General features: G+C 32.9%; 7 protein-coding genes and 1 pseudogene across 12 annotated transcripts in view; 2 read left to right on the top strand and 6 right to left on the bottom strand.

The window, feature by feature from the left end:
- Positions 1-1,509: 1,509 nt before the first annotated feature.
- Positions 1,510-3,938, bottom strand: LOC125195441 (putative disease resistance protein At1g50180). The gene is made up of 3 exons (XM_048093588.1): positions 3,814-3,938; positions 2,876-3,771; positions 1,510-2,186 (listed from the first exon to the last, which is right to left on the bottom strand). Exons 1-3 carry the CDS (start codon positions 3,936-3,938, stop codon positions 1,510-1,512), a joined length of 1,698 nt encoding a protein of 565 aa, XP_047949545.1.
- A 10,981-nt stretch (positions 3,939-14,919) lies between these two features.
- Positions 14,920-18,778, top strand: LOC125195439 (annotated as a pseudogene).
- A 1,656-nt stretch (positions 18,779-20,434) lies between these two features.
- On the bottom strand, positions 20,435-21,895 carry LOC125197351 (probable disease resistance protein At1g58390). Its single transcript, XM_048096086.1, has 2 exons — positions 20,958-21,895; positions 20,435-20,867 (listed from the first exon to the last, which is right to left on the bottom strand). The coding sequence occupies exon 1, from the start codon at positions 21,764-21,766 to the stop codon at positions 20,972-20,974; it is 795 nt and encodes a 264-aa protein (XP_047952043.1). The 5' UTR covers positions 21,767-21,895; the 3' UTR covers positions 20,435-20,867; positions 20,958-20,971.
- A 7,131-nt stretch (positions 21,896-29,026) lies between these two features.
- Positions 29,027-32,476, top strand: LOC125194483 (probable purine permease 10). The gene is made up of 3 exons (XM_048092725.1): positions 29,027-29,327; positions 29,521-30,189; positions 31,935-32,476. The coding sequence occupies exons 1-3, from the start codon at positions 29,300-29,302 to the stop codon at positions 32,390-32,392; spliced, it is 1,155 nt and encodes a 384-aa protein (XP_047948682.1). The 5' UTR covers positions 29,027-29,299; the 3' UTR covers positions 32,393-32,476.
- Positions 32,477-32,775: 299 nt separating this feature from the next.
- Positions 32,776-37,265, bottom strand: LOC125194481 (protein REDUCED WALL ACETYLATION 3-like). Of its 6 annotated transcripts, none has more exons than XM_048092721.1 (16): positions 37,030-37,265; positions 36,410-36,506; positions 36,109-36,249; positions 35,959-36,015; positions 35,810-35,882; positions 35,344-35,502; positions 35,030-35,179; positions 34,662-34,917; positions 34,459-34,574; positions 34,290-34,376; positions 34,093-34,181; positions 33,915-33,977; positions 33,761-33,817; positions 33,512-33,608; positions 33,273-33,427; positions 32,776-32,977 (listed from the first exon to the last, which is right to left on the bottom strand). In XM_048092721.1, the coding sequence occupies exons 2-16, from the start codon at positions 36,457-36,459 to the stop codon at positions 32,965-32,967; spliced, it is 1,563 nt and encodes a 520-aa protein (XP_047948678.1). In that variant the 5' UTR covers positions 36,460-36,506; positions 37,030-37,265; the 3' UTR covers positions 32,776-32,964. The 6 variants fall into 6 exon arrangements, with proteins under 6 accessions (XP_047948678.1, XP_047948680.1, XP_047948676.1 ...); XM_048092723.1 differs by having other exon boundaries at positions 36,109-36,246; XM_048092719.1 differs by having other exon boundaries at positions 36,410-36,501.
- Positions 37,266-45,336: 8,071 nt separating this feature from the next.
- On the bottom strand, positions 45,337-47,583 carry LOC125196752 (WRKY transcription factor 71-like). The gene is made up of 3 exons (XM_048095365.1): positions 47,125-47,583; positions 46,891-47,034; positions 45,337-45,934 (listed from the first exon to the last, which is right to left on the bottom strand). The coding sequence occupies exons 1-3, from the start codon at positions 47,475-47,477 to the stop codon at positions 45,562-45,564; spliced, it is 870 nt and encodes a 289-aa protein (XP_047951322.1). The 5' UTR covers positions 47,478-47,583; the 3' UTR covers positions 45,337-45,561.
- Positions 47,584-59,613: 12,030 nt separating this feature from the next.
- Positions 59,614-60,535, bottom strand: LOC125195438 (putative F-box protein At1g33530). Its single transcript, XM_048093587.1, has 2 exons — positions 59,759-60,535; positions 59,614-59,664 (listed from the first exon to the last, which is right to left on the bottom strand). Exons 1-2 carry the CDS (start codon positions 60,533-60,535, stop codon positions 59,614-59,616), a joined length of 828 nt encoding a protein of 275 aa, XP_047949544.1.
- A 7,530-nt stretch (positions 60,536-68,065) lies between these two features.
- Positions 68,066-68,565, bottom strand: part of LOC125191715 (two-pore potassium channel 3-like) — a 2,608-nt gene continuing 2,108 nt past the window's right edge. Inside the window, exon 2 of the mRNA XM_048089123.1 lies at positions 68,066-68,565. This exon is cut by the window's right edge and continues 124 nt beyond it. Within this exon, the coding sequence (XP_047945080.1) occupies positions 68,542-68,565 (24 nt within the window). The 3' untranslated portion in view covers positions 68,066-68,541.

Below are 68,565 nucleotides of genomic sequence, written 5' to 3'. Positions count from 1 at the left end.
GCAAGACCTATTGACAAATATTTTGACCAAGAGGTATTGGAACGTAGAAAAGAATATCCGGAAAACCATTATAGAAATTAGAAATAGATTCTTTTGGAAAAATAATACCCCCTCGGTCCGTATCATTCAAGATGTCTACATTCTGAATTGACGTGAGATTTTAGGGGAATTAAGTAGTTGTGTATGATAAGATAGAGTGAAAAGGTGATTGAATATTTTAATTAGGAGAGAGAGAGGAGAGAGGAGATTTATTTTTAAATATAGAAAGTGGACATCTTGAATGAGACAAACTAAAAAGAAAAGGTGGGCATCTTAAGTGGGATGGAAGGAGTAATAACTGTTTGCTTTTCCTCATTTTTTTCCGAATTTTCCGTCCTAAAGAACATGAGATAAAACAAAGGGACCACTAAATATGATTTAAGAATCAAATGTAAGAAATGAGATACCTGAAGACTAGTCCTCGATGATAATTGAAGAGACATGGCGGATTTTGTGAAAATCATGCCCCGAAGGCATTACCCTTTTTTTCAATTCCGGCATTCGTCTAATCACAAGTTTCCGAAGGGTAGAAATTCCACTCAATCCCTCTGGAACCATCTGTAGACAAGAACAATCAGCAAGCTTTACTTCAGAGAGAATGGGCATGGTTCCTGACTCCATTCTCCACTCCCTCAACTTTGGTAAACCTATTAATGCTAGCTTCTTGAGGCAAAGAAAACTGTTTGCTGGACATGTCATCTCCACCCCAACAAACGATTCCCAGCCCAATTCCAATGATACCAACCGAGGAAGTTTTCCCAGTATCCTCATTGAATCAATCTCGGAATAATACAGATTCAAAAACATAAGTTTTGAGGTCATCAAGTCACTCCGGCACTCTGCTAGCGCGTTCCCTAACTTAGACGAGGTCACCAATTGGTGAAGATTGGGACACGTCAAAGCCTTCTCTAGCATTTGACCACTTGTTAGCAACTTGACAAACCACTATCTTGCTCCAGTTCTTGATGGCATTCATGATAGCTGACAAGCTTTCAATATCGTGTATTCTTACTGCAAAACGTCGGAGATTCTTCATTCTGTCCATACATCTTAATTCATGATATCTACTGTCAGCGAATAGTAGAGTCTCCAAACCATCTAATCCCTCATCCAATCTTACTCGATAATTACCAACCTTTTCATTTCCATAAAAAGGAAAAATCAAATGTTTTAATCGCAACATCTCCTTCAAAATATTTGGAACTTCAACATTCATCGAACCTCTTAAATCAAGGGTATCCATGTATACCAAATTCCTAATTGATGACGGTAGCCTATCAAGTTCACATTGTTCTAAATGCAAACATCTTAGGTGAACAAGATTTGTGATTCCTTTGGGTAACTTCCTCCTGCAAATTTGAATCTCAAGATAATTAGATCTCTCAACAATTCGAATTTCTGAAAATCAACTATACGTTGCGGGCAAAACTCAACAACAGTCGCTTTTATGGGATTGGATAATCGAAGAGATCATATATGTTTGCTAATATCTTCTCCAGAAATGACTATAGGCTCGTGCTCGACTCCACCTCTGGTATGAATAGCCAAATGTTGTATTTTCATACGCGAGGAAGCTTCCCGTAGCAAGGTACTAAGTTCCCCACCTTGAGACTCCAAGCTCTGCACACCAAAGTCCTCCCTTTTCCCCAATTTCAAACATAGTTCTCGCACTACATCGTGAAGTTTGCATGCTCTATATTTTCTACTATTTGCAACACCATAAGAGTACATAATTTTAACTTGAACGATGGACCTGGAGGCCAACTCACTTAAGTACATCTCAGCGATGTCCATTAAAGTGTCATCATTGTCTCCAATATTCTCATATGAAATCATGCCTTGTGATATCCACATCTTATATAGACGCCAAGCCGATATGATTTCGTCCTCCTTGAAAATACCCATATAGAGAAAGCAAGGCTTCAAATAATAGGGTAAACTTTCATAGCTTAAATTTAGCACATCATCAATCTGCTTTCCATCTCCATATATGGCTGCTTTGATGTGCTCATTTACTGATTCCCACTCAGCAATCGATTTTTTCTCTCTCAAAACCCCACCGAGTAAACAAATTGCCAATGGCAAATACCCACATTTATGTACCATTTCGTTCCCAATTCTCTCAAACCTTTCTTCCAATACAAAGTCTGCATGTTGAAGTAACAGTAAATTAACTAAATTAGTAATCATTTTCATTCCCACGAGTATCCAAGAAAAAACATTACTCCTTATATCTGCTGTTAACGTGTATCATTTCACTTTTACAATATTTATTAAATTTTACCATATTTATTAAGTAGATCCAATATTTAATTAATTCTCCTTACTCACATTTAATTATAAATTCAATATATAAATGTGGAGTCGCATTCCATTAATTTTTTCAACTCACAATTTTTTAAAACTTGTATTGATCCCAAATGAAAAATATTGCAAGACAGACGGATTACAAATTGGAGAAGATTTTGAATTTGGGGATGAAAACAAATATGAAATGAAGGATATTTATAATCATGGGAGAATAAATAAAAAGGAAAAAGAGAAAGCCCTTCAACGACATTTAAAAAATATCAGCACGACTAATAATACTCGTTCATCCCATAAAAGTACACGTTTTGGATGACATGGGTTTTTTAATGCAGAAATAGTAAAGTGGGAGAGAAGAAAAAACAATTGATTGGAATATTGTTATTGGAAAAATGGTGTCATCTAATTAAAAATGGAAAAAAAGTTATCCAAAATAGAAGTGTAATATTTTTATGGACAAGTCAAAACGGAAAATGTGTCTATTTTTATGGGCCAAAGGACAAGGACCAAGGAATAATAAAAAACTAACCTGGAATGTTTCCATGGTGAAATGCTTTGTATTTTAGTAGTTCCATTGCAGCATCCATATGTAAACGGCCGTGTTCCACTGCCAATCCAATCTCTGCGACCTTTTGTTTCCGTGTTGTCACCAATATTTTGCTCTGCAAATTTTGGACTATAAATGGATGCTTCAGTTCATCCCAATGAGAGAGCTCCCAAAGATCATCCAAAACAATGAGACATCGCTTCTCTCTTTGTATCTCACATAGTTTCTCAATCAACTCTGAGTTGCTCAGATTTGGAACCTTCGCCCTTATTCGTGACTCATCATTCATGATTGAAACACCCTTCGTCTGCTTCTTCCGATTCTCTAGCTGCCTCAGAACATCCTCCCAAACTGATCGACTCTCACATTGCTGAGTAATGCAAACCCACGCCGACAGATCAAAGTCGGTCGTCTCATTGTAGAGCTTCTTAGCAATGGCGGTCTTGCCTGAGCCTCCCATTCCCCACACTGATATAATCCGATCCTCTGTTTCCTTACCTAGGTAATGAACAAGCAGCTTCAGCTCATCCTCCATGCCTAGGAAGCAATCTCCCATCTCCAAATAGGGGAAACTCTTCCTTGACATGTTGTTTCCACCCGAGCTTTCCCCCTCTCCATGTGGATTCATGATCATGCTTCTTTTTATGCCATTTTCTTGCATATCCTTGCTTATCCTCTCAAGATTTGATGTAATTTGTGAAATCTCGGAGCCTAATTGGTGGAGTGAGTTGCAATCGTCCAAAATGCAGGAATATTTGCGGACGAACTGCCTGAGGCCTCTTCTCCTCGAAGAAACTTGATAAGCTGCGTGTCTTTCAATGGCGGATTCGGATCTGTAGACAAGATCTCTGATCTCGGTGATCCAATTGGAGATGGTTCTGCTTTGATGTCATCTTTTGTCAGCGTCTTGGAGGAAACACTTCATCTCTTTGAGCTGCCTCTCGAGCTCCCTGACTTGATCGGCCACACCAGCTAAAAACCTTCCCTCTTCCAATAGCAAATCACGGATGGTTTCAAGAGCAACCGCCACTCCTGCTTCTGCCATTGCAACAATTCTAAGCTTTGATTGTTTGGTCAATGATCAAATGTGGAGAAAGAAGGTATGAAATAAACAAGAAACAAGAAAGAAGGAACAAGAAAGAATGAAAGAAACAAAAGAGTAGGAGAAAACTGGCTGAAGTTACGAGGTTAACATTGCACACTTTTTTCTTTGGGAAATCCTTAGATTTTTTGGGACATGCCAGTCAATGTAATGATAGATCAAATGTAAGGGTAGAATTTACTCCATCCCACAATAAGATTCACATTTTGCCATTTCGATCCGTCTACAATAAGAGTTACATTTCACTTGTATCATACTAGGGCCCACATTCCACTAACCTACTTCACTCAAATTTTTTTATAAAACCAAATACTCCCTCCATCCCCCAAAATTCGTCACCATTTGACTCACGAGTTTTAATAAATGTAATAGAAAGTGAGTTGAAAAAGTTAATGACATGTGAGTCCTATTTTTATATATTAGTTTTAAAATAAAATGTGAGTGAGAATGAGTTAGTGGAATGTATGGTCAATTACCAAAAATTGTAAAAGTGAAAGGTGACAAATTTTAGGGACAGACGAAAAAGAAAATAGGTGACAAATTTTCAGGGACGGAGGGAGTACTATAAAAAAGTGGATCTCTTATTTCACTAACTTTTCTAATTCACTATTCTTTATCTTTCTTAAAACCACCGTGTTTGCACCAAATGTGACTCTTATTGTGGACGGAGGGAGTAGTATATTATTAGAATTTAAATATTACTACTTCCGTCCCCAAATATTGACACACTTTGATCCGATACGGGTTTTAAGAAATGTAATGGAAAATGAATTGAAAAAGTTGGTGGGATGTGGGTCCTACTTTTAAAGTATTAGTTTTATAATAAAAATAAGAATGAGTTAGTGGAATATGAGGTACACTACCAAAAATGGAAAAAAGTGAAGTGTGTCAAACTTTCAGACGGACCGAAATGGTAAACTACGTCAAACTTTCAGGGACGGAGGTAGTAGGAATTACATTCGCCCCCCTATTAATTTATACTACCCTCTCCGTCTTATAATATGAGTCACATTTGGTGTGCGACAAGGATTTTAAGAACTGTAAAAATAGTGAGTTGGAAAAGTTAGTAGAATATGAAATCCACTTTTTTATGTTGATTTTATGTGAGTGAAGTGTGTTAGTGGAATGTGAGACCTACTTATCATTTATAGTAAAAGTAAAATGTGATTCTTGTTGTGGGACGGACCGAAATGACAAAATGTGACTTTTATTATGGGATGTAGGTAGTAACTTTTTGCCTTTCACTTCAAATATATTAAGATTTTTCATATATAATACTCCCGCCGTCCCATAATAGTTCTCCACTTTCTTTTGGAGTTTGTATCACAAAAAATGCCATATTATCCTTTTTTAAAAATGTTCTCTCTCACACCAATATTATAAATATATTTTCTCTTTCCATTTAATACACAAAATAACTTTCCTAAAATTTTATGTCATCTCCAAAGTGTGACATCTATTACGGGAACGAGGGAGTACCAAAATTTGAAAATTATGTCTTAATATAAAAGTACAAATTCATAACAAAACTCTAATCATAGATTCATAGAACAAAAAACTTATGCTCAACTCATTAGCCAAAGTTACCAATTCTGAATATAAAAGGTTCCAAAATAAACTATACAAAATAACAATATAATTATACAATACAAGGAATTCACGCATACAATAATGAAGATTCCCCTTTGTCATAAAAATTGCATGTAGTCCATCCAAGTATGCTCTATTGATGATCTCCTCCATACTTCCACCTAAATAAAAGAAGAAACATATCATCAACATCTCATAAGTATGTAGCTTCAGCAATACAGAGAAGTTGTACCAGGGACACTCATACAATATGGAGTAGCAAACTTCTCTTTGCAGTCTACGAAAAAATACCAAGCCAAAGTTCATAACCAGAAAGAGTAGATTCCCAAGACTATTGTTATTTAATAATAGCTGAATAGCATCAATAATAAAAAGTTATCAAACAAAATGCAGCCTATATTTAATCTTAAAGCAAACATAATGAAGACTTAAGCACTCAAATCAAGGTATTCTCTTTCATCAACAAGCTGAATCTGCAAACCTCCATCATTTCTGTCTCTTCCTTCATCTTCTAATCATAGAGATGATGCTGGTAGATGTATGAGTACGACACGAACCCCCACTTCAGTAGCTTATGAGTACTTCAAAAATATTTTTATCAACCCAATAACAATTTTATAAGCAATGGTAAATTTACAAAAATAGTTTTAGTGTGCTTTGTATTCGATTATTACTGCTTATAAGCTCGATTATTACTGCTTATAAGCTCAATTACGCAGTATTTTTGACAATTTCAAATCTATTGATAATATTACATTTTATAAGGTACTGGACCAGTTGGTTTGTCTGAGTATCAGTGTTTGATTCGGTCTGATCCACACACCCGTGAACTAATGAGATTCAATCAAATATCTTATGTAGATTGGAAAGAATACACCGAAATAATTTAAACGAGGTTCCCCGGAGAATGCACTCCGGGAGGGTGGAGTTGGAGTCAAAATGACTCTGAGAATGCGCTTAAAATAGTCAAAATGAATGAACACGTTCAATAAAAAAATCTTTTTTTTTCTAATTCGTTTTTTTTACGACACAAATCTGGATTCTAAGATTTGTCAAAAAAAAAAAAAACGTATCCATGTTTGAGTTCGGATTGGAATTCTGATTGAAGTGAACAAAAAACAAGCCTATTTATTAATTTCTGGTTCTAAGACCGGTAGTTCTAGACTAGTAGTCGACTCAATTCTTTCAAACTGTTTCTCATTATTAAGAAAGGGTAACAAAGATAAAATACGAGCTTGTTTTATAACAATAGTAATTAATCGTTGTTGTTTCAAGGTCAATCTATTCACTCGTCTAGATAATATTTTTCCTGTTCACTAATAAATCGACTAATTAAACTCATGTTTCTATAATCAATTCGATCCCCCGATTGAATCGGGGGCAAACGCCCACGAAAAGATCGCTTGAATTTATCCATGTTTTGTTTGTTAAAGTATAAAATAATATTTGCATGTATAAGTGTGCAATGCTCCTATAATGGATCGATTTAAACAATGATTAATTGAGCAATTCAATACAAACCAAATTTAACGCAAACACAAATATACAATAATTCACTTTCAACATTTGAGTTATTGCAAACTATCAATTTCAATTCGAACACGACATCATTTCAAATATAACTATGTTATTAACCCACACTAAACAACTTTAAATTGCCAAGATTCCAAACAATTACTTATACACAAACACATAGTAACTAGGAAGGATTTCCCTGCCAGAGAAAAGAGTATAAAAAGGATCACTCATAGAAATACAACAACACATCAGAAGCAAGAAGAGGAGGAAATTTAACCTGCAACAAAAGAAAATAAAAATAAAATACAATGCGATACAATCTTACAAAGAGTTAGAGAGTCATTAAAACCGTACCATGGAATGTACCCTTTAGAGAAAGGTAGTTATTCACCTGTAAATCAGCAATGACATGATTAGAGCTTATGTTTTTATTTTGCCAAAATTGAATAAAGAAAAATGTGAGAAATGAGATACCTGGTGAAGACTATTCCTTGATGATAATTGAAGGGACATGGCGTACTTTGTAGAAATCTTGTCCTGATGGTGATACCCTTTCGGTCAATTCCGGCATTTTTTTAATTACGAGAGTTTGAAGGGTAGAAATGCCACTCAATCCCTCTGGAACCATCTCTAGACAAGAACACCCTCCGATTATTAATTGAAAGAGAAGGGGCATGGCTCCTGACTCCACTCTCCACTCCCTCAACTTTGGTAAACCTCTTAATGTTAGCTTCTTGAGGCGAGGAAAACTGTTTGCTGGACACCTCATCTCCTCCCAAGAAATGAGTCATCCTTCAATCGCAGTGTTACCAAGCAAGGAAGCTTTCCCAGTATCCCCATTGGGTCATCCTCAATCTCGGATCTCAACAAATTCAAAAAACTAAGTTTCGAGCTCATCAGGTCACTCTCGCACTTTGCTAGTGCCTTGCCTAACTTACACATAATTCTCAATTGATAAAGATTGGGACATGTCAAAGCCTTCTCCAGCATTCGCTCACTTGTTAAGTCGCAACTTCCTCGAATGAATACTTGACAATCCTGTATCTTGTTCCAGTTCATAATGCCATTCATGATAGCTGACAAGCTTTCATTATCGTATATTGATGCTATAAAGAATCGGAGATTCTTCATTCTGTCCATACATTTTAGTTCATGGCATCTACTATCACCTGGACGCTAACTCACTTAAGTACAGCTCAGCGATGTCCATTAAAGTGTCCTCCTTGTCTCCAATATTCTCATATGAAATCATGCCTTGTGCTATCCACATGCTATATAGCTCCCAAGCATATATGGTATCATCCTCACCCAATATACCCAAATAGAGAAAGCAAGGCTTCAAATAATAGGGTAAACTTTCATAGCTTAAATTTAGCACTCCATCAATCTGCTCTTCAACTCCATATATGGCTGCTTTGATGTGCTCATTTACTGATTCCCACTCAACAATCGATTTTTTCTCTCTCAAAACCCCACCAAGTAAAGAAATTGCCAATGGCAAATAACCACATTTTTGTACCATTTCTTTCCCAATTTTTTCAAATCTTTCTTCCAATGCAAAGTCTGCATATTGAAGTAATAATAAATGACGATTAATAGTGCAATTAACTAAGATAGTGTTCTTACAAGTTTTTAAAAACTAAGTTACAAATTGTTCAAGACCTTAAAAATTCTTTCAAAATATTTGGCATAATAAGCTTATAATCAAACTACTACTCTATAATAAAATAAGCTTCAGTAGCTTATGATCACTTCAAATATAATTTTATCAACTCAATTTATTTTTTAACAATTTATAAGCAATTGTAAAATTAGAAAAATAGTTCTAGTGTGCTGTGTATTCGAATATTTACTTTTGATTTCATTTCTTTATAATTTTATCTTATGACTATAACTATTTAGCTAGCTTATAAGCTCAATTATTGAGATATTTTTGATAATTTCAAATCTGTTGATAATAGGGATATTGCCCCTAATATCATGGAACTTTTAAAAAGTTGGATTTTTCTCGTGAACTTTTAATTTAGCAAATAATATAACGAATTTTATCCGAGTTTGTTAGTTCCCATCGGCGAAAAAATTATGGTAAAAAATATATACAAAATAAAAATTTAATTAGAAATGAAATGGACAATAATGTCAAAAAATCATTTTCGAAAGAAAAAAAATGTCATTGGACGGAGGGAATAATAATTAAGTACTACCTTAAAAGGTGAATTAAGAACTATTTACATTTATTAGATTTGGAATCTAATGGATATAAGCAGGTGATGTAATCGGACATTTAAATAAATTTGGTGCTGAGTTTTCAGAAAATATTAAAATATTCAACCTCTTTACGTTAAAAAAAATGAAACAAGTAGTAATATTTTCTTGAACCATATCCCAAAACACAAAAATAAATGCGCAAAAATGCGATTAGTAAATATACTTACTAGACAATTTATTATTGAAACATAGGATTTTTTAAGAGCAACATTTTCTCATGTGGAACCATAATCCAAAACTCAAAACGTAGAACCACGACTTATAATTTATTATAGAAATTATTATAGAAACAGGAAATTTTTTAGTAAAATCGTACTAGTAAATTGATTTTATCCTGCGTCTTATATTATTGAAATGATTGGACTTTAATATAACAAATAAAAGAAAATACCCAGTTGATTTAACCTTGGTCAGTGAGACTAACTAGCAGTAGTAATAAACAAAAAAAAATATCAAATAATAAGCCCTAAGCCCAGTAGAGTTAGAGAAAAAGCATTGACTCTATGAAAACCGGAAGAGATCAATTATTACATTATATATTATAAAGTGGACTCATAATAATCATAAGCCTTTTCGTAATAATATTCTTGTAAATGCTAATTAACTAATACAATTACATTTCTAGTGAAGATTTAACACAATTATTATAAATTAAAAATAATAAAGAGAGGAAATACCAAAGAGAAGGTAGAGGAGATGGGTTGTATTGAAAATGGATTCTCTCAAAAATATGAGATCCACTAATCCATATTTGTCCTTGGTGTATTAGGAATAGGGATGTCAGTCTAGTCCGAAATCCACGGGTCGACCCGAATAACCCGGTAAAGGCTAAGGCCGAAAAATCGCAACCCAAATGAATAATAGGGCTACACGGGCTGACCCGTTCGGATCAGCGGGTTATACGGGCTGATCCGGGTGGGTTGCAGGTTAGCCCATGGGTTGAACATTTAAAATAAGAATATAATTAAAATTTTGGGTTATATACTTAAATGAAGTATATACGGTAATTACAGTATTAAAAACAATATTGATATGGATATATATGATAATTATGTCTTTTCTCTCAAAGTGAAAGTTAGGATTATATGGAATATAAATGTTATTAATATGTATTCATATTAAATGTTAACATTGTTAGTTAGATTAAAAATAGCAAAAATAGTGAAGGAGAAAAGAGATAACTTTCAATTCGTGTAAAGTATTGGAAATAACTTTTATTTTCATAAACAGAGATCTACTTGTCAATTTATTAGTAGTGTATTAGGAAATGTAGTATGTAATGTATAAGGTGATCCCTTCAGCTCTGCCTAATCATAATTTTCTCAACAATTTCAAATGGGTTATTTGCCTATAAATACATAAACTTTCAATATTTTTTGAAATTTCCCCCAAACTTTATTTTTTGAATATAAAAATATGAACTTTAAACTTTTTTTATTTTTTTCCAAATGAAAAAATTGAAACTGATGTAGCAATTAAAATTTAGGTAATGCACTAAAACGACATAATTTTGATTTAACTAATTTTAAAAACTAAAATTATATCTACAATTGTGATAAAGAATGTCACATAAGTTTCAATTTTTTCATTTAGGAAATAATCAGAAAAGTTTAAAGTTCATACATTTATATTAAAAAATAAAGTTTGATTAAAATTAAATACAGTTTGATTAAAATTTTAAAAAATGTTGAAAGTTTATGTATTTATATCACATTCAAATCAATTGATACATTACATTTTATAAGCTATTGGAGCCACAAACCAGAGAAATCGGTCAGTTTGACCATGAACTTGGTCGATTAAAACAAATTTTGTTTTCTTTTACTCCATCCGTCCGCGAATAGAAGTCTCATTTTTCTTTAGTCTGTCCGCGAATAAATGTTCCGCTTTACTTTTACCATAAATGGTAATAGGGTCTCACATTCCACTAACTCATTTCATTCATATTTCATTTAAAATTAATATATATAAGTGTGACTCATGTTCAAATAACTTTTTACCACTCACTTTTTCTAACATTTCTTAAAACCCGTGCCACTAAGAAACGAGACTCATAATAGCAGACTAAACGAGTATATATTAAAAAAACATTAATTTGGATTAACTAATACCAACACAACATTCTTCGAACATTAGTATATGAGTACTAATATTACTATCAAATTCCTTCAAAATCCTTATAAGAGCATCTCCAATGGCCTGTATCTTTCCGTAGGTGTTGAACAAGCTGCTCCACCTCATCCTCCATGCCTACGAAGCAATCTCCCATCTCCAAATCGGGGAAAGTCTTCCTTGACATGTTGTTTCCACCCGAGCTTCCCTCCTCTCCATTTGGATTCATGATTATGCTTCGTTTTATGCCGTTTTCTTGCATATCCTTGCTTATCCTCTCGAGATTTGATGTAATTTGTGAAATCTCGGAGCCTAATTGGTGGAGTGAGTTGCAATCTTTCAAAATGCAGGAATATTTGCGGACGAACTGCCTGAGGCCTCTTTTCCTTGAAGAAACTTGATAAGCTGCGTGTCTTTCAATGGCGGATTCGGATTTGTAGACCAGATCTCTGATCTCAGAGATCCAATTGGAGATGGTTCTGCTTTCATGTCGTCTTTTATCAGCGTCTTGGAGGAAACACTTCATCTCTTTGAGCTGCCTCTCGAGCTCCCTGACTTGATCTGCAACACCAGCTAAAAACCTTCCCTCTTCCAATAGCAAATCACGGATGGTTTCAAGAGCAATCGACACCACTGCCTCTGCCATTGCAGCAATTCCAAGCTTTAATTTGATTGTTTAGTGATTGCTCAGATGTGAAGAAAGGGAGAAGAAAACAGGAATGAATGAAACAAAAAACAAGAAACAAGAAATAAGGAATGAAAGAAACTAGAAACAAGAGAGCAGGAGAAAAATGGCTGAAGTTACGAGGCTTACATATGATATAATGCAGTTAATTACGAGGCTTAAATTTTTTGGCATTTCACGTGAAATCAGGTTTGATTAATTAATTAGTTATAATGCAGTTAATTTTAGGGCTATATAAAAAAAATTTATAGTATTTGAAATAGAAGTTGTGATTAGTAAATAGTAAAGTTTATAGAATTACCCCTAATCTATCTATCTATCTATGCATATATAAAAATATAGATAAAAGATGAGTTTTGGCCTTATTTTGTAATATTTATAAATTTTGTCATTACTTTAAAATGTGTAAGTTCTGGGTTTAATGAGAATTTATTTGGTGTAAATCATGTAATCATTGATTCCATGTCGTTAAATTTAAAACAGTTTCCCATTAATGAAATGAGCGTTAATTTGACAGCCATTTTATTCCACTAATTAAATGAGTGTTAATTGAGCGTTAGTTTAGGCAGCCATTTTATTACTAAATGGTCAACTATTTTATATATTTTTATTAATTTACTAATTAATTTTGATATTCAATTTTGGAAAGATTCCAAAGGCAATTAACGTTTAATTTGAAACGCTCTTAACTAATTAATGAAAACCGTTGCACCATTTAACATCGTTACTAATAGAGAATTAATGCATCCAATTTAAATCCGTAGATATAACCTCTATAAATACCAATGAAAAAATCCAACCAAACAAACAAGATACGAACATCACCAAGTTTTGTTTAGAAATTGGTGAGTATTTTCTAGAATTTAAGAAACTTCCTATGGTCATTAGATAGTAGTATGGAGTATTTGTATTCATCTATTTAACTTATTCTTTTTGTATGTTTTGATAATATTGTAATCTTATTAGAAGAAAAATGACGTTACAGAATTCATCTTCCTCGATGATCTACAATCTAACATAACTTCATCAGTTATTAAAGTTCGGTGTATGTGTTTTTTAAATGACCAAACCTGGACGACATATCAAATGTTGTCAGCTTGGAATGTATTTCCCATTATTTTATGGTATGTGTTTTAGTATTTTTATCTTATTATATTTTTTTAACTATTTATCTAAAATTATTAATTATTAATTTTTTTTATCACGCAAGTCTTAGGATTCAAGGAACATTTCCCAAAATCATTACAAATTAGTTTCCTAATCAAATTATGGAAGGATCAATTCTTTCTATTTGTTATTTGGACGGTTGAGCTTTGTTGTTGGGGTTTTGCTAGGGTGGGTTATTTTTTTTTCTTACTATTATTGCTTTTTCTCCTTTTATTTTATTTTAAAAATAGTGGTAATTGGAGCGAAAATTATAGTAAAAGAATTTTTATTGTTATCCGAAATTTTATAATCGACTTTTTTACCTTTTGATATCTTATTCAGGCAAACTATCAAAAGAGGACTAACAATATACAAATAGCAAACATTTGGTGTTGGGTGTTAATTAACTTCATCGTATATGTGTTAAATATAAACAGACAAAATTTGGAATATCTTAGGCTAATATGGTATTCTTAAAATATCAAAATAGGTAAATTATTGATTCTATCGCTTTCGTTTTATGATTTTATTTGAGAATTACTCATATTATAATCGTCAAAAATGTCTTACTCAATTTTTTTGGATTAAAAATGTTATACTACAATTTCGAACATCTTTTTTTTTGGTGGAACTTAAAAAATGACGGGATATAATTGAGCATGGAGTGAGATAATATTTAACCAAAATATGACAAAGCCGAGACATTTTTTACAATTATAACATGACACGATACCGCTACAAAAAAAAGTGCTGGTTGCTACCAAATATTTGCTAGCACCAGGCTGTGCTCGCAAAATTCGAAATATTTTCCAGTACATTCGCGAGCATAAATGGAAAAAAACAACCATTTTTCGAAATATTGAGTGCTATTTCTAGCACTGGTATATGCTAGAAAAATTGTGAGTAGGAGTAAATGTGCTAGCAAATTTTCTGGTGGATAATGTGCTAGCAAATTTGCGAGCACAAGTGTAGGTGCTAGCAAAATCTTTAGTTCTTATCAGATTCGCTTTCTTCGTTCTCATTTTTTTCTATTTCCAAATTTTCGTTCTTCCATTTTCTTGCCTGCGATTTTGATTAGTTATAGACTGTGTATTAGGAAAGATGAATGGCGCATTAATTTGTCTACCTTAATCGTTTCTCCTAATTCAATTCGATTCTCATTTCTCCTAATTTCCCTAATTCTCAATTCCCCTCTTCGCCGCCAGCCTCCAGCCACCGACCAATTCTCTCCGCCGGCAACCACCAGCCAGTCTCTCTCTCTCAAGTTCAGGAATAACAAATTTCAGTGAAGATCGCTAGAAAGTAAGATCACTAAAAATTCAACAGCTATGTCTTCCTCTTTTTTTTAAAAAAAATAAAAAATTATGTCTGTTCGATTGCATCAGAATTGAGCAATGCATGCTATATTTTAGTTCATCTAGCAATGCATGCTATTGTTATAATACTCGGACTGATTTGCATAGTTAGGGATAATGGTGTCAATTTTACTGTTTCAATTTCGTGGAGAGCTAAATCAGATGTTTAATTGAATCATTTTTGCTTTGTAATATAGTAATTTTGAGTATATTTCTGTACACCTCTACTATTCTGTTGCTGCTTTGTGTGATGACCAGCTACACCTCAAAATTCAAGTTGGCAATGAGAGTGATAGATATTAGGTAACTCTTACGTCTGCAAAATTGATTGCAATTGCTGTTAAGATTAGGATTTGTGACTGCCAAAATTTTGGTAGGGAGGAAAGTTGCAATTTGTGGGCTTGACAAACCACCAATATTCGAGTTTAAAGCAAACTGCTGCAATTTATATCTGATTTTAATATTTTTGTATCTGATTTTAATTCTGCACTGCAATAATTATATTCATCACTATTTGATATAACAACTCACATGTTGCAGGATTTTTTTAATTCTTCAGCTCATTAGTGTGATTGAGTTTATCACATGGTGGAACAACTATTGGATGCCAGATGACAACAACAAATCTAGGTACGAGATCACCTTCCTTAAACCTAGCTCGATTATGATCTAAGGATCTTTTCTGCCCAAAAAAAGATCAAGAGAACCATCTGAGAACCTACATCGAATTTAGATCGTTTCTAGATAAATATCCAACTCCAACATCCTCAGTCATGGCGTAGCTTTTCATGAATTTTAAGTGTAATTTCTTTTTTACGTTGGTGAGTCCTAAAGTTTCTCATAGATCAAGCAACACATCATGATATAGTGATATTTGATAAGTGATGAAGCTATCATGTTGAATGTGAATATTCAAGAAAAAAATTTGATCTAATGCCAAAAATAATTCTTTACTGTCTGCAGCAACTGTTCCATTGGGTTATTCATGTCAACAGTGTTTTACATCGCTTCTGCCTGTGGAATCGCAGTGATGTACGTGCTTTACGCATCAAAGATGTCGTGCACCCTGAAGTACTGAACTAGACTGTGTGCACAGTAAGGAATATCAAACTTTCTGAGTCCAGCGAATCCACTAGATCACAGGGTCTAGGAACTCACGGATCATTGAAAGATCTTGGTCGTCGGACACACATAATACCTCTTCAAAACCCTCAACCACGTATACTAAAATTAGCACAGGGAAGTAGGGATCGATCCCACATAGATGAATGCGCAAATAAGCATGTTCAAAGACTCGGGAACTATTTTTGTTGGCTGCTGCCATGCATTTTTAGGGTTGAGCTTTACTTCCTAGACTTGGTAATAGAAATATGTTACTCTAACAGCTAGATCTAGGCAGAAACAGGAAACATGCAGATAAACTGGAACAAGCGAGACAATTACTAGATCTAAGAAAACTGTTCCCTAAATTACCCAGACCTAAGAAAACAACTTAATGTGGGGACCATTTTCTGAAAAGGTAGAATACGATTGAAAAGCTGCAAAATAACTAACTAAAGGACCAACTAACAGCGACATCATCTTTTTCAACATTTACCAGGAAATAACCAGTTAAGAAACAGAGCAAAAACGTAAATCGACACGAAGCAGGCGGAATTAAAAGCAGTAAAAATGAAGAACAGTTAAAAATAAGGCAGATCTACGACTACTAGACGAGGTAAAACGAGAATGCAGAATTTAAACAACTAAATGAAACTTCAAACAAACAGATCCAGTCACGGGACGCTTAATCCACTCCGGATCCAAGCCATCCACAACAACCAAACATCATTTCCACCTCAGATTCTCACTGATCTACGTAGATTTTTCCGATCAACAACAGATTTCTCACAAACCAGCTTCAAACTCAGATCAACCAACAAAGATCAGCAAATCGATCCCAAAACAACACAACAAGATAAACGAAACATAAACAGAAATATCCATTGCAAAATACGAAATATCCAACGATAGAAATAACACAAAAGCCGAGCCTCGAACAGCGAAGACTCGGCGAGTACCAAAAGTGGACAGAAAATAAAAGATAATTGTTTCTTCGCCTCCGTAGAGACGGTGTTGCACCCAAACTTCCTATGAAACGAGAACCCCCAGAAAATTTCCCCCAAATGAGTGTGTAGAAAAGTAGAAAACTAAGCTAGGAGCTGGAAAAGGTGACGATCGTGTGTTTTCTCATGTTGGTTGCGTGCTCCTTTTATAGTGGATGGAGCTTCTAGACTGTTCTTGTGATTCCTATTTTGCCCTTCAATCGATGCTCCTCAGTCTAGTAGCTCTTCATCCTTCTGCTTAATTTTCCTTGTCAGCTTCCTTCACCAGGTGATCTCTATCTTCTTTCTAGGGCTGGCATTTTTTCTACACACCTGGCTCAAAAAGGTTTGTTAGACGCAGGAAATCACAGAATTTATCCCTATAACCAATGCATGAAATTAGCCTTATCACACCCTTAACATATTCTTCATTCACATGGACCGGAGTTCTGCTTATAGTAATGATGGCCATATCGTTGCATTCAAGGGTACGGCTTTTGCATAATAATATATTTTACGTGCAACAAATTCATCATTTAAGTTAATCTTGATTATTGATCACTTTATACTGTTTAATATATGGTTTCAATGAGATTATAGAAAATAAAGAAATTGATCAACATGTTTCTGATTTCTATTCGTATAGAGAACGTATCTAAAGATATACGACTCATTGTCATGATTGAGACAGGTGAACAGAGGCCTGCTGTCATCAGGGATTATGGCTTCGTACATTGTTTTCCTCTGTTCGAGTGCTATCAGAAGGTAATAGAAATCATATATCTCAATCTGTATTCTTTGAGACTCAACAAAATCATCAAATCTCCATTTGTCATGTTTGAATGCAGTGAGCCTGCTACTTAGAAATGCAGTCATGAGAGGGAAAGTGGTCATCATATTGGTTGGTCTACTATAGTTGTAAGATCTCACACACTAATGTGATCGGTCCTTGTTGCTTTTCTACTTCATTTGTGCAAATGAATCCGAATGAGAAGTCACACTTACAATATGATCATTTGTCTATGTTTCTTGCAGGGATTTGTGATTGCTCTATTTGCAATTGTAATCGCCACATTCTCAACGGGGATCAACTCACAGTCATTCCAGGTACAGTTTTCCACCACACGAGACCGTAAATCAACTTATAGCATGAAGTTCGATGTTATTTGAGAAATTGTAGTCCTAACCAATATAATACGCAAAAAAGGGCGTTGAGTCCATAAGTTGATAAAATAGGCAATGAGATGCTAAGAGGTATGTCGTGTCATGTGATGATACAGTTGCGTAAAGATGAAGTTGAACGGGAAGAAGATGATCTTCTATACGGATATGGGTTCTTCCACCTCGTGTTCTCATTGGGGGCGATTGTATTTCGCAATGCAATTCATCAGTTGGAAATTGGGGAGTTTGACAGGAAAGTAAGTTGATTACGGTAGTTGATTATTTGATAAGGCTATGTGTGTGTGTGTGTGTGTGTGTTTCCTAACACAATTGTGTAATGTGGGGTGGGCTAGTACATGGGTGGAGATTGTGAATGAATGGTTTGCAGCCACAATATACAGTATCTTGTTCTCACTCCCTCTCTATCTCTCTAACTTGTTTTGTTTGTGATGATGATTGATCGGATGAAATTGTGTAAATTGGGCAGTGTGGAAGTTGGTATTTCCAACATTAAGGGAAACCAAAATAATGAACCATGAAGAGGAGACCACAGAGCAAGTGTAGATAAATACATGTTGGACCACAAAAGAAATGCTAGCAGTTCATCCGCTGTTGGCTCATTTGGAGTTAGCGCGGAAGACTTCCAGCGATAGGTACAAACAATACGAGAGCAAGTCACTATCGAGGTGCGCGAGGACTTAGAGAAGCAACATGAGGCGTTGGTCACTGAGATGGAAAGGCAAAATGCGGCGTCGCATGCTGAGTTAGTGAGACAAAATGAGGAGTTGCGCTCTGATTTTGAGAGAGAATGAGAGGTTGTTAGAATAAATGATGTACCTTAGTGAACAAGTTAACCAAATGAGAAGTCAAAAAATAGGTTTAGTCTTATAAACTAAAAGTGTAAGACAATATTATTACTTTTATGTAACTTCTGAGTTTTTGTTATTTTTTATTTCATTTTATTATGTTTTATTTAATAAATTATTCATGAAATAATTTGTAAAAAAAATAATATTAGAATTTATAATAAAATATTGATTGCTAGCACTTTTTGTGCTAGCAAACGAGTTGAAATTCCAAGTCCAGCTCTCCAAATTTGCTAGCACAATGAAGGTTTCTGCAAAATTTCTAGCATAATGGAGGTACTCACAACTTTGCTAGCACAATGTAGGCACCCGCAAATTTGCGAGCACAATGTAGCAAGGCCGGACTTCGCCTTGTTTCTAGCACAATGGTGCTCGCAAAAGTCCTCACAAGTTTGCGACGAGCGTTATATCTAGCACACAATGTGCTAGAAAGGTGCTAGCAAAATGAGCTTTTGCGAGCACAATTATAAGTTTTTGCGAGCATGATGGTGCTAGCAAATGAGATGAACCCAACCACCCGTACTCAAATAAAATGTTGAAATGATAGTGCACATACTCAAATACTAATTTAATGAACCCAACCGAGCATTAAAACACTTATTTATTTATGTATTGTTAAAAGTGAGGAATATAGTATCAATATCAAAATGCGAGGATTAGGTGGTTAGACCGTTACAACAACTATCTCAATTAACCGACGGTGGATTTGCTAATGTTCAAGGGGATAAGTGATATAGAATTGTCATAACTAATTAGTGAATTTTATTAAATTTGTTTGAAATAAACACTCGAAATATATTATTAAATTATATTTATATTTACTAACCAAAAAATTTATATAATTAAAATATAAACTTTTCTTATTAAATAAATTGAAACATGTAATTTAAGATATTTTAACTTGGAGCCACAACATATATAGAGGTCGAAAAGTGTTCTAACTAACGTTTGTTTTTTATGCAACTATTAGTTTCTAAATTTATTTGATTATATGAGTTTTTATTGGTTTAATTATTAATATAATTTGTGAGTTTACAACTTGATATAATAATAGTATTATTTCTCATTTCATAAAAGTATATCCATATTTTAAAAATAGTGCAGATAGAAAATTCGCAAATAAAAATGATGAACTACAAGCAAATAAAAATGATGAACTAAAAACGAATAAAAAGCACACATATATAACTATAATTTAAAAAAATTGTATAACAACTAGGTCTATAAATCTAATAATAATATTGCCACTTATGTAATGGTATTTTCTCCTAAATTTTTTTTAATATTATATATGCAATAATATTATCACTTATTTTATTTTATTTATTCATAATAATTTTCTCAAAGTCGCGAATAGCGTGTGGGTTAACACTAATTTAAATTTAATCTTCAACTTAGCACAATCGAATTTCAAATAAAATATCTTACATATGGAATCTACTGATCTGATTATTGCAACGCCAGTGGTGGGGGTATTTGGGTTGCATAATTAATTACGTTGCCTGTCCTCCATAATTATTGGCTTCCTGCTTTGCTATTGAAATAATCTAAACAAAATATCAATATCGCTATACAATACAAGGAAGTCACACATACAACAATGAAGATTCCCCTTTGTCAAAAAAAAGCATGTAGTCCATCCAAGTATGCTCTATTGATAATTTCCTCAGAAGAAACATATCATCAATATCTAGTAAGTATGTAGCTTCAGCAATACAGAGAAGTTGTACCGTGGACACTCATACAATGTAGCAAACTTCTCTCTGCATTCTACAAAACAGTACCATCTGAACTTTGCATAATTATCTAGCCAAAGTTCATAACCAGAAAGAGTAGATTCCCAAGACTATTGTTATTTAGCATCAATAATAACAAGTTATCAAACAAAATGCAGCCTGTATTTAATCTTAAAGCAAACATAATGAAGACTTAAGCACTAAAATCAAGGTATTCTCTTTCATCAACAAGCTGAATCTGCACACCTCCATCATTTCTGTCTCTTCCTTCATCTTCTAATCATAGAGATGATGCTGGTAGATGTATGAGTACGACACGAACCCCCACTTTGCCAGCACCATTGCCACTGCCTTCAACCCAGTCAGTTTAACAAAGAAACAAAAACATGAAGCAGATAAAGATTTCTAACAAAGAAACTAGATTAACATGACATGAGATACCTGGTTGGTACAGACTAGTCCTTGATGATAATTGAAGGGACGTGGCGGACTTTGTAGAAATCTTGTCCTGCTGGTGATACCCTTTCGCCCAATTGCGGCATTTTTTTAATTACAAGAGTCTGAAGGGTAGAAATGCCACTCAATCCCTCTGGAACCATCTCCAAACAAGAACACTCTACGATCCTTAATAGATAGAGAAGGGGCATGGATCCTGACTCCACTCTCCACTCCCTCAACTTTGGAAAACCTCTTAATGTTAGCTTCTTGAGGCGAAGAAAACTGTTTGCTGGACACCTCATCTCCTCCCCAAGAAATGAGTCATCCTTCAATCGCAGTGTTACCAAGCAAGGAAGCTTTCCCAGTATCCCCATTGGGTCATCCTCAATCTCGGATAGCAACAAATCCAAAAAATTAAGTTTCGAGCTCATCAGGTCACTCTCGCACTTTGCTAGTGCCTTGCCTAACTTAGAAACAATTCTCAATTGATAAAGATTGGGACATGTCAAGGCCTTCTCCAGCATTCGCTCAATTGTTAAATCGCAACTTCCAACAATGAAAACAACACAATCCTGTATCTTGTTCCAGTTCATAATGACATTCATGATAGCTGACAAGCTTTCACTATCGTGTACTATTGCAGCAAAACTTCGGATATTCTTCATTCTGCCCATACATTCAAGTTCATGACATCTACTATCAAGCCATAGTAGAGACTCCAACTCATTTACTCCCTCATCCAATCTTACTCGATAATTTCTAAAGTTTTCAAAGTCATAAAGAGGAAGAATCAAGTGTTTTAATCGCAACATCTCTTTAAAAACATTTGGAACTTCAACATCCTCTGATAGCCGTAAATCAAGGGTATCCAAGTATACCAAATTCCTAATGGACGACGGTAGCTTATCAAGTACACATGCTTCTAAACGCAAACTTCTAAGGTGAACAAGATTAAATGTTAATATAGTTAGGTAGATTTAAAATAGCAAAAAGAGTGAAGGAGAAAAATAATAGAGAAAAAATATAAGACTTTAAAATCATAAAGTTTTATCTCATTCTAGTTATTCAATTTTAGGGAGTAGTATACAGAATCGACGTTTAATACTACTATTAAAAACCAAATTATTTTAATACAATAAAAAATAAAAGCAAAAAAAATTTAACCTTTTTATATTCTCTCGAATATGTACTAAAAATTTGACTCTTTTTATATTTTCTTGATATTAAAAATTAGACCTATTATAATTTTTATTAACATAAGTTAATATAATTATTTCAATTCGTGTAAGGTATTGGAAATAACTTTTATTTTCATAAAAAGAGATCCACTTGTCAATTTTAGTAGTGTATTAGAAAATGTAGTATGTAATATATGAGGTGATCCCTTCCGACTTTTGTAAAACAAGTACCCCCTCCATTTCTGAAGAACAAAAATTCTTTCATTTTTGGGTCTTTTCCTAAAAACAGAAACACTCTGTTTTAAGAAAATTTTGTTCTCATATCTATGAGGTGAGATTCATTTTCCACTAACCTATTTTTTTCTATTTCTCTTATTTTACTAAGTAATAAGCTTCTCAACAAACCCTTACAAATTGTTACATATATTTGGCAAAATAAGTTTTTAAACCCTTCAAATTAATTTTCTCAACTCAATTTATATTTTCTTATATAAGAAATTGGAGTATTAGTAAATTTACGAAAATAGAACTGGCTAATCCTAAGTTAAAAGATCGAGAGATTGAACGACACTATTCTTGAACAAGTTAAAGTCAGGTGTTCTTTTTGCACTATAAATTTAATTTAATTTTCTAATCATAATTTTCTCGCCAATTTCAAATCTATTGATACATTACATTTTATAAGCTATAGGAGCCACAAACCTGAGAAATCAGTCAGTTTGACCATGAACTGGTCGATTAAACCAATTTTTGTTTTCTTTTACTCCAGTTGAATAGAAGTCTCATTTTCAGTTTAGTTTGTCTACGAATAGAAATCTCGCTTTACTTTTATCATAAATGATAATGTTAAAAACCACAGCACAAGCGGTTGTGGTCAACACAAGCGGTTGTGGTCAACACGCAGCTATTTGCACATTAAACGCATGAAACTGACAAAATCCCATTTATTTCCATTTCCATTTCCTCTTTTCTATTTTAAATTTTAGTTTAATTATCATTACAGAAAAAAAAAACATACTACAAATTACTACTCCTACAATATAAGCTTTTTTAGCTGTGAATTTAGAAGTCCTAAATAAATAGTGAAGATCAATTATAAAATTTAAAATAGAAAAGAGGAAATGGAAATAAATGGGATTTTGTCAGTTTGATGCGTTTAATGTGCGAATAGCTGCGTGTTGACCACAGCAGCTTGTGCCGTGGTTTTTAACATTGTAGAGGATCTATACGAGTACTAATATTTCTATCAAATTTCTTCAAAATCTTTATAATATTACCTTTAATATTAGTACTATATTTTTTCAGTAACCGCATGCACAAACAATTTCCGTTTCTTTAAATACCCCTAGATTTAGTAGTAGGGCTGGCAATTTTTGACACGACACGATAACACGACACGAACCGGCACGAAATTAATGGGTTTGGGTCAGAGCTTATCGTGTTCGTGTCCTTATCGGGTCGACCCATTAAGGACACGAAAATTTCGTGTAATGTGTTCGTGTCGGAGTTCGTGTTATCCGTTAACAATGCGTGTTCGTGTTCGTGTTCGTGTCGTGTTCGTGTTATCCGTTAACACATAATATTTTAATATTATTATTCTTATTAACACATAATATTTTAATATAATTATTCTTATTATTTTCATTTTTCAATACTTATTTTCGTGTCATTAATGGGTTCGTGTCGTGTTCGTGTCGTGTTGACCCGAAACGGTTCGTGTCGTTAATGGGTTCGTGTCGTGTTCGTGTCGTGTTCGTGTCTGAGGGTAGCGGGTCGTCAATGGCGGATTCGGATCTGTAGACGAGATCTCTGATCTCGGAGATCCAATTGGAGATGGTACTGCTTTCATGTCGTCTTTTGTCAGCGTCTTGGAGGAAACACTTCATCTCTATGAGCTGCCTCTCGAGCTCTTTCACTTGATTGCCCACGCCAGATAAAAACCTTCCCTCTTCCGATAGCAAATCGCGGATGGTTTGTAGAGCAATCGACACCACTGCCTCTGCCATCGCACCAATTTCAAGCTTTGATTGTTAGGTCAACGATCAGATGTGAAGAGGAGACGGATAAAAAGGAAGATTAGAGAATTTTTGTTAATAGTTTAGTACTCCCTCTGTCCCATTAAAAATGCAACGTTTTCCTTTTTTGATTGTCCCATTAAAAATGAAACGTTTCCTTAAATGGAAACAACTCTATCTCTACTTTTTCATCTCTCTTACTTTACTCTCTCTTTATTAACTCACAAAACAACACTACATAAAATCCCGTGCCGATTCTCAAATGTTGCATTTTAAGTGGGACGGAGGGAGTATATATTTGGCATTGGAAATTGAATCGAATGTTCATACTACATGTTGTTTCTTGTTACAATTATTCTATTCAATTAGCAGGCCATTAGTGGCTTAATAGTCACCTACTACAAGTGTTCTTTTCCATTTTGTTATTCAATATTCTCCAACAACTTTTCCTTTTCTATTTGGACATGATTGTAACTTGCATATTGTTATTCATGGAGTCGTACTTCAAGTATAATTGTTTTTCAAAATAGATAAATTATTACTCCCTCCGTCTCAAATAATTTGGGACACTTTGACCCAGTACGAGTTTTAAGAAATCTAATGAAAGTGAGTTGAAAAAGTTGGTGGGATGTGGGTCCTACTTTTAAAGTATTAGTTTTATAATAAAATGTGAGTATGAATGAGTCAGTGGAATATGGGATCCACTACCAAAAATGGTAAAAGTGAAATGGGACAAATTATGTGGGATGACCAAAGATGGAATACTGGGTCGAATTATCTAGAACGGAGGGAATAACTTAGAAAGAAATCCTTAATAATTATTCATATTTATGTATTTTCTGATATACGGTCAATTCTATGGATTATATATTAAAGTTTTTATTATAGTAAATTTGATGAGATGCAAAAAGTTGTGGCATATACTTGAGCTGAAATGTGTGTTACAATAACACAAGATTTTTCATGTCTGCAATAGATGCCACCAAGCTATGATAAATCGTCATCTCGATCATTGTGTGCGCCATCTCCTTATTAATCCGGTATGCCGGTGAAATTCTTACATGGCCTGTACCATACCAAAGTCCTTTCGTGAAATTCCGCTCTTTCGAATTTCAACATGTCGAAAATGTAATATGATATTGTTATTTAAATTGGTCATAGCAAAATTCGATAAGGTGAAAATAGGATTTTTATTCACTCATACTTAATTATATTGTTATTTAAATTGGTCATGCCGAAATTCGGTAAGATTAAAATATACTCCCTCCGTCCCAATGTAGTTGGGACATTTCTTCTACAAATTATTTTGTTCTCTCTATAGACTTGGTAACAGAAGCAGAAACCTCATCGGAAATCAACAACAAATATCTACTCGCACATTACAAGTGGTGGCTTCAAATGCTCCTCTACTCCTTCTTCCTCCTCTCCGACTCCGTCTAGAGGTGTCAAGTGGGCCGGGTCGAGGCTTTGCTATGCATGTGTGGGCTCAGCTAGGGCTGGGGAAAAATATCGAAACATATTGAAATTCAACACATATTGAAGTTTAAAATTATATATATATATAAATCCATTTAATTTTTGTGTTATTTTTCAATTTTGAAATTATATTTTTCGATATTGAGGTATTCGATATGATAACGATATTTCGATATATCGAATTTCAGTACGATATATCAAAACTTTCGATACAATAACGATATGAATTTTTTTCATATCGTATTTTCGATACGATACACGATACAACGTTTTCGATACGATATATCGTATCAACCCACCCCTAGGCTCAGCCCAGCCCAGCCCGAATCCATCTGTAAATGGGCTGGGCTGAGTCGGGCCTGAGTCAAGTTCTAAGTTTTTAGAGAACTGGTTATATAACAAAAATGAATGGCATTATAAAACACTCTAATACACCAACAAAATATTGACACGTGGACATTTCTCTCATAATATTTTTACTCCTTTCTTTTTTTCCGGCACTAGTTTTACTTTAACTTATTTTTAAAAATACAATGAATCTCGTAGTCATTCTTAAATTGAAATAATTTTTTATAATTAGAATATTTACCAATATAGTTTTTATTAGTTTTATGATAATTTAAGCATATAATCGAATGGAGTGATAATTTAAGTATATATATTCCACTACATCATAAATTGAAACTACCAATAATTTTAAAGTGTATTCTGCAAATTATTAGAAGATTTTGTTCTTTGTACTAAAAGAATTTTTATTCTCATTTCTTAAATTTATACTTACATTAAACTGAATTGATTTTAATCTTAAAATATTTTGCAAAGATAATTAAAAACAAGTCTTAGCATAAAATATTACACTGAAATGATTTACATGTGTGTATACACGAGTTCCACAACAAGTCTATGGTGTGAAGGAATACTATTATTTTAAAGTTTATTCATCTACTATAGACATTTTGTAACACAGACTTCATTAGAACACAAATACACTAGGCAATTCATATATAAAATAATAAAATCATCAAAAATAAAGTGGGTCTCTACTGGGCTGGGCTTGGGTCTGGGCCGGTTCTAGACATGGGTTTGGCATCAAATGAGCCTGAGCCCGAGCCAGTCTTGGATTTATAAAAAGGCCCAATTGGAGCCCAACTTAACTCTCAAGCCCAACCCAGGCCAGCTCTATTTCTACTAGCAGGGCTGTAGCAGACCTAGGCCAGGTTGGTCCGGCCCACTTGACAAGTCTAGCTCCGCCACCGCCACTATCTTAGGCAGCCTCTACTACAACAACGGCGGCAAAAGCAATTGGATCGCAACCTTAGTCCAAGTCAACGGAATCCCCATTCTCCCCTTCCTCCTTTGAGGCCTATATTAATAAATTTGTAATTATTATTTTAAATAAAAGTTATAATTAGTAAATACTCCACTGTAAAACTTACGATAGACTTACCATTAATTTGAATTTAATATTCAACTCAGCACAATCGAATTTCAAATAAAATATCTTGTATTAGGTTTGATTGCTACTCCAGTGGTAGGGGCAGTAGGTTTGCATAATTAATTGCATTACCTGTCCTCCATGGCATACTGCTTTGAAAAATATATTCTTCCCATACTTGTAAAATAATTTTATTTGTGCCGGCACGAAAATAGATAAAATATGAGATAAAATGTTTTTATCAAAAAAAATGAAACTAATTTTAATTGATGCATTAAAAGAAATTTTGAATTATTTTTCATAGACGAAAGTAGCCTCTGATTTTATTTCATAGTCAAATTTACCAGTGAAAAGGTTTAGAAGGATGGTGGAGAGGTGTTAGTTAAAAGTTAGTTAGTCAGTTGATTAAGTTCTTAGCAGCTGTCGTGAATGAGCTAGCAAACAAGATGCTTAGTTAATTTTTTGTTTGATTGCAATTTTAGAATTTAGTTGTAAAAAATAGTAGTAGGAGTATCATTTTTAACGTTTTTTAAATGTTTAAATTGATATTATATTTGTAATAATAATAAGCACTTTTTTTGTCCTATAAAAATATGTCATATTTTCTTTTTCGTCAGTCACATACAAATAGATCATAGCTATTTATGGTAACTTTTTCTTTCTTTTCTTTTATTTTATCAACTATGGTTCCATCATCCATTACATAATTTCAACTATTTTTTTTCTTATATTTTATCGATTAAATATTAAAATCTATGTCAAACTCAAATTAGTTATTTTTATGAAACGAAGAGAGTATATTTTTATCATAATGATGACAACCCTACTTCCAAATCTTTATAATTGTCGAAGATGGTTGTGGAGCTTGGGAAAAAATTGGGATTAAAGTAGTTTTTTTTTTTTTTTTAATTGTAGCTTTGTTACTTTTAGTTTTAGATTTAAATTAATTGTTGTTGTTTTACTTTTAGATTTATAAGTTTTTTAACTGTTGTTTTACTTTTACTTTTAATCAATTTTGAAGTAAGATAAAGTAGTAGTAGCTTTTTAAATGATGAATTTGACTTTGAAATTGAGTTGGAACTAAAAACGAGACAGGCTTATTTGGATTGAAATATGAAAAGCTAATATACAATTGAAGAATGGGGTTGGGGCTGAGTTTTTCGGGACACACTATATAATATGAATGTCCTATACTCATGGTTTTTTTTTCCAATGTTGCTCTGCTGTTAATTGTTATTACTACTACTAGTATTACCCTCTCTGCTCTATAAAGGTATGAACTATTTTTTTTATGAACTATTTAATTCTGAAAAAAAAAATTGGCTAATGAAATGAGATTAATTCTTCATTAATAATATTTCAATTATTTTTTCTTTAATTTTGTCCCTTTTATTTATCAATTACTATCTCCGTCTCATAATAAGAATTACTACCTCCGTCCACGAAAATTTGTCCCTTTTTCCCATTTCCGTCCGTCCCCCAAAATTTGTCTCATTTCACTTTTACCATTTTTGATAGTGGATCTCATATTCCACTAACTCATTCCTACTCACATTTTATTATAAAACTAATATATAAAAATAGGACCCACAATCCACTAACTTTTTCAACTCACTTTCCATTACATTTCTTAAAACTCATGTCCGGTCAAACCGGGATGAATTTTCGTGGACGGAGGTAGTATATTTTATTATTTTAGTGTGTCCCACAATAAGTAGGTCTCATATTCTACTAAATCACTTCACTCACATTCTATTATAAAACTATAAAATAGTGTACCTCATATTTCACTAACTTTTCCAACTCATTATTCTTTTTATTTTTTAAAACCATGCCTATATTAAATATGACTCCTATTGGACAAAAGTAGTATGCATTAAAATTGGTGTCCAATCAAGAGTGCATATTAATGACTCCTATTGGACAAAAGTAGTATACATTAAAATTGGTGTCCAATCAAGAGTGCGTATTCTTTCTGACTGCGAGGATTATTCATGTGGCTTTTACAACCCCAACAAAAATCAGTCCTTTATCTCCTCATTTTCATGATCGCCATGGAAGAAATGTAACCACAATCAATGTTGAGTAGAAACTCTATGCTTTTTACTCTCCTACTATTCTCATCATCATAAATAAATCAATCTACAGATATTTCTGTTCTCTCCTTAGACCTCACACCAGAAGCAGAAAGCTCACCGGAAATCAATCAACAAGAACTCTCTCCTCACTTTCACAATCACCATGGGAGAAGTGCAACCACAGATCAATGGTGAGAAGAAGCTCTCTGTTGTTAACTCTCCTTTATTATCATCATAAAATAAATCTATAAATTATTTTTCTTTCAGTTTTTCTTTGTAAAAATTTTAGATCTATATCAATTTTATGTAAATTCATTTAACAGCCCTTATTTAATAGCTAAATTACACATTGTTGTAGTTTAAAAAAGTACTTTTATAAAATAGCTCCTATCAGTGATGATTTCTGCGTCCGCCCCTGCACACTCACGGAAGCCGAAGAAAACTCACCGGAAATCAACAACAAATCTCTCCTCACACGTTACAAATGGTGGTTTCAAATGCTCCTCTACTCCTTCTTCCTCCTCTCCGGCTCCGGCTCCGCCACCATCCTAGGCCGCCTCTACTACAACAACGGCGGCAAAAGCAATTGGATCGCGACCTTAGTCCAAGTCATCGGCTTCCCCATCCTCATCCCCTTCCTCTTCTTCACCACCGCCGACACCGAAAATCGCCGCCGTCCCCTCGCCCTGGCCGCCTTCAACGTCGCGATCGGCGTCTTCCTCGCCGTCGACTGCCTCCTCTTCTCCATCGGCCTCCGCTACCTGCCGATCATCACCTACACGCTGATCGGGGCCTCGCAGCTAGGGTTCAACGCCGTCTTCTCTCTCTTCCTCAACCGCCAGAAATTCACCCCTTTCATCGTCAATTCATTGGTCCTCCTCACCGTCTCGTCCACTCTCCTCGTCTTCGATCCCGAATCCGGCGACTCCACGGCTGCCTCGGGGCGGAAATACGTGGTCGGATTCGTCTGCACCGTCGCGGCCTCCGCCGGGTATGCGATGATGCTGTCGCTGACGCAGCTGGCCTTTCAGAAGCTGATTAAGAAGGAGACAGGTACGTGATCCCTACGTTTCTTGCTGCAATGATTTTTTGAAGAACATTAATTTTATAAAGTAAGAAATAAAAACGTTTTCATAAATAAAAAGTGTGTAGTATAATTTTAAAGGATAAATAAACTAATTAAATAAAATTTTAATAATTTCTGGAATTAATACTCTGTCACTTCATTATAACTAAGTTGAAGTACTTCCTTCAGTTTCTTTTTTATTTGTCCCAGCCAAAATAACTGATTATTAAAAATAAAAATATTTTAATCTTTATTTTATTTTTCTCTTTTATTTTATTCTCTTCATCTGATATACAAAATAAAATTGTATAAAATTTCCTGTCATCCATGGAGCCACCTTCCTTGGAATCGAGGGAGTATTTTTTTTTAGCACGAAAATTCAGATAAAATAAAGTATAAAAAGTTATTACTTTTGTCTTTGAAAAATAAAAGTTAGTATAAATTTTAATGCACAATTGGTAAAATAAAAAAAAGGGATAAATAGTGAAGAAAATAGTATTACTAGATTGGCAGGTCCATATTACTATTGTCGTTTTAATGACATATTCCCTCCGACCAATACAGAAGCAGAACTAGATTTCTTCTTGAAACATTATTTTCTTTTTCAATTAAGATGGGACGCAACTTTAAATCAAATAATGATCATAATATCAAGATCTATTGTCTCCCCATAAGCGGGACCAAGCATGTTGCCGCCAGAAGCCCATATTTCTTCTAGAGAATCTCCTAATTGTTCCAGAGCAACTAGAAAGAGGTTCTTTATTCGCGAATAGGAGTTCCGTTTTTCTATTTTAATCCGTTCGTAAAAAGGATTTCCGGTTCACTTTTACCATAAATGGTAATAGGGTTCCACCTTCTAATAACTAATATACATAAGTAGAACTCATATTTCACTAATTTTTTTATAACCCACTTTTCCTAACATTTCTTAAACTACATGCATCTAAGAAGTAGAACTCCGAACTCCTAATGGCGAACGGAGGGAGTACGAGTAATATGGCTCAAAAAATTCTTAAAATAAAAAGTTTCTACTTCTAAGAATGAACCAAAATAGAATATTTCCTACTCCTTTCATCCCATAAAAATATGTCATTTGGATTTTGCACGGATTTAAAGTGTAATTATTAAAATAAGAGAGAAGGAGAAAAAATATTTGAAATTGTGTAATGGATTGTGGGACCTATAGAAAGTAAAGTAAAAGAAAAGGAGAAAGAAGTTATCATAAATAGATATGGACTTATATATGCGACGGACGAAAAAAGAAATATGACTTATTTCTATGGGACGAAAGAGTATTTTAAAGAGAAGAAATAAAGTAATAAGATATTTATTTTTTTCTTTTCCTAACCTATTTGAGAGTTAAAAAAAATACTCCCTCCGTTCCACTTTAGGAGTCCCGGTTTACCATTTTTGGGTGTCCCACTTTAGGAGTCCCGGTTGGAATATTCCATAAATGGTATTAGGTCCCACATTCCACTAACATTTCCCACTCACATTTTATTATAAAACTAATATAAAATAGTTGGACTCACGTTCCACTATCTTTTTTCACCTACTTTCCTTTGTATTTCTTTAAACTCGTGCCGAACTCAACCGAAACTCCTAAAGTGGGACGAGGGAGTATATACTACTACGACTAAACAACGGGGGAATACGTACTATACTACTATATTCTAGATTTATGGAGTATCACCAAGAAAATTAGATGACATGAAATAAATATCCGTCTCAGCTCGCGCGGTGATGGAGATGACGATCTATCAAAGCCTGGTTGCCTCGATCGTGGTCGTGATCGCCCTATTCGCCAGCGGGGAGTGGCGGCACCTCGGCGGGGAGATGGATGGCTACAAAAGGGGGAAAGTGGGCTACTTGATGAATCTGGCGTGGACGGCAGTAGGGTGGCAGGTGTTCGGAGTTGGATGCGTTGGTTTGATCTTCCAAGTGTCGGCGCTGTTTGCGAATGTGATCGGAATGCTGGGGCTGCCCATGGGGCCGGTGCTGGCCGTGATGTTTCTAGGAGACCGGCTGAGCGGGTTGAAGGCGGTGGCGATGGTGGTGGCGATGTGGGGGTTCGTGTCGTATATCTACCAGCATTATCTCGATGATTTGGAGATGAAGGAGAGACAGAGAAGTGAAGATGGTGTGCAGCTTCCGCTTGTTGATCAAAGAGGAGCTTCTGCTGCATCTTAGATTTTTTTGGAGAATATGGATGCAACTTGCAAGATTACTGCATTTGTATGTATCTTTAATTAATTTTATGCCAAATTAAGCCTAGTTTTGTATGGCACGACGACGACAACGACAGAGAAGGAGGGTGGCACACAGACGGTAAAGGAGGATGGAGCCGGCAAGAATTAAGGTTGAGAATCGAGATAGAAAGGGTAGCGAAAGAATTTTCAGATTAAAAAAAAATGAAAATGAAAACATTTAAACTTTATGTCAATGAAATAACATAATCATTTTTATCTGGAAACCAAAAATTAGATATATTTTACTACAATTAAATAGATGTTCAATTATTAATTTTAACTATCTAGCTTACTAAAACAGGGTAATACTGCGGAATTTAGATATGAGAAACAAAATACAGATATGAGAAACTCCAAACCGCCACAAACATCCTTACAAAACGTGTTACAGAGTTTTCTCTTTTCTTTATGATTAAACTTCCTGATCAAAACTCGGCAGATAATTTATCAATTTCTGCGTAATACGACACAACACTACATATATCCCGTTGCTGCGCCCACTGCAGCAATCTTTCACAAGCCCTTGCTGCATGATAGAATTTGTCCAACCAAATAGCATCGAATGCAAATCAAAATACAAGATGCAACAGATCTCTATACAGTGGATTAATCTTGAATTTTGAGGATTAATAAACATGATTTCTACTGATTGAACAGTCACAGACCAAACAGGCAAAAATCTATGGTTAAATAATAAGCACTTATACATATGGTCGAGATTAAAAACGGGTGTAATCAATGAAGTAAGCATGCTCGAGGCTACGTATAATAACATGAATCGAAAGAACATAACAGTATCAGTGGATGAACAAAGAACTTACTAAGGAGGGATCTGAAGAAGAATAAATGATACACTGTATAAACACGCAGCGATGGCAGCTCCAGCAATACAGTTTTGAAATAGCTTATGACTGTCTTTTGTTGGAATGAAAGCAACCTTGAGTGTATTTGTCAACTCAAAAAGTCGATGTGATATCTGCACCAGTAAAATAGTCAACCATGAACCATCTGTGTAATAACGTTAAAAAACTTATTTAGAGCAACAGAAAGGGTCACTCACCAAGATATAAATAGAAGTTGTCAGCAAGAAGTTGAGCAAAGGGTAATCTGGGATTACAGAGAGTAGCCATTTAGGCTGTCCATTGGGCACATTGGACCTGCAGATATATCAATAGATACTCATGAGGCCTCATAGTTCAGATTGAAGTTGGCTTGAATTCGATTTTGTTATTGTTCAATTGGATCTAGATGCTGTGCCGAAGCTACTGAAATACGTAAACATAAGTAACCGGTACACAGAGTTACTGACCTCAGCCATATGTGAAACTGGGAAATGTAAGTTTCCAAAGTAATTTTTCCGAGCCACCTGGTACATAAGAACAATTTATATGATCAATTAACTTGTGCTATTTAAATCGGTATCGAGAGGGGATAATGTTAAGAGGAAACAAGAGAGCACTTACGCGAAAAGGGTCAAAGAAAAATTCCGAAGATGCTGACTGAAATTTCTTAAACAAATATAGACACTGGAACAAAATCAAGGGAAGCAAATAAGAAAAGAACCATAGGCTAGATGCTACAACCTCACGAGATATTCTTATAAAATGGAAAGAGGAATAGGGGAATTTCCTCAGTACGTACGTTATAGGAATCCACGACGTGTAAGGATGGAGCTTGTTGTATGAAACTCTATCCAGCTTGTATATGTATTCATACCACGAGTATCCAACCTATTCCAGATAAACAAGAATAGAGAGATTAAAATTAAAGAAACCCAATCACAAATTCATCAACAGGAATCTGTACAAACAATATTGTGAAAGGATCAAGTGGCTTACTATTAAAGAAACAGTAACAATGGATGTTTTGATCTTGTGTCTCCGCTTGGTCTCAGACTCCTCTAGTTTTTCCATCCACTTCTCAACCTACAATGAGAAAAGTAAGCCCAATTTTAAGTTCATGAAAAAAAGAAATAATTAAAAAAATCAAAAAAATTTGAAGGATTACATTTGGGTGAAAATAGGCATAGATCATTCCAATGATCCATATATATCGGTCAAGCCCAGATCTAAAATGCCATTCATGTAGTCGTGGAAGTCCTGGTTTTGCTGGATCACTATATCCTGTCATTAAGAAAAAGAACTAGATAATTATTATTCAGATATTAGTTTTACTAATACATAGATTCAGAAGCTATGATATCCACTAACCCAATAGAAAAGTAAGAGGGCTCCACAAAGTGTCAAAAACTCCCGGGATCTCCCACACCAAGAAAACCACAGCAAAGCACATAAAAATCTTCAGAGCCATCACTGATCTTATCTCATTATAGTTGTAGCCAATACCAAGGGCTCCATAAACCATAAGAGTAAACAGGGTATGCATAGGGCATATAGAATATAACATGTAGTCATTGTTGAGAACAATACAACAAAAGGCCACGAAAAAGTTCAGTCTCCACATCATCTGCATGGAGAATATAATCTAACTTAAACTGAGAAAAGCAAAGAACTGCTTAACTAAGTTGTAATAGACTAATAGGTAAGAGGAAGATAATTTGACTAGGGAATATTGTCACCTGAGCAAATCGAGCAACACTAAAGTCTTTTCGGATGTAATAGTAGGAGAAGTTTCCAAAACCAGTCATCCAAACATACGCTGCAATAAAAATGCGAATTGCATTGTACATCTCTGATGCAGCAAAGTAATGGTACATCAGAAAGAGAACCTGCCAGAAACAAGGAGAAAAATGGTAGAATCAGGAATTTATGCCCTCCTACCTTCTGCCATAATATCTATCTGAAGGCTGGCAAGATAGTGAGACCATCAACTATGCAAATTAGTACTCCTACAAATAAGGTAGTATAAGATAGGGTTGAGGAATCTCCTTGCCTGCATATATCCTTTCCACTCTTCTGTCTGATGGCGGTTAAGATAAAGGATGGATTTCCCAGATATTGGAGACTTGTCATTATGTTTTTTCAGTGATGTCATCGCTGAAGCTATGACAAGAAGCAAATACAAGAAAACGAATAGATCGCGGCTGTAACTCTGTCCAACAAGGAAATAAAAATAAGAATGCATTAGTTCAACGTTGCTTGAACTATTCTAACAAAATAGTGTAGTATTAGTAAGATTTTCACAATGACCTACAGGTTTACTCAAATTATATGAAAAAAATTGTGACTAGTGCTGAAATTTAAGAAGATCATTTGATTTGCTAATTTCCACTAGTTTGAATCCATGTATATTAAGTACTCCCACGTCCACAAAAAAATTGCCCCTTTCCATTTAGAGTAGCAAGTCCACACAACTCAAGTTATTTATTATTGAAGTAAATTGATTAGGAATAAAGCACCTTGGTTGAATATGAAAAGAAGTTTGTGCGGTCACACAAGTAGAAATAGAATAAAATCAAGCCAAATTCAGCCCTGCATAAAGATTGAAATATCAGTGACAAAATTACAATAACATCATAAAATGAAATCAAATTGATCAAAAACTTACATTGCCCTCAAAATTTGCCGATTTTCAAGCAAGAATAAGTCATCCATCGTCAAAAACCTAAAAGAGTGAAGCCCAATAAATAGTTAAAGATTTTATAATCTGACTGAAGAACCAACCCAGAAAAGTACACAATATGTTACAGTGGCTCACCTAATTAGGTTTGTCTTAATAGATGGACTGGACAACTTTGTGGATGATGAACTTGTTAGACCATCTTCCATCAAGACAGATCGATCATCTTCCTTGACTATCTGACTTTCTAATGGAACCAAATTATCATCCGAATGGCTGCTAGCAGGAAAGAAAATGTACAATCAAATATCAGTAACATTTATATACATTTCTCATATTTGTATGGCCTTAGTCGGTTCAGCTAAGCAGAAAGAACGTTCGCCCAAAGCAAATATCGATGCCCATAAAGAGATGGCATGGAAACGGGAAAGGTGCTCACACTTTGGAAAAGAGCAATGTCTTCTTGTATTCCAACCATTCTGAATACATCCATGCTGCAATAACTGGAATAACTCCAATAAGAAATGACACCTGGGCTATTATAAGAATATGTTTCATCACATGCAATGTGAGAAAAGATTCAAAAATGCAGAAATTATATCGAACAGTAGCAAGCAAGTAGTGTAATCAAGGTATACAAAAAGCTTACTGGTAAGCAAGAAGTAATGTAATCAAGTAGTAAAACCACATATACTAATACAATCGATGCAAAAACTTACAGATTGCACACTTGCAGTTGAATATGCTATTGATTTAGTAGTTTCACATCCTATTCCTACGCAACTTAACAACAAATTCACAGTAATTCATCTAATCCCCAAAAACACATTCTCTGTTTATAGAGCTATTAATCAAATCAGCAGCTAACACTTTCAAGGAGAAAGTCAAATTGTATGAAATCGGTTGGACTAAAACTAAAACCCCCAACTATGACGACGATCACCAGAATTTGCACTTTACTAATCAAGCAAACTTCACAAAACGCAAAATCGAAACAAAAATCAGAGAAAACAATAACAAAATTAAGTAAACTACTAACTTCAGATAGCGAATTCGCACCTGTCCAGCCGTCAGAGGTCCAGAATCCGCCGCCATTCGCTTCGTCCAACTTGAACAAACCTATTCGCGAAATCAATCGATTCAATACGCAAATCTACACAATTTCCATGAATCGAGAGAATGCGCAACGCTGAAGTGCATAGAAGAGTAGAAGATATAGAATCGAGATCCGTGGCAGCAGTGAGCGCCATCTGTTTGCTTCAACGACTGATAATCCAAATTTTGCCGGTTGAAACGTCTCATATTTTTCAGGCTAACTGTCACTGTTTTTTACCATATTTATTTATTAATTTCCATTTTCAAATTATCTCGGATTTGTTTCCGATATTTTGCGTTAACGCTAATAAGATTTATGTTTAATTCTATAATTAGTTTTGATCCATACAAATTAATACTATATCTTTGCAGTTTATTTAGCACTAGCGGATCTAAACATTCCTTAATTAACATATTAATGCTATAGAGTTTAATTACGATAATGTCAACTTTAATAACATAAGTATGATTAGCGTGATTGTTTGTGACTTCTTTGGGAGTTTCTTTACAAGTAAACAATTTGATTTGCGTAATTAATGGAGATAGGTTTGTGTATTTTCATGGAGAGCAAGCGAAATAGATTTATAGTAATTTTTTTACAACTTTGGATGGCTTTTGATAATAAAGAAAACATACGATTTATAGTGTGACACTTGTCGATCTATAAATAATGCAATAATGTTAGAATAGGTAAATTTTGTTTTATCCTATATTTATTGACTTTAAACATATACAGCATAATTTTGTTTAGAGAAAATTGAAATTTTAGTCACGTGATGAGTAGTAATCAATTCAAATAAGATTTATTATCAATCCCAAACTTTTGCCATCAATTTTAATCTTGTGCTTTATTAAAAAGGAAAAACATCACTCAACCCACATCCCCCAAAAAAAAATTTTAAAAAAAAAAAGAAAAAAAAAAAGAAAACTAGGTTAGTTGAGCAAATATACTTTTGATAGACTTTTCTTATATTTCTTTTATAAATATACTCCCATCCCCTTTGCCCAGTTTTCTTTTAATAACTTTGGATCGCCTTGTAAAAATAGTCATATTTTCATTTTGAGTAATTTTTTCTCACTTAAGAACTGGGTTACATTCTTTATTAATAATACTTCACTCATTTTATTTTCTACCTTTCTATTATTTTATTAATTTTATACTTCTTCGTTTCTTCATAGTTGAGGCGGAATTTTTTAGTACGGAGTTTTAGAAATGAATGTTGGGTGTGTTAAATAAATAGATAAAAAAGTAAGATAGAGGAAGGTAGATAGAATAAAGTATAAAGTAAATAAAGTAGAGAGAATAAAGTAAGAAATAGAAAAAAAATTACCATATATAGAAATGACTCAACTATAAAGAAACGGAGGAAGCATTAAAACTCATATCATCCTCAAAATTTCTATTTTTATGGAGTGGTAATTTTATTATCAAGCATGAGAGTGTTCCAAAAGTCAGAACTAATAATCTGCAAAACTTTCATAGTCAGGCTCCTTAAATTATTTTATATTGAAAGTTATTATAATTGTTAAATTGAAAATTCTTAAATTCCAAATTAAAGCTGCAAAGGTAAACTATCACTTTTACTATGGTCACTTGAATTCATAATAATATTAATCATTTATATAATATCATTATTTTAATTCATTTATAACAGATGTAACTTTTATTTTAATTCATATATTAACCGATCATGAATTATATATAGACAGGATTAGGTCCTAATCCGAAATTTGGGCCGGATTCATGTTGAAATATCTATACAATATATAAAAGGGGAGTTTTGGAGAAATTAACAAAATTGCCATTTAATTTAAAAAATTATAATATTAAATAAAAAAATGTATAAACGTTTGATTAATAGCTAAAAACATGTGAACTATGAAAAGTCTACTACATGAGTGGGAGGTCGGAGAGTGTTATATTGCTAACTCATAACTTAATTGCTAACTACAACTAAATAATATTCGTTAGATATTCAAATTAAGAGCTTAGATCATTAATCCCTAAATGTCAATACGATCAACGAAAAATGTCAATAAGGCCATATGATTAATTCTAAAAATATCAATAGTGGTATTAATGACAATTAACTACATGTTTAGTTATAACTAACTTTTAAAAGAAATCCCAAAACTTTAAATTCATATAACATATATCAAATTAAAGATAATTTCATAAGGATTCCAACGATATCATACATGCATATGTTCCAACGTCAAAATTTGAAAAAAAATTCAAAATTTTTTAATTTTTTCCTATAAGCAGAAATTCAACATACTATATAAAATATGTCAATATAATACATGTAGAATGTCAATATAAGCAATGGGTTAACATTCTTAAAGCATTGTGTTGACATTCTCAAAGCATTGTGTTATATTTTCGGAACACTATATTGACATTTCATCCAAAATCCTAATTTGAAGTTTTTTTTTTATCTTTTTCAATTTAATTAATAAAAATAAAAATTACACGTGACAAATTATAGACCACGCGTTTTCTAAAATCCTATAGTCTTAAATTAGTTGTAGTTAGCAATTAAATGATGAGTTAGCAATTGATCACTCCCCACTGGGAGGTTATATGAATTCCACAAATATACGGATTGGTTATTATAAATTATATTTAAAATCTATTAAATTCAGAATTTTATGCGCTGATTATATCTATTCTAAATATTAAGAATATTTATATGTATAAATTATACACGATCATTTTTTGACTCCACACCTACACATAACTGCCCCACTAATTTAGCAGTAAAACAATATCCTTCAAAAATTTGTCAATTAGTAATATGAAATAGCAGTTACTTAGTGATTAAAGAAAAAGCTTCAAATCCATGATAAAAAAATATATATTATAAATTCAGAATTAATGGATACAAATAAAATCTATAGCTATAAATATATGATGTTTGCTTAGGTTTACTCATTTCTCTCATATTGCACCATAGAATTCTCCTTCCTCATGTTCTACAAATCAAACATCGTCATCAAGTTGGAATGTGTTTTCAATAATTTTAGAGTATGTGTTTTGCCACCTCTTATCTTATAAGCTTTTTTAGTTATTTATCTAAAACATTTAATTGTCAATTTCTTTTTTTTTGCAGGGCGTTAAGATTCAAAGAACATATTCTCAATCTTTGATAATCAATCACTCATTTTGAGTGTACGTGTTACGAGCTTATCAAATTTAGTTCCAAATGAAGGGTTCATGCATGTTAATTTTAGGAAACGGTGTTTAAGTTGTTTAATTTGATTAAATTTGTAGTATTTTATTAATTGTCATTTACGCATCTAAAATATTTAATTGTCATTTTTTTTTCTGCAGGGCATCAAGATTCAAAGAGCATATTCTCAACCTTTGATAATCAATCATTCATTTTGAATGTGAGTAATTCGAGTTTATCAAATTTAGTTCGAAATGAAGGGTTCATGCATGTTAATTGTAGTTACTGGTGTTTATACATCGACTAAATTTGTAGTATTTTAATAATTTTTTGTTCTATTTACGTATGGATTTTTTATTTTTATTTTTTTGGATTAAACAAATATAAATAATGAAATGTTAGTATTTAGCATGGAATTTAATTCAATTCAAATATTTTTCTAGATTTTTTTCTACTATATTATCACCTTTTATTTCTTTCACATTTTAATAATCATAATTATAATTTATTCTATTATTGATTATTAATTTTATTCAATTTTAAAGTTAAGGTAAAATATAGAATTTTATTAGTATTTAGTTTTAAATATATGTGTATTCTATTACAGTTATAAGTGGGCAACAAATAGCTCCATGCAAGGCAATCGAGTTATTTTATCTTCGAGTTTTGTTGGAAAACAAAATGAGTATTGGAAATTTGAAGATTTTATTTTGTCATGACGAGATTAAATTCTAAAGTTATTATATATAAAGAAATTTTTAAAATATTATGAGTAATTACTCATTTGTATTCTGATTAATTGTTTTAAGTTTATTATGATTCACTATTGATTTGTGTATATTTTTAATCCTCATTTAACTAAAATTTTGTTACTATTTTTTACAACTTTCATATAATAATATTAGTTCTAATTTTATTTAATTAATTTATTATTTAAAAATAATATTTTGAATATATATTCATCCGTGCATAGCACGGTTGTAATACTAGTAATAAATAAAATTGGAGTAATTTTTATAGTAGAAATATCTAGGTATTACATGGTACAAATATCTAGACATTATCTAACTTTAGATATTATAGAATTTCCTAGAATTAAATATAAGAAATATCTTGCTATTTTTGTATAATTATCAGGATATAAAATTTATTATCTAATTAAATATCTAAATTTTATAGAGAAAAATCTTCGATATCTAAATATGAAAGTAGAGAGTAGAAAATTTTAGAATAAATAAAACATATCTATAAATATGGGTGGTTGTATTATCATTTTATATAAGTTGGGAAGTTGAAAACGAAAATATTTATTAGTTTGTTAGCATCTCTTAAATCATTAGTCAGTTCAAATCTACTTTGCCCAATCCGCACGTATGTTTTCTACTATTACGCTAATTAATTTTTAAATTAATTGCATAAACACTTGAATTATCAATTTAATTTGCATTTGAACTAAAATTCATCTATATAAATATATTGAGTTGACTAAAAATAATCTATATAGTTCACAAAGAGACAGTTTTCAAGTTCAGTTTTTTAGGAAATTATACTAATTTAGAATTCAAAATTTATTAACATATGTTATATTATGTCACTGGAAAATTTTCAATTAAGGGTTCGACTTTTTTTTTTTTTTTAATTAAACTTGTGTGAACTTACACTTGATATTTGAACACCAAAATTACACATCAAAGGACCCTGATTGCCACACACCTTGCAGAAGGGGCCCTTCTTCTTCTTTCCATGAAAACATTCCTTATCACAGTGATCAGTAACAACACCTTTTTTAGGCGATTTGAAACTGCAACCAAGGTAGTTGCATAGATAATCCAGCACCGGCTTCTTCTTCGCCGCCTTCGCCAAGGCCTCGGCCTTCGCTCTCTCCTTCTCGGCCTTTGCATCTGCCCTCTCCTTCGCAAGTTCCCTCACCTTCGCATCATTTTCACGCTTCACTCTCCTATGAGACGTCCGCAATTCCAACAGCCTTCTCTCACCAACGGCCAAACGCACAACTGGTTAAAGCCGCCATGATTGCAAAACTGAACCAGATGAAGATTATCATATTTCCAGATAACCACATTTCCAGATTATCAATTCAATTGATAACCACTTTTCCAGATTATCAATCAATTGTTTAAAAGATTATCACCTATAGGCAGCATCCTAGATCTAGAAACAGTTCCTTACCCAAATATTTTTTAAAGAAAGGAAAAAATAGAATAAAAATTTGTTCTAACAAAAAAAAAGTGTTCTTGCTATAAAAAAATCAACATCAAAAGTTTACAAGAATAATTTAATCTCGGTTCAAATATTCGATCTGAATAGATCTAAAAACATCACAGAAAAAATGAAAAAAAAAATTCAGTGAAAACCAATTTTGAACCAATTTTTTAATCGGTGAAAAAAATCAAAAAAAAAATCAATATACAAAAACAAAGAGTTTTTCTAAGATCTAAACATAAAAAAATTATCGGTGAAACTAATTTTGAACCAATTTTCTAAAAGGAGAAAAAAAAATCAAAATACAAAAAGAAAGAGTTTTTCTAAGATCTATACATCTATTATCGGTGAAAACCAATTTATAACAAATTTTCTAAACGGTGAAAATAAAATCAAAATTCTAAACGAAAGAGTTTTTCTAAGATCTAAACATCGTTGAAGACCAATTTTGAACCAATTTTCTAATCGGTGAAAAAAAATCGGTGAAAAAAAAATCAATATATAAAAAGAAAGAGTTTTTCTAAGATCTAAACATCAAAAAAAATTATTGGTGAAAACCAATTTTGAATCGTGATTACGATCTCTCGTCGTTGCTTGGATACATCGTCTAACAAATCTTCTTGTCTCGACTCCTGGCACATTTGAAACTTCATTTAGTCCTCACTATCCTTCTCTTCTTGAGATCTTAATCATATTCTTATGTTCTTAACGTTTAGGGGAAACGATGGGAAATAGTAATTATCCAACTAGAGATAAAATGGTTCGCACCTAGCTTGCTCCAAAGTTTCGCATAATTCAAAATAAAAAAAGTTTCATGGCCCACCGGCCTCCATCCTCTATCTCGATCTTCTCGTCTCATATATTGATAATTTAGGAATTTCGCACCACCTTCCATTTCTCGTTCGTTTTCATCGCTCGGAAAAGCGATAGATAAATTGTCAACAACTAAGTTCGATATCATTCTATTTAACATACATCTTAGGTATTCTATGATTCCACTAATACTTTCCTTCCCTCAACACTTTCATAATACACCTCATACTTCAACGTTCGTAAACCATCACTTACTACGTGTTTCATACTTCAATAACAAATAAACATAAAATATAACATCTCGCTCTTATATTGTAACATTATCATACTTCTCATATTATTCTAAAACTACATTTCCCAAAATAAAATGCTAACATGTTTTCCTTTGAACTAAAAATTTCAATAACTTTTCAACAATTTTCCATGAACATAAACATTTTACCCAAATCCCATCCATGCATGAACAACTAGTCATTTCCTTCGCAAAACATACGACTTCACCACAAAATCTCCTCTTTTTTTTTTTTTAGCACATTAAACATCGATGCAAAACTTTCTAAACGCCAAACTCCAAACTCTTTCTTATCTCAAACATTACAAAAATGGTTCTTGCTTTACCATGCAAAACATCATCCACTTCCTCTTCAAAACTTGCTCATATTTCTTTCTCAAAATTCTCATATTGCTTTCTCCAAAACTTTCGCATGAAAATATCGCATGGAAAAATAAATAAATTACTTCTTTCTCGGTTGAGCATGGCAAAACGGGATGTTGAGCCTTCAATACACACTTTTTAGTCTAGCGGATCGAATCTAGACTAAAACTGAAAAAGACTCACGGGTCCTGAGCGAAAAGAAAAATTGCTCTGATACCACTTTGTCACGCCCGCATTTTCTAAGGATGGAAAACACGGTTGATCGCAACTAGTGGGAGATTAAAGAAGCGGGGAAGAAATGGGAAAACAACAAAACTCGACCAAAGCTCGATATAATAGAAATAGCTCGAATAAAATCAGAGTATCATTTTGAACAATCAACAACTCTAAATGAAACTATCTCAACAATACACGAACTCAAAAGAAACAACATTTAGCGGAAGCATTTCGAGAGTAGAATAATGCTATGTAGGAGGACACAACATATTCTAACCATTTGATTAACATCTTCTTCCCTTTTGTACTCAACACCCACCGCACTCGTCAACGCTCAACCTGCACATTTTTTTAAAACAAATGCAGGGCTGAGTACTTGATGCACTCAGTGGACTCATGCCGAAAATATTTTTATAAAAAAATAATTGTTTATCATGCCATTAACGAGTGACCTCTGGGTTTTAACTTTGAAAGGGCCCGAGTCACTAAAACATTTCACCAATATCATCATCACCATCAACCTCAACATCATCAACATCAACATACCATATCTGAACTACATGACAAGGAATGTGGCCACATTCCAAGTCACTAGACCGGCCAACTCAAAGAGATAGTGTACACCAACCTGGGTAGGGACTCACTCCCTAGTCAGACCCGAATTCGTTAACCATACATGGCAAAAGCCACTTCAGATAGGTCCCACAGCATCACAAAAATAAAATATGGCATGACAAACATATCTCCCATCATTTCAAAAATAACATGCTTAGGACATAGTCCTTATTTAAAAAGAAAGCCCATCTCGTTCGCTTAAAATCATCAACTTGTCTTTCCATTCCGTTCTCAAATAGCTTGCAAAAAATCACTCTTTTATGAATAAAGTTAATATACAAGAATTAGACTTTACGAAAATAGTTTAAGTTAAAACAATGCATGCATCCTACGCGATATTAAATCTTACCCTTGATCTCCCCTTCTTGTACTGCCACCCGAGCCTTCATCATTCTTGATTTGTGTAACCCTAACTTTTGCGTTTATGATTTAACATACATTATACTATGTATATGATAAAAAGAATAATTCTATGTTCTAACCATTCGTTACTTATGACCACTAAGGTTGCTTTCTTTTGACCATATTAATTTAAGGTCAATAGATAAACAGTAACGAGATCACAACACAAGATGTATATAGCTTTGAAAATGTAAATTCATGCACATCAAAATGTAATACTACTATTACATTAGCTATTATTCAAAATGAGACAGAAGATGAAGAAGAAAGATAATACTACACTAGTCATGTCTATATGCATACCGCCGATCGATATTCTTATAGTCAGTAAAATAAATATACATCATTATATAAATAAACAAAGAAACCCTCTCTAGCAAAAGCTAAGTTTCAAGATCTCTCTCATGTCTCCTCTTTAGGGTAAACTGGAGGAATTATATCTTGCAGTAGTCCATAGTCAACAAACTGGTGGAGTTGTTGCTGCTGATACAGGCTACTAAAATTCTGTTGATGAAACATATTGTTGCTGCCGCCGCCGTATAGGTGAGGCACTTGAAGCAAGAACTCTTGAGGGTAGCCTTGGCCTTCCAATGGGATCAACGGCGGAGCCATCATTGAGGGGGCAAACAATGCAGCCGCATTTCCACGGAGGGTCGCCGGCACATGGTGGTTGTGTTGCCCTTCGTAAGTTGTGATGACGATTGAAGGGTCTTCGTAGGATCTCTCCACGCGTTTCTTCACTGGGCATTTCTGTGTCGTGCACCGGTAGTAGCTTCTGCAAATGGATTTTTTTGAAAACAAATTAAATAGATGTGACTTTGTAGGCAAAAAACAATGTCATTTTATATAAAATTAAATAATTTTCATTGGTAGAATTAGGGTTTATATTAAGAAAGAATGAGATGCATGGATGAGAGAAATTGAAAAAAGAGAAACGAAATGTGTGGAGTACATCAAATATAATTATTTAATTTAGTGCAAAATGACATGATTTCGCTCCCCTCAATGTATCGTCGGCTGTATTTCAGATAGTGGCACGTAAGTAACTAATCGAGTCATTTCAGCATCAAATCTTGATTGGTTGCAAAATAAGAACAAATCAAAAGTTTGACATGCAAAAGCAAAACAAAAATTTATTAATTTATGACAAAGTACCCCTTGAATAAACTTATTTTAGGAGCTCATGAACAAAACTTGACTAGCGCACTATATATGTTATTTGTTAGGGTAACTTTTGCTTTGGTTTAAAGCCAAAAATTGTAATCCATGAAAATGGAACAATAAAAAATGTTACATATAGAAACATCCGAACATGATTCGTGCTGACATAAAAGGGATTTGGCAAATATAGTTAAACAAATTCAAACAACCATTTTTTGGGTGAAGAGACGTAAAAGAGTGTTCATAGTAGGGTTGTTGCTTTCAACTCAATAATACTATATTCAACAAATCAATTGGGTCAATATATTTTGCATATGAAACCGTAATCGAGGAACAAGACGACATAATATATGTACAAGTTTACAAGATACATAAAGTTTGACTTTGCATGAAATTTGTTTTTTACCTAAATCCCTAAAGATCTTGTTCATACAAGATCGGCTCCAATTAAAAATAGATTATATTAGCATATGAACCAATATCATCATAAATATAATGGAGCCGTAGTGATTAACCAAATTTAAATGATTTTAATCAAACAAAAACAATTGAATTAATGAAATAACTAACCTTGGATAAGGGCTATTTTTGACAGCCTTTTGTCCATATTTTCTCCATCTATACCCATCTTCTAGATGATCAACTTCACTCTTGGTCATGAAAGCAAATCTTGGCTGCCTTTGCTTCTTCTCTCCTTTCTTCTTCGCCTTCGAGCTTAACCAAACATTTCAAAAACAAATCATAAGTTTCAATTAATCATCAAAAAAACATGCTAAATCAATCTAAAAAGAGTAAAATACTCACTCTTTCTTGGGGCTTTCATCTTCAAGGGTTTCCTTCGCTTCCTTCTTACCCTTATTCGACTCTTCATCGCCCGCGGCCGCCTCGGCCGATGACGACGAAATCGAGGAGTTCGGCGTGGCTGGCGCCGGTATCCGCTGATCGTCTACGGCGGTGGAGAATGAGGTGTGATCGTTTGATCCGTGAAGAAATTCAGCAAAGGTAGGATCGAACATTTCCATATTGTTGTTGATGAGTAGTGAGGAATGATCGTCGAAGGCGGAGGAATGGCTGCCGGAGTTTGTGAAGGCGGTGGTGCGGCGATGATCATCTTGAAATGGTGGCCGGTAGATGAAATCTGTGAAATCTTCCGACATGAAGGGAGAGAGTGGAGAGAGATTGATGAAGGAGTGGAGAGAGAGAGAGAGTAGACTAAGTGGAGAAAGAAGAAGAATGTGAGCTTTAGGTTTGACAGTGGTTTGGATTTGCTTTTATGCATTTATTTAAAAAGGTTTGACGAGAAAAAAAAAATTAATGATTTTGATTTAATTGAGGAGGTTTCATGAGTTAATCGTTGTTTATTAAATTTAATTTGGTGGGGAAACAAGAAAAGGTCAGCCGTCAGCCCTACACGAACAACCTAAGTTCATATTTATATTTTTGTGAATGTTGCACGTATTATAGAATTACTCATATTCTTTAAATAACTCCTATTCTTTAAATAAAGTACAAGTTGGTGAAAAAAACAGAGCATTGTGAATCTAGTAACATGTGATTATGGGAAAAATAATTGTTCTTTTTTCTCCACAACTTAAGCTAATTGAAATTTGGTATTTTTTCATGAATTTCTCATGAATTCAATTTCCCCTTAAATTGAATTCGATGTGGCAAGTTAGTTATGTAGATGGAAAAACCGGTTAATACAAAAAACGACGTCATTTTGTGTTACTTAAGTTCAAAATTTTCTCAAATTTCTACGGAATTCCAAATCATGAGAAATTCACCATACTGCATAAATTTGTGATTCTTGCGACTAAATTTTAAGTTTGTGGTAAATATTCAATTTCTGCAAAAGTTTATGATTTTGATAATAAATGAGTCTTTTTGGGTATATTTACATTCTTCTACTAATTTTTTGGCGGTAGATTGATGTGTACTATACTAGTAAAACAAGTACTCCAAGTACTCACACAACTTGTTCATTGTTTTGATATCGAAGAGAATGAGAGGAATTGGTTTAGGATATAAAAATATTAATAACGTGACATTAATAGTGTCGAATTGACTATTAATATAAGTGGTTTAGAATGCGTTCAACAAAAACAGCATTGTTTGTGATTCGGCAGAAATCTTTAATTGGTGACACCGATTTTTGCATCTTGCTATTTATGATGTCGCACTCGTGGGAAAATCGTGTCGAAAAGCCTAAGCTACTTTTATTGTTTATATTATTTAAATTAAATTCTTTCTATTTTTTGGACGGTATATTTTTGGATCCATTTGTTGGATTTGAATGAAGTCAGGGGTGGACCAATCTCATCATATGCACATGGTAAGATCGGAAAACTCCATTACATTCATTATTAGAATTGGCAGTGCCAATTCCCGGAGGATTCCACTGTTAGTCACGGCTGTCATACTGCATATGTCTTCCAACATATGCGATCGAGCTATCTTTTTATTATGTCTGATCCACGAATTTCGTTTCGTTAATCACATCACAAGTAGTCAAGTACATACAAGTGATAAGTACACATACAACTTCTTCATTCTATTGGTAAATAATTAGAGGGATTGGTTGTGTAAGATATACAAAGTATCTATAAATAATGTACTATCCCGTCCCTGAAAGTTTGATACAGTTTATCATTTCGATCCGTCTCTGAAAGTTTGACACATTTCACTTTTTACCATTTTTTGCAATGGACCTCATATTCCACTAACTCATTCTTACTCACATTTTATTATAAAACTAATACTTTAAAAGTAGGATCCACATCCCATCAACTTTTTCAACTCATTTTCCATTACATTTCTTAAAACTCGTGTCGGGTCAAAGTGTGTCAATATTTGGGGGACGGAGGTAGTAAAATACTATTGAATTGACTAAAAATATTTATTCTTTCATATAATAAGTGGTTTGAATGCAAACTAAAAATATGTATTCTTTCATATAATAAGTGGTTCAGAATGCATTCAACAAAAACAACATTGTTTGCTATCTGATGTCGCACTCGTAGGAAAATCAAATCACAAAGCCAAAGCCATATTTATGCGCGTGGTTCAAAACTTCAAATATATATTATGGAATAATTACTTACTTATATATGTAACTTTTATAAATACGATTTCCGATCACTAGACTCAAATAAGTTTTAGAAGAATATTTTCGTTGAAAAAGACTACTTTATATATTAAAAATGACGCATCATGCCAGCTTTATTTAATTTCAAACCTTATATAGTAAATACACTTGCTTCCTGTTTTTTTATGCATATACATTTGTGCTCGTGTTCTATTATTTCGATCAATACAATTGACTACTAATTCACTAGTAATTATAAACAATAAAAACAATTAATTCCACATTCTATTCTAGTTTATAAATTCGGAAAGTGGAATCTTCTAATTCTTTAGAAAGGGAGGAAACACCAATAATTTGGCAAAAAAATGTAGCAGTTAATGGACATTTTAACTCACAACAAAATACTCAAGACTAATCGCAAAAATATTTGTTTCGATAACTTAAATCATTGCATCCTAGAGTAATATGTGGCGAAATGCGTCATTTTATAACGAAAATTCGGTATCTTGGATTGTATTGAAATTCGCACATAGCTTGCGAAAGCTAATGAATAATAGAATTTGGCCTTCCAAGGTCGTTAGTTTGAAAGGCGAATACAATAATTTAAGTACTTTCTAAAAACTTTTGTTATTTATTAGAATTTTTTATTTTTAAAAATCATTTAAAATTACAGAAATCATATCAAATGCTAGCTTAATTTTAAGAATAAACCGAGATTCGGAAAATTAGGACTCTTTGAATTTTCTCGTGTTTCTATCATTTTAATATCTCTCACATGGCTTTGACATTATCATAAAATTTGGCAATCGAGTAGCAAGTACCCGGGGTCTTAATTATAAGTTGATGAAATATGTTTGATTGATGATAGAGTGATTAGAGATGCAATCAAGTGGATTTGGAAGGAGTTGTAAAAAGTCAACCGAGGGTGTGGAGTGGAATGATGAGAGCGGTCAAAGTTGTGATTGTCGGGGCAAGCAGCTCAGGCGGGTCGGTGTCGACACGTGTCCCCACCGGTGCACCGGCATTTTGACTGCAGCCGACATGTGATAGGCACGTGGCCGACCCTATTTCGCCCGCCACCGTTTATTACCTGTCTCCTAATCCTCGGGCGCTAACGTCTCTTTCCTTTTTTTATCAACGCTTTTCATTTTTTTTTATATTGAAATTAATTTCGGCTAAATAAAATTCAATAAAATAAATATTTGCATTTTAAGAAAGTGGATTCCTTTTTAGTAATTAAGACCAACTTTTCAGGAAGAGCTTTTGTTTAATTCTAACCATATGTTAGATTCACACACTCATAAAATTATAAATTTATAACACTATGTCTTTTTTTCTTCGAAATTCAAATTAATTTATACTCTCGGTCCATAAAAATATGGGCATTCAATTTAGGGAAAGTTATCTCAATTTATTACTCATATACATCAAATTATTTACAACTTATAACACCATTAAAACATTAGTAATAATATGGGTTCTAGTATCCACTAACAACTTTTAACTGCTCTTTTCTTCTTCTCTCTTTTATTATTCTCGTGTCATATCATATGCTTATATTTTTATAGGATGGATGAAATATAATACTACTATCTATTGTCTAGATTATCGTTTTTGAGAATGTATGAATGTCAATGAAGAATATTTATATGTACTATATAATGGTTTAGGTATGTTTTTTAAAAAAACACATAATTTTGACTATTTTATTGACATCACTACAAAAAACATGATGGTTACGAGCACCAAAGGTGCAATTGTGCTTGCAAATTTATAATGAGCACCGAGAAACTCACCGTTTTCACTTAATTATAAAATTTGACATGGTTTTTCTAATAAAATAATTGGTGAGCACATGATTGTGCTCACCAATTTCTCTCACTTTTAGCGATGTTACGAGAACAAGTTGAGTTCTCAAATATATAACGTCATTGCTTGGCTCTATTTTTTACAAGCAAGACTGTGTTTACTAAAAGTAGCATCCACATTTTTTCATGTCAAATCTCAATTTGATAAAATACTGTGACTTTGCGAGTATGACGGTGCTCGTTGTTTTCCTGGTGGAGTGCTCTTCAATTTACGAGCACTTATGATGCTCATAAACTGGTGCTTATAAATTTCATTTTTTTTTTATATTAGTAAAAATAAAATTTAATCATTATTCTTTTGCTTACGGAACCTTTCGATCAATCAAATGAAATCTGATTTTAAATATTAATATATAATGTTACATCTCATTTTAAACTTTGAGTGTGAGTCTACTTGTATATAAGGATGTGGAAGTATAAAAGTTTGACTATAGAACCTATAAACACAATGATGTGGCTAAAGTTAGGCAACCTCTTTATTGTATAATACCAACAAAAATAGGTGGTGCGTCAGATCATTTGTTAAAGTTTATTTATTGTCTTCATCTTGACTTTACATAGACAAAATATTTGAATGCTTTGCACACTGCAAAATAAAATCAAAGTAACTACATATAACACATTGGCATCAATTTTACAAGGGCCAATTATATCCAATTAAGTTCTAGGATCCTGGAAAAGAACTTGTAGGTTTCGAAGTTATCGGACATGGGTTGGTGCAGTGACTCGAAGATTGAATTTGTAATGATTGTGAATTTATGGTGGGATCTGTCGATCCCACCAGTATATATCCATGTCTCGAGACTCGATTTCAAAAGTGTATACATTAGAAGACAAATTCTGAAACTCCTTGTATGTTAGGTAAAGGGTTGCTAAATAACAAGATACAATTAGGCCTCGAGTTAACTAAGTACAGCAATTGGCAACTACCAAATTTAGTTAACTTGTCACACGTATATAAATTTGCTGTGCCATTTTTTGACTACATTATTATACTACCTTTTCTTTATAATTATACACCCTTTTCGATACCTAAACAACAATTTATCGTATACTTGGATGGGGGACCATATATCGATATTGATAGACAATTTAATTCCTCTTAAAAGGGGGGGAAAAAATAGAAAACAAAATACACCTTATTTATACCATGATTGATTGCTCAAAAGTCAATAGTCATACTTTAGTTTGATTAACTTTATAGAATGAGATTTGTGTACATGTCTACTCGTGTATGTGCAAGATGTTTTAGGATATCGAGACCATACTCAAATTATTAGAGAGAACATCTAGATAATTTCAAATAAAAAAGTGTATCACATAAGATAGGGTTATCGAAAGGTTTCATAATAATTGTATCGTAACGTATTATTTAACTTTATCATTATCAAAGAATCCGATAAGGTCACTCATTATAATTAAGGAGATTCCTTAAAATTTGAGAAAGCAATAATCGTAGTGGTTCCAAAACAAAGAGAAAGCTTTCCCATTGAGGAAGTAGTTTTGCTTGACTAGGGATGAGAAAATATATTGAAATATATACTTTTTGTATCAAAATAATTAATTAAGAATATAAAATTTTTGGTATGCTGTAATTTTCACTACTACATAATATATCAAAAGATTTTAGTGCAATAATTGTATGCATTAAAATAAAATAATGCTATATATGCAGTATTTATGTGTACCGCAGTATATTAATGGTCAATATTAATATATTCCGTATTTAAAAGTTAAGACAAATTAAATCATTTTGGTTACTTATTAAATAAGATTTCTGTATTAACAATATTTCGGTATAATAAATTGAAAAATCGGTACAATATCCCTATTGATAATTAGCTATATCCAAATTTAGTTATATCGAAATTCAAAATATATATACCAAAGAATTCGATACTGTAAAAATATAAGTATTTATTTATTCATGAAGATTTTTATAGGGGTAAAATAGTACTACTAGTGAAATAGCATAAAAAATTGACCAACATTGTGTCCATGATACGTGACATAATATATAATATTTGTTGATATTGTTATGGAAACGATCGTCAATGCGTAAGAGGGGGCAGGTTATTTGTTAGGTATGTAAAATTAATTCACTTTCCTAGAAAAAGGAATCTTTCAGATATTGACGTTTAAAATTTTTAAAACTCATAATACAAAGTCTTACACTGAAATCGTCAGTTTTTATGATGTATTTTATTTTATATAATAGTATAATTTTAACTATTATATATGGTTAAGATTAAATACAAGATTGAAATGGCAATATAGAGTTGCTGGTATAAAATATGATAAAAAGTAAGTCTAAATTAATAAAGGACCTTTCCAAATTTTCATAATAATGTTAGACTTCTGCTTTGGAATTGATAAATAATGTAAGACTAATTAATCTGTTCAACAAATTTATAAAGTCAGCTAATGACCAATTCAAAGGCCCACTTTGAATCCGATAGTGATTTACCTATGAGTTTTATTCTAAATCCTCATACAAATTGTATATACGTTTTTCTCAATATATATTTATGAATAATTGATTTGTATACACGTTTTTTCTCAATAAAATGCCTTTGTTTCATATGAATCTTGTTTGGAAATACTACTAAATGACTAAATAACAACATAGTATATATTATTTACAAAGTTCGATATAATGTCTATCTACATCTGGAGTGATAAATTCATTATAATTTTTCAGAGACAATTTACGATGAGAGAAAAATCATATAAGCAAAACAAATAATCTCTAATCCAATTAAGAAAATGAATCGGATTAAGCCTATAAATATATGTACGGAAGCCCACAAACGTGATTGTGGACTGATTCATTTTCTATACTCAATAAATGTATAATAGATGAAAACATGATTATAAAAAAACATGGCTAAAATTTATAAAAATAAATTCAGAAAATGGATAGAGATATGAAATACTCCACATTTCACATCCTAGTTACACAAAGAGCACTTATTTTGCATATGGATCTTATTTAGTATCCTATCTTTACTTATGATCTATTGACTATTAGTGCACTGGGAAAAGCAAAAACTAGTAGTACTAATATTTAAAATTTAATACTACAATACAATAATTAAAGTGAAAATATGGAATCGAAACTGCAACTCGTGGGATTTCTTTTATTTCACCAAGAAGACATCACAAGTCAATAATCCTAATCATTTAATCCCATCTACTCCACTTGGAATGTTTTGAATTAGTCAAAATTAACTATTTAAACACCCCAATTTGATATTAAAATAATAATTAATTTATGTAATATATATTATATTTATATGCTGAATTAAGCATTTAGCATCTTCAAATGTGAAATGTCTTGTTGTTGGGATTCACCACTCCCAATAATCTTGACCAAAAAATTGATGTGCACTATTTTGACTTAATGGATGACTACTTGAGAGGAATCAAAGTATTTTAATAGTGGGACAATAATCTAGGCAAATTATTATATAAATTGGAGTAGTATAATTAAGAATATTAAGGCTATAAAAGGTTTGCAACACTGATTAAAAAAAGAGTGGTTGACGTGGTCGTGCCATAATTTTCTCTGCTCCAAAGTTTTTATTGATTCCATCCCATATATTGAAATTATTTTTGTGAATTCTTGTCAACATTATCGTTTTCACTCACTCATGGTGTTTGTTCACTAGTCAAGGTCATGAAAATAGTCCTATTCCATTTTTGTATAATAATGTATTTAATTAATTAATCTATATGCAACCTCCAACTTTGGATATAAATATTATAGTATTTATTATTCTTTTTATCCTTTAAAAATAAAAATTTTGTTATAATACGAATTTTAATACTACAATTTTTTTTAAATATGGATAAAAGAGAAAAAAATCATCGGAATAGTGTTAATGAATATTGAGCGTAATACCATTAATAATGTAACATGTGCTGAAAATGTTTTAAATAATAAAATTAAATTAAGTTTATCAATCGAATGAAAATGTCAAAATTGACTAACACAAAGGGTATTAATTTTATAATAAAATGTGAGTGAAATGTGTGAATTGAAAAAGAAATGAGATTTTTATTAGCAATTAAACCAAGATGATACTTATATTGCCAAATGAAGAGAGTATATAATACACTCCCCTATCCTAAAAAAGTAGACTAGTTTTGACATTGTTGGCCGTCCTTCAAAATTAGACTAAGTCTAAATATGAAAAGTTTTGCATCAACTAATAATCCTACACATCATTTACAATGTGAAACCGATAACCACTAACATTTTTTTCACTACTTTTCCCTGTCTTTTTTTTACTTTTTCCAACATACTATTTCTTAATTTATCAATTGCAAATTAAAACTCATGCTATGTATAAGTATGACTATTTTTTTTAGAACTAGGAAGTACTACCTTTCAAAGTGAATATAATCAAACTAGAAACAATGTTTACTACCTATCTGATATTTTCCCATTAAAATATAGGAAAAAAACTCTTCACCTCATCTAATATACTAGTACTTGTCTAGGGTTAGTGGTGGTTATTCACTTAAAGTTCAACTCCATATCAACTTTAACAACCACCAAAAATGACTGAGAAAATTAATATTAAAATATTAAGATGTTATCTGATATTTTCAATTTGAAATTGTTCACTCAGTAAAATTGTGTAGCTCCCTTTTAAGTTGTAGGAAAAATTAATTGCATGAATAAATTCATTTGTGTTCGCCCGTATAATCAAAGCCTGCGTTTGGGCCGGGTTGTGTCAAAGACTCAAAATCAAAGCATCATATGATCCAGTAAAGGCCCATTTTGGTGTAGCGTCAAATCTAATTAAATTCAACAGTAGTACATTTTATTTTATCCACTTATGATTTAATAATCCCAAATTATGATCTATTGATCATGTTTGAGATTTAATTAGAATGGAAAAATTACTCTCATAGAAATTGGTGTCGAAAAACTGTGACCAAATTTATAAGGAACGGTGGAAGAATATTATTATGCACTTATATGTATAAGTCGAATCAAAAGTGTTAAATTAAGCAATTCTACACATTTAAAGTGTTCCTTCAAATTTTTTTTAAGTCACACAAAATCAACCACTTAATATGTAAATTAACTTTGTGTTTCTGTATATGAAGACTTTCTGCATGCAATTTATGTTTCTATCATATGAAAATCACGTTACATCTTTAAACACATTTCACATTCTTTCAGCATTGTGTCATTGATCACATAAGATATTATGTGAGAATCAGTTATTATGGTGACATAATATATAGATAATGGAAAATTAATCAGTGTATAAAAGAGGATTTAATAAAATAAAAATTAAAAACAGACAAGATTAACACAAAAATAACGGTAATTGTAGGAAATTTTATAGGACATGGTTTGCCTAATAGTACAAACTTAATGACTGAACATTTTGAATACCCATAGTTTTAAGTGAGAGAAAACTTGGTTTAAAATTAACAATGTTGGAATAACAACAGATAGATAATAAATGTGTAAGTCGCTGGAGTCGCTCCAGTGTCTCTGGGGAAGACAAAAAGTCTATCTTTAAAATTCACGTAGAAAAAGTTATTTCCTACCAAAATATTGGGTAGGCTAGCATATCCTTAGATATATTCTGTACCGATATATTCCTTTACCCAAGAATTGTCATTCCCGTAGCTATTCATCCGCCAAATAACAACATTATTTGTCCAACCCGACTTAAAAATATTGCATAAGCATAGTCGGTCCTCAAACACACGTAGTTGAAATTTGCCATCATTAAATCTGGAATCTATGTCATGTGGAAGAGAAAAACAGGAGCAAAGTGCAAGCCATTGAAGATATTCATTAAAAAAATGCAACAACATCACTGGGCTGCCCCAAGCTGCCCGGTGCTGCAGCGATGCGTCTCCACGCCCCTTCTTGTTCTAGATTGAATACATGACAACACCCGGATTGATCACAGCATAAAATCTTAAATTGTAGATTAAAGATACTGACTCCAAATCCAAATATGCTTTTTCTACTTGTAGAGTTGTAGGCAAAGGAGGAAGCTCGAAAAATTCAAGAGTCATTGGATTGCATATGAAAGAACATTGCAATCATTATCAAATTCATCCCACACCAAAAGCAAACCATTAGTGGAATCAATTACAACACGATATATGGTGATCACGAGTTGAATATTGATTATGGGGAGGAGGCAAATCGAATTGGAAAAGTGGCTCGCATGCCTCATTGCATATATGGTACCTCGCGTCTTTACGGATGAAAGCCAGGCATGGTTTTGGACTATTCGACGTTGCAAACTCAACCTCTTCTATCATATCACGCCACGATTTGCAAACAAACTTGCAACTCACAGTGTCTCTAATTGAGAGTAACAGATCATGCCGTGATTTACAAATACACTTGCACCTTTCCAGGGGCGAATGTACATGTTAACAAAGTGGGGCAATTGCCCCACCTCTTACTTTTCATCCCACGTATCTATATGCATATTTTAAATTTAATTCTTTTAATTTTCTACTAAATGCTCCTCCTCAAAATTTTAAAATTCCTTTGTATGTAAATTTGTTCCCTTTCCTTCAAATCCCTAGCTCCGCCCCTCACCTTTCAATCAAGAGTCTTCCCAAGATCTCTCTCGTTAGTACTTCCGGTAGTTTTCCAAATAGATCTTCCTTCATTTAGAGGGGGAAAATATTAAATTTATTGCAAGAATAAACAGGATTAAGATAATCAAAACAGAAAGTCTTCAAAAATAACTAGTAATTGAAGAAAATCTGGTGCTCTGATAGAGGAATATTAATCCTCTCATCCGCGCTCATCGTGCTTCTAATTTTTGATACTCTTCAATTGTCGCCGAAATTAAGTAGGAGTAATATATAATAAACAAAAACAAATTAAATAGACTATATATATATATATATATCTATATGTATGGTATATAAAATCAATTTCATTACTTAATTTCCATGATTCTAAGGATTGATTTTTAACTGATTTATCTTTATTTCCAAAATAACATAATGGTAGCGTAAATTAAAGCTATAGATTTCCAAAATAACATAATGGTGACATATAACTTAATTATAGATTTACAAAATAACATAATGGTATGTGTAAATTTTGAAAATTACTATATTAGAGAAGAAGAAGAAGAAAAGTTTTGCGTTGAGTTAAAAGATTTATCATTAATGTCTATAGATTTAGAAAATAACATAATATTGACGTAAAAATGTATATCTCGTATCTAAAATAGAATAATGATATTAATTAACCAAATATGAAACATAATTATCTAAAATAGAATATTGATATTAATTAACCAAATATGAAACATAATTATATATGGGGGAAGATTTTGAAGTCATAAAACTGAACACAGAAAATTTATTTTCTTAAATGAAATTGGATTATTAGATCAAAATACCATTTCCTTATTTTTAATAAATCTCACATGTGGAGTAATCTATGTATATAAAATTATGAATAGTCTACTGGTGATACGTAGACCGTAGTACTAAAAATTGTTATATTTGGAGCTCTGATTTCGATAAATAATACTCCTACTTTGTGAAAATTTCGAAATTTTTTAAATAAATTGATAATACTTGTTACAAATCGCATGAGAGAGAGAGACAATGAAGTGTTAATTTTTACCCTTCCGTTGACATTTTTCACTTATTAACATTAAAAAAGTGAAATATCACAAGATCATGTCCGCCGAAATTATAATCCAATGGCTAACTGTGATACTCCCTCCGTTCACAAATAAAAGTCTTATTTTTCTATTTCAGTCCGTTCGCATAATAGAGTTACAGTTCATTTTTATCATAAATGATTATAGACCGTACATTCCACTAACTATTTCTTAACCTTAACCTCATTTAAAACTCGTGTTAGAAAGAAAATAGACTTCTATTCGCAGACAGAAGGAGTGCATATAGATTACGTGAAGCCTTGAATTGAAGACCGCACCCTAAACTTTCACTATGACTGATCGAGGGCCATCAGATCTAGCTAGCCAATTATCCATATTAAAATCACATTGAACACATTTCATATTTCTTAAACACTATCTGTCCTTGGTCACATAACATATGATCGATGTGACACACTCAGATGGTGACATATATAGATAACGGAAAGTTTAACGCAGTATTATAAACTAGGATCTTAGTGGAATAACAATAAAAATATAAGGTGAAACAAAAGAAATAGTATATGAAAGTATTGGACATTTGCCTAATACAAAATTAATGATTGAACATCGCGAATTCCCATAGTTTTGAGTGAGAGAAAACTTGGGGTGTGAACAACAATATTGGAATATTCATAAATAGAGAAGAAACGGTAAGTTAACAGACACGGAGACGCTCTATCATCTTCGGGGAAGATAAAAACTCGACCTGGAAAATTTATAAAGAAAAAGTCATTATTTACCAAAATATCGTACACTCGACCAGGTCCGTAGGCATATTCCTCGTCGATGCATTCCATTACCCAAGCTTTATCATTTCCATAGTCGTTCATCCGCCAAATAACAATTCGATTATCAGAAAATAAATTACTGCATAGACATAGTCTGTCCTCCAAAACACGCAGCTGCAGCTTTCCATCATTGGATCCAGAATCTTCGCCATGAGGAAGTGAAAAACAGGAGAAAAGTTCGGTTTCAAGATTAAAGCAACAAATAAATAAATAATTCTCCCCGATTGCAAGCCAGTGAAGATTTCCATTTAGAAATGCAGCAGTATCACGTGATACCAAAACAGACAGGCGCAGCCTGCTGGGTGGTGCATCGATGCTTCTCCACGCCCCTTCTCCTCCTAGAGTGTATACATGACAAGACCCAGATAGCTCACAACATAAAATCTTAAATTTCCGATTTAAATTACTCACTCCAAATCCAAATATGCATCTGCTGGTAGGCAGTGGAGGAAGCTCGACAAATTCAAGAGTCATTGGATTGCATATGAAAAGAGCACTACAATCGATACGAACTCCATCCCACACCAAAAGCAAACCACTAGTCGAATCAATTACAACTCGTCGGTGATGCTCATGAGTTGGATATTGACTATAGGGAGGAGGCAAATCGAATTGGAAATGTGGCTCGCATGCCTCATTGCAGATATTGAACCCCTCGTTTTCATGGACGAAAGCCAGGCATGGTTTCGGAGTACACGATGTTGCAAACTCATCATCCTCTTTTATCAGATCACGCCATGATTTGCAAACACACTTGCACCTCACAATGTTCCTAATCGAGAGTGTCATATCGTGCCATGATTCATAAACATACTCGCACCTTTTGATCGAGAGTCTTCCCAGGATGTCTCTCGTTAGTACTTGAGGTAGTTTTTCGAATAAATTTTCCTTCATTTGGAGGGGGAATACATTCAAATTTGAAGGTTTGTTTAATTATAGCAATAATAGACAGGATTAAGATAATGAAAAGTCTTGAAAAATAAGTAAATGAAGAAAACCTGGTGCTCGGATAAAGAAATATTAATCCTTTTATCTGCGCTCATCTTCCTTCTAAAATCTGATCCTATTCAAATCTATTGAACATAAACAAATCAACTATATATGTATATAGGAAAATGTATATGCATAGTAAAATCAATTTCAATATCTAATTTCCATGATATTGCAAAACTTAAAATGCCCTAGGAAAATACATACTGCAAAACCAATCATATTATATATTTTTTAGTAAAATACATATATTAAGGTTTACGCTAAAACTATACCAAAACATTTTTCCAGTTATAATTTATTATATTAAAATCCAAATCATTCTATATTTATCAAAATAGGAAAAGAGAATGAACAGAGATAAAATTTTATGAAGAAAAAGCATGGAAATAACTTACAGAAGAGAATCGCGGACGTCGGGCGATGGAAGAAGAAAATAAGAAATAATAACCTAATTAATTCATACTATTAGTTTAGTTATTGAGTAGTGGGCTTAGCCCATATTAAAATATTACACGATTTTATTGTTTAGTTAAACTAATACATTTAATTATATAGAAGATTTAGCTAGCCGATGATCGATATTAAAAGATTCACACGGATTGATAGTAGGTTATAGCCTATTGGGTAAATTGATTGTATCCTTTAGATATATTGATTGTATCATTCTGATATGATACATTAACTTCCATGATTTATTAATCCCAAATTATGATTAACTCTGTGTTTCTGCATGTCCAAATTAAGATTGAAATCACATTCCATATTTAATCAACATTCAACACATTTCATATTTCATTAACATTAATATATGATCGATGTGAGAATCAGTTCTATTATAAACTAGGATATAGTGAATAAAAGTAAAAATTAGAAACATATGAGGTGAAAACAAAAGAAATGGCACTCCAATAATAAGTATTGTAAATTACATAGGACATATTTGCCTAATACAAAATTAATGACTGAACATTGCGAATTCCCATAGTTTTGAGTGAGAGAAAACTTGGGGTGTGAACAATAATATTGGAATATCTATAAATAGAAAAGAAACGGTAAGTTAACAGAGACGCTCCATCATCTTTGGGGAAGGTAAAAAGTCGACCCGGAAAACTTATAAAGAAAAAGTCATCATTTACCAAAATATTGTACACGCGACCAAGTCCGAAGGCATATTCCTTGTCGATACATTCCATTACCCAAGCTTTATCATTTGCATAGTCGTTCATCCGCCAAATAACAATACGATTAACAACACTGCCAAAAGATGAAATATTGACTACACATAGTCGGTCCTCCAAAACACACAGATGCAGGTTTCCATCATTGGATCCGGAATCTTTGCCATGAGGAAGTGAAAAACGGGAGAAGAATTCGGTTTCAAGATTAAAGCAACAAACAAATAAATAATTCTTCGTCAAATCATATGCAAGCCAGTGAAGATTTCCATTACAAAATGCAACAGTATCATGAACGAACAGCCCCAGCCTGCCCGGTGCTGCTGCGATGCTTCTCCACGCCCCTTCTTCTCCTGGAGTGTATACATGACAAGACCCAGAGTGCTCGCAACATAAAATCTTAAATTTCCGACTTAAATTACTCACTCCAAGTCCAAATATGCTTCTTCTCGTAGGCAGTGGAGGAAGCTCGAAAAATTCAAGAGTCGTTGGATTGCATATGAAAAGAGCATTACACTCGCTACCAAATTTATCCGACACCAAAAGCAAACCACTAGTCGAACCAATTACAACTCGATGGTGATGATCACGAGATGAATATTGAATATAGGGAGGAGGCAAATCGAATTGGAAAAGTGGCACGCAGGCCTCATCGGAGATATTGTACCTCTCATCTTCATCGATGAAAGCCAGGCATGGTTTCGGAGTATACAACGTTGCAAACTCATTATCCTCTTGAATTAGATCACGCCATGATTTGCAGACACACTTGCACCTCACAATGTTTCTAATCGAGAGCATTATATCGTGCCATGATTCATAAACATACTCGCACCTTTTAATCAAGAGTCTTCCCAGGATGTCTTTCGTTAGTACTTGCGGTAGTTTTTCAAATAAATCTGCCTTCATTTGGAGGGGAAAATATTCAAATTTGAAGGTTTGATTGATTATAACAAGAATAAACAGGATTAAGATGATCAAAAGTCTTGAAAAATAAGTAAATGAAGAAAACCTGGTGCTCGGATCCTTTCATCTGCGCTCATCTGCCTTCTAATATCTGATCCTCCCAAACTGACCAATATCTATTCAACATAAACAAATCAACTATATATGTATATAGGAAAATGATTAATATGCATAGTAAAATCGATTTCAATATCTAATTTCCATGATATTGCAAAACTTAAAATACGTACTACAAAACCAATCATATTATAGTATTTTTTAGTGAAATACATATGTTAAGGTTTACGCTAAAACGATACCAAAACACTTTTCCGATTATAATTTATCATATTCAAATCCAAATCATTCTATATTTATCAAAATAGGAAAAGAGAATGAACAGAAATAAAATTTCATGAAGAAAAGCATGGAAATAACTTACAGAAGAGAATGGCGGACGTCGGGCGATGGAAGAAGAAGAAAAAGAAGTAATAATCTAATTTTAATTCAAACTATTAGTTTAGTTATAAAGAAAAAGTCATCATTTACCAATATTGTACACTCGACCAGGTCCATAGGCATATTCTCTGCTGATACATTCCATTATTTAATTATATAATTAATCCTTCCGTCCCATTTAGGATGATACATAGTTAAAGTTAGGGAAGTCAATTGGGCTAACCCACTCGGGTTTGGGCCAATCCACTCGGCTTGTCGGGCTATTTGGATGCGGGTTATTCGGGCTGTGAATTTTTCGGGTTATAAATTTCCGGCCCTAACCCTAAATCTTCGGGTTTCGAGCTAACCCATAGGCTATTCGGGTCAATAGTAAAGTATAATCAAAGTTATCAAGAGAAAGAAAATAATAGCAATTGAAAATTGAAACAAAACAGATAAACATATCGTTTAATTAATAGCACACATGAATCTGACTACAATTAAATGGAAATCATACATTTCATATAACTCCAACTTTCAATTTGAAAGAGAAGACATAATTACCATATATTTTTCATATCTATGTTGTATTTAATATTGATATTACCAAATATACTTTATAGTATAAGTATATAATCCAAAATTTTAATTATATTTTTATATTAAATGCTCAACCCGTGGGCTAACCCGCAACCCACTCGGGCCAGCCCGCATAACCCGCCGACCCATACGGGTTAGCCCGTGTAGCCCGCTTCTGAATATGGGTTGCGATTTTCTGGCCCTAAACCTATGATTTTACCGGGTAATTCGAGTCGACCCGTGGGTTTCGGGCTAGATTGACATCCCTAGTTAAATGAAGAAGAAATGGTACATTAACTTCCATGATTTATTAATCCCCAATCATGATTAACTCTGTGTTTCTGCATGTCCAAATTAAGATTGAAATCACATTCCATATTTAATCAACATTGAACTGAACACATTTCATATTTCTTTAACATTAACACTGTATCTTTGTTCACATAAGATATGATCGATGTCAGATTCATTTCTATTATAAACGAGATATAGTGAATAAAAATAAAAACTAGAAACATATGAGGATAAAACAAAATAAATGGTACAATAATAAATATAGTAAATTATATAGGACATATTTGCCTAATACAAACTTTCATTTCTATTATAAACGAGATATAGTGAATAAATATAAAAACTAGAAACATATGAGGAGAAAACAAAATAAATGGTACAATAATAAATATAGTAAATTATATAGGACATATTTGCCTAATACAACCTTAATGACCGAACATTGTGAATTCCCATAGTTTTGAGGCAGAGAAAACTTGGGGTGTAAACAACAATATCGGAATAATGATAAATAGATAAGAAATAGTAAGTTATCGGAGACGCTCCAACGTCTTTGGGGAAGATAATAAGTCGATCTTGAAAATTTAAGAAGAAAAAGTCATCATTTGCCAAAATATTGCGCAGGTGACCAAGTCCATAGACATATGCACAGTCGATACATTCCATTACCCAAGATTTATCATTTCCATAGTCGTTCATCCACCAAATAACAATACTAGCAACGCTACTACCAAAAGATAAAATATTACATACACATAGTCGGTCCTCCAAAACACATAGCTGCAGTTTTCCATCATTGGATCCAGAATCTAGGCCACGAGGTAGTGAAAAACATGAAAAGGATTCTGTTTCAAGAATAAAGCAACAAACAAATGGATTCCCCTCCAAAATGCAAGCCAGTGAAGATTTCCATTTAAAAATACAATTGTATCACGGGGCAGCACCATGGGCTCCCCTAGACTGCCCGGTGCTGCTGCGATGCTTCTCCACATCCCTTCTCCTCCTAGAGTGTATACATAACATGACCCCGATTGATCACAACATAAAATCTTAAATTGCCGATTTAAGTTACTCAATCCAAATCCAAATATCCACCTACATGTAGGCAGTGGAGGAAGCTCGACAAATTCAAGAGTCATTGGATTGCATATGAAAAGAATATTACGATCGATATCCAATCCATCCCACCCCAAAAGCAAACCATTAGTCGAATCTATTACAACACGACGGCGAGCACCAGCTGAATATTTATTGTGTGGAGGAGGCAAATTAAATTGGAAAAGTGTCTGGCAGGCCTCGTTGCAGACTGTGTACCTTGTGTCTTTATGAACAAAAGCCAGACATGGTTTTGGAATATACGACGTCGCAAACTCACCCCTCTTTATTAGATCTCCATTTTTTATATAAATAATGATAAATATAAATAAATGTTAAAATGTATATGTACATAATTGGATATTTTAGGTATTTTATGTTAAAATATATTTCATAAACATTTAAATAAATTAATACTTCATATATATGTTAACTCTTGTGCAATAATTGAAGTAAAAAGAACAACTGTTAAGTTAAATTTATAATTCTAAGAAATATTATTATTTTTATTAGATATTATGACAAATTCACATGTGATTCGAGGATGTGAATTTGTCATATCATCCATCCAATTTTTACAACTATATAATAATATAGTTAATAATAAATTAGTTTATACTATAAATTTAATCCACTTTGATGAACAGTATAAAAGTATTATGTATATGTATATTTGTCTTTATTCTTTTAAAATTCTGGTGAACATGCATATATGGAATAAATAGTGAATTTTTGTTACTGTAATTGGTGCTTTGGTATTTGTGGCAGTAATGGTTATTACTTGTCTTTGTATCAAAAGTGTATTTAGAATATATTTAATTTTATGACTATTTGAAATTATATGCCTACTTTGATTGTGGAATATAAATTTAAAAAATGACAGAATTTAGAAATATAATAGTACTATAATTTTGTCAAGATTTAAAATACGAATGAATATCATTTTCGTGATGAACGGAAGAAATGGCTATTCTCAACTATAATAAAGTGGTGATTCCTAAAAATATAGAATGATAATTCCCCAGTGATTTTGTTCCATCTATCACCGAGAATGATAATTCCAGTGATTGGAAAAAAACCGTTAGCGTTGAGAATCTATTTATGCATATTTGCAGTATAAATTCTTCAAAAATTGTTGTTATTTCATTCCTTATTAATAGGATAGGATATCTAAGAAGGTGATCAATTATATATAGCTGGGTATTACGGAAAACCTTCAATTATTTAAAAATTAGTACGTGTACCAAAAATGGTTTAAAAGCATTTAATTTTAAACCATTCATTTAATTAAACAAAAATATTATTTACGAGGTAAGTATTTTGAAAATAGATAGATATAAATAGAAAGGATTAATAGCCATTTAATCAAATTCGGGTTTATCCCATAAACTTTGAAGTTGGAATAAATTTCAATTTTTTTCAATTATCCCGTCCATGCACAACATGTCATCTTTTAACGATATTCAAAACGAAGTGTTTCATTAATTTTCTTGTATATTTCATTATTTTTCATTTTTCTTCTTATTTTATTGGAATATTCTCATTTGTAACATCACAAAAAGACATCGAATTGTGTTCGGATGGATAATTGACAAATAAAAATGAAACTTTGTAATTTAATATTCCAATTTAATAATTAATGAGACAAACCAGAATTTGACCAAATTTCATGATTTAAATGATTATTATCCCAAAAAGAAAAGATGATTATTAGTATTTAGTAATAAATGAAAATTTGGAAATTGTAATAGAAGGTTAAGAGGGAAATGAATTGTAGTACTAATACTTATGAGATGAGGATGAGGTAAAGGTTGAGATGTTGAGTTGATTTCACTACATTGGAGAGGATATGATAGCTTGAATTTCCACTACATTCTTCATGAAACATTTCTTTGATTTGTTATGTTTATTCTCATACTAATTATCAACATATATCTTGAATGAAGGTAATCATAAAAATATTGACCATAATATTATGGAAAGATGTTTAATGTAGGTAATCACAAAATACTACTCCTATTATATTATGGAAAGATGTTTAATGGACTTGATTGACGAAATTTGTAATTTCTAGAGTTACAACGCAATTGAAGACCATAAATTCAAATTCAAATTCAAATTTCGAGAATCTATAAATAACTTGGAGTACTAACTAAGTGAGAGGGTTGCAAATCTAAGGTTATGAATATCACAAGAGTCCTTTGCTTCCTTGTATTCCTTAGCATTGTTTACCAAGGTAAGACACACACACATAGATTGATCCAAATGTTAATGAATGGAGAAATATGATAGACTACTATTTGAATTGGTGATAATGCAGGTTGTTGTCAATCGGAGGATTGCCCTACGCTTGCATTGTTTGTCAATCAAACCAAAACAGGCAGAGTGATCAAGTCGAAAAAGGAATGGAATGTCACTATCAAACACATCTGTGTAACATGCGAAATCTCGAATGTGAAACTCACATGTCGGAATCTTGAAAAGTCTCGTGTTCGAGTCAACGCAACCGTCATCTCCAAAACTCGCGATGGCAATTGTCAACTCAACGGCGGCGGCAAGTTCGATGTCTACACCAGCTTCACCTTTAAATATGCTTGGGATAAAATAAACTTTCGACCTCTCGATTTCTACACATATTGTCACTAGTCTCTTTTTTTTGAGTTGATGATTGTAATAAAATAAGAAATGATATTTTGGAATTTTTGTATTAATGGATATATGAAACAATATTTTCTAAAATAAGTACTACAAAGTACAAACAATATTTTTTCCGTCCACCAATATTTTCTAAATTATAACCTTTTAAATTCAATAGATCAAAACTCTCTAGTATAATTCAGCTGCTTTATAATACAAATACACATTGAAAAAAAATGTTCTTGTTTATAAATAGGCTTCAATAACTAACCAATACAGAGATACTTAGCATTTACATTTTCCACTTCCCATCCTATGGCAAGAATTAGAGCAAAAGAAAGGGGATCATATACACCTTTATACATACCCAAAATTATGTATGTGTTGACTAAATCGAGTCGAGCTGAGACGAGCCACAGCCATAAGCGGACACAGCTCACTTCCACGCGATATCCTCACGGATACGAAGATAGAACTAAAGTTTTACCTGGTATAGAGCTAGCACTGGCTCGGCCTATCGCAACGATGAGCAAAGTTGTATGATCGGAGCATCTAACTGCTCCCCGTCTCATCTGAGTTCGAAGCTGCAATTGCATTGCCCCATGACTGAATAGTCTGAATTCAGAAGAAAGTACTGTATCAATGGTGACTTTCCATAAGATC

The sequence above is a fragment of the Salvia hispanica genome, chromosome 6, assembly GCF_023119035.1.
Source record: "Salvia hispanica cultivar TCC Black 2014 chromosome 6, UniMelb_Shisp_WGS_1.0, whole genome shotgun sequence".
NCBI lineage: Eukaryota > Viridiplantae > Streptophyta > Magnoliopsida > Lamiales > Lamiaceae > Salvia > Salvia hispanica.
Note: the sequence above shows the minus strand (reverse complement) of the source record. Positions and strands in the feature narration are given on the sequence as shown.

Coding starts and splice junctions, on each gene's coding strand:
- LOC125196752 (XM_048095365.1), bottom strand. CDS start 47,477: ATGTCGGAAGATTTCACAGATTTCATCTACCGGCCACCATTTCAAGAT. Junction 47,035..47,124: donor GATGAAAGCCCCAAGAAAGA/GTGAGTATTTTA, acceptor TGTTTGGTTAAG/CTCGAAGGCGAAGAAGAAAG. Junction 45,935..46,890: donor AAAAATAGCCCTTATCCAAG/GTTAGTTATTTC, acceptor ATCCATTTGCAG/AAGCTACTACCGGTGCACGA.
- LOC125194481 (XM_048092719.1), bottom strand. CDS start 37,065: ATGGCGGCGGATTCTGGACCTCTGACGGCTGGACAG. Junction 36,250..36,409: donor ACATTGCTCTTTTCCAAAGT/GTGAGCACCTTT, acceptor CTTTCCTGCTAG/CAGCCATTCGGATGATAATT. Junction 33,428..33,511: donor CAACTTCTATTTATATCTTG/GTGAGTGACCCT, acceptor TTACTGGTGCAG/ATATCACATCGACTTTTTGA.
- LOC125194483 (XM_048092725.1), top strand. CDS start 29,300: ATGGGAGAAGTGCAACCACAGATCAATG. Junction 29,328..29,520: donor AGTGCAACCACAGATCAATG/GTGAGAAGAAGC, acceptor TTTATAAAATAG/CTCCTATCAGTGATGATTTC. Junction 30,190..31,934: donor GCTGATTAAGAAGGAGACAG/GTACGTGATCCC, acceptor TATCCGTCTCAG/CTCGCGCGGTGATGGAGATG.
- LOC125197351 (XM_048096086.1), bottom strand. CDS start 21,766: ATGTTGCGATTAAAACACTTGATTCTTCCTCTTTATGACTTTGAAAAC.
- LOC125195441 (XM_048093588.1), bottom strand. CDS start 3,938: ATGGCAGAAGCAGGAGTGGCGGTTGCTCTTGAAACCATCCGTGATTTG. Junction 3,772..3,813: donor AGGCAGCTCAAAGAGATGAA/GTGTTTCCTCCA, acceptor ACATCAAAGCAG/AACCATCTCCAATTGGATCA. Junction 2,187..2,875: donor TCACCATGGAAACATTCCAG/GTTAGTTTTTTA, acceptor TTCAACATGCAG/ACTTTGTATTGGAAGAAAGG.
- LOC125195438 (XM_048093587.1), bottom strand. CDS start 60,535: ATGACACTCTCGATTAGGAACATTGTGAGGTGCAAGTGTGTTTGCAAA. Junction 59,665..59,758: donor ATGGAAATGATAAAGCTTGG/GTAATGGAATGC, acceptor TAAATTTTCCAG/GTCGAGTTTTTATCTTCCCC.